Below are 72,089 nucleotides of genomic sequence, written 5' to 3'. Positions count from 1 at the left end.
TTTAAACATTCTTTATTATTTGTAATTCTAAAGATAAATTCACCTTTGATTCAGTGTTGCTAGTTATAATACAATATTGCTTTTGGTCCACTGGAAAGCAGGAATTTATGGGAAACTTCTTCCTCTTACTTATTTATTGCGTTGTCGACACTACTGCATTATGCTTCGTTTGAATTTCTGCCCTACTCCCTGTTTTTCAGCTGTCCGTTGTCCTGAACCACTTGTGTGTGTTGCACGAGAAGGCACCAGTGAGCGAGAGAGTTACCAAGTGCTGCTCAGACTCATTGGTGAACAGACGGCCATGCTTTTCTGCTCTGGATGTGGATGAAACCTATGCTCCCAAAGAATTTAGTGCAGAAACATTCACCTTCCATGCAGATGTATGCGCACTTCCTGAGAATGAGCAACAAGTCAAGAAACAAACGTGAGGAGTATTTCACTACTGCATGTGTTTGTAATCTCAGTAGTGAGAACTGTAAATTAGTTGGGTAACTTTTCCTGAAGTAGTTACTATATTCCTTTAAAAAGAATATTTAAGTATTGGCCTTACGTTGATAAAAATGTCAAAAATAAAATGGATAGATTTTTGTTTTCTTAGCAAAACAAACAACAACAAGACTGTATTATAATCCTGCCTAGAAATCATTTGAAATAATCTTGTAGATAAAGGCTGCAGTAGAATAATATTTTATACAAGTTCAGTAGAAAAAGATGAACAATTAACTGATTCATTAGTGCAGATAGCAAATTAGTTAGTAGAAATCTTAAAATAACTTTTTATTTTAAGTTTGTTCTATGGCAACCCACAGGCAAAATGTAACTAATGAGATTGGAATTTAAAAACATCTAGAAGTGTGAGCTCTCAGGCTTGACTCCTGACTGCTCTCATGAGGGGTTGGAAATGTAACATAAAGCTGCTATCGTGTCTGGTGGGCTCTGATCGTGCCCAGACACTTGAGAGTAATATTGCAAAACTTACTGCTCTAACATGCCTTTCTCTAGTACTATTATCTGTGCAGATGTCAAAGAAAGAGAACCACCAGCTCCCATGAATTTGGATGGTCTTGTTTCCAACGACTTCCCCTACTCACTTTGGGCCAAATTCCAAAGACCAAATATAAAAATATTCTCAGATTAGAAACTTTTAAATGGAGTCCAAGATAATTAAGTTTTAAGGATCATATGTAGCTCTTAAATTGCTATAGACTTCAATATGGCATAACTTTCAAACTCTGAATAATATATAAATGCAATGATATAATCTTTTCCAAAGATTTAACTGCAAAGAGATTTATTGACACCACAGATATCGAATAATATACATTTATGATTTTATTTGCTTCTTCCACCAACCCTGTGAAGGTAGATTATACTCTCCTCATTAAACAAATGAGGATATTGAAGTGTATAATGGGAAGCCTGGGCCTCAAGCTCAGAGTTGCCTGCCTCTAAGGCTCGTAGTCTCAAACAGCAGCACTACTGTCTTGACTGTATCCAGTCTTCTTTATGTGAGTAAACTTTTCCCTGTTTTGTTTTCATTTAAATGCAGTGCACTTGCTGAGCTGTTGAAACACAAGCCCAAAGCAACTGAGGAACAACTGAAAACTGTTCTGGGGAATTTCTCAGCTTTCCTACAGAAGTGCTGTTCAGCTGATGACAAAGAAGCCTGCTTTGCTGAGGAGGTGCTGGAGTTATCTTCATTTTCATACACCTAGTTCTCTTTGTTGTTCCATGTTCTACATGAGGGACAGGAATCTTATTCTACATACGGTTGTCTGAAAAATGACTTAAATTAGCTCTTTTTTAATCTCCTCTACACTGGAGCATATTATTAAATGTTTGTAATAGTTGTTCTTTTACCAAAGTTGGGACGTTTATGAATACAGATAGAAATATACAGAAGTTCTGAAATCTTTCAGTAGAGGCATCGTTAAACTAAAACATTAATTTATTATGTAAGCATGTTTTTAAAAAAGTGCTGGTTTGTAATTTGGGTGAATCTGAGTGCTCAATTTTACAGGTTAGTGGGGAAGCTTACATTTAAATTCCTGAGTCATTTAATATTTTTCCCTATGACTTGGCAGCGATGTTTTTGTTCCTTTGGGGCAATTGGTGTCAGTAAGTTTCCTTTTAGATAGTTTAGTACTAAGCTGGAATTAAAGGCTGTGAGGCATGGAAAATTAGTTTGTAATCATCAATGGCTGTGTGAATGTTCATTTTTATCTTAATAATGATGCTAATACTTCCTCCAAATCTGTCATTTCTTTGCATTCAGGGTCCAAAACTCGTTGCTTCAAGTCAAGCTGCCTTAGCCTAAAAACAACACAATCAGAAGCATCTCAGGTAACTATCCTCTAGATTTTCTTTAAAAAGTTAATCATAACAGTTAATATTAAAATAGCAAAGATCACTGACCATTTGCTGAGAGCCCTATGGACTAGTGCCAATCACTCTTTTAAGTTCCTTGTATACTTTCACTTATTTAATTCTCAAAATAGTTGCCTGAGTTGAGTTCCATTATTATTCCCATATTCAGATGAGAAAATGAAACCACAGATCAAAGCATAAACTAAGTAGTTCACCCAAGGATCATCCAGCTGGAGAGAGATGGAGCACAACTCAAAATTCAAACCAGAGCTTGATAGTTAATCACTGACTTGTTCTGACCTAATGTGTGTGACACAGTGGACAGAGCCATTCAGCTGAACAATGATTCAGTGGTGGATTACCTCAAGTGTTAAGCTGGACGATATGCATTTTTGTAGGTTAAACAAAAAGTTGAAAGACAATGATTTCACAAAGTTCAAACTAGTAGCTTAATAACAAATTCATGTCATTGGAGAATATGATAGATCTACCTTGTCTGAACTCTACTTAATAGTAAATAATATACTATTAAGTCTCCAGTGTGTCAACATGATACATTTTAATAGAATTTCTCTTCTTAGGACAAAAACAAACAAACAAACAAACAAACAAACAAACAAACAAAAAAACCACCTTAAAATTTAGATGTTTGACCATAAACATGTTTTATCCACTTTGGTTGTAATATTTTGGGGAAATTTAAAAAAATAGGACAAATTTTATTTTTAAAAACAAATCGTTTAACTATTTCTTAGCATGAATTTCACAAACTGACCGTAATGCTCAATCCACTACTATACTTGAAGTTACTCTTTGCCTACATAATACCTACACATTGTGCATTCAGGCAAAGAAGCAACTTTGTAACTCTACAGATTTGGTAGTTTCAAAATGTGGTTTGTTTTAGTCCTAAATGTCAAGATTTTCTTCCTAGGGCTCTAACTTAGAGAAGACACCTCGTTTGTGGTTAACATAGGTAAGAAGCAGGTGTTAAGCAAGTGAATCTCAGGAGTGATGATGAAAGCTTGTGAATTGAAAGCCTGAGGAGCATGAGGACATCAGAGATGAAGAGAGGACTTTACAATACTTACTGGGGTGTCCTCTTCCCTAGCTCAACAGAGGAATTCAGCTGCCTTGTGTCTAAGGCAAGCTTCATTGGTGAAAATTGGAAAGTTGCAGAAAGACAGTCTAAGCAATTTGACATTCATTTCAATAGATTTGAAAAACACTGGCCATTTTAGAAATAGTATTTATGTTTATTCTTTTGTTTTTCAGCTTACCCTGGAGAAGAGAAAGAGAAATGAAGACCTAAAGCTTTCTGTTTTCCCTTTTGTTTGGTGTAAAATCAAGAGCTTATCTAAAGAACATAAATTTCTTTAAATATTTTGTTTCCTTTCTCTGTGCTGCAATTAATAAAAAATGTAAAAATCTAATGTTATGGCTCAGGACTATTATTAGCAAAGAACAGTCGCCATCCTGAAAATTTGTCAGTTCTGTGAATGTCCTGCTGTTCTCTCATTCCCCACTACAGAAGAGGACTTCTAGTTCCTAATGGGCTGATTAATTAAAAGAAACATTAGTACCCTTCTGAGTTGTTGATTATAAACATTTAAAGTTATATTTTAACATTATGATAATTCTGAATAAAAGAATAAAGATTGTCGCATAGGTAGGGTATATAAAACATGACTTTTCTTTAGTACTAGAACCCTAAGAAATGTGAGGGACAAAGGAGAAATAGATGGTTATAAGAACAGTCAATTGAGTGGGAAAAAAACACTGAACCTAGGAGAACTTTAGCAGTTTAGGATGACAATACATAAAGAGTGTAAGAAATTTAAGAATTTTGGAGAAGCATTAATGGAAGAGAGAATTAGGGGATCAGGACAAGATACTGTAAGGCGTAAGTAAGGTGCGCTGAATTGAGGGAGTACAAGAGTTGGAGGGTAAAATTTTCCTGTAGAAACTCAGATATTATACTCAATATTAGGCCTCTTTCCCCTGGTCCAGATGTAGCCACTGTTATCAGACCATTGTCTATAAATTTACATACTTAAAAATCATTTATAGCTTTGTTATTTTTTATTTTTATAGAATTGATTTTATAGTGTATGTGCTATTTCACAATTTATTTGTCCTTAATAATAGTGTTTTATAGTTTTAAGTATGATTCTTGCAAAAGATTTTGGTCCAAGTTAAAAAAAAAGACTCATTTTATATCTGGCATGTTTTGTTCCACAGTCTCCCCTATCCCCACCCAACCCCCATTTTGGCCTCATGTTGACTGAATCAAATACTTTTCCACATTCACTGCAATTATCACAAAAGTCGAAGAGATCCTTAGAGGGGAGAAATGGAGATAGAATGGTTTGTTGAGGCAAACCTAGGAAATTTTGAGTAAGATGTTTCCACATAACTAGACCCACACTAAACTAGGTGTAAGGACTGTTACCTAGAAGGTTTTGCAGTCCAGGCACTGAAGGGGGACTTAAAACTTTTGCAGAAAGATGTTCCAAAATATGGGTCTCCTGGAGCCCAGCTTCCTCTGCTTTTTGCAGGGTGAACCAGATTCTCAAAGTTGCTCAGTTGAACCTAGGAGTGATCCAGGATCTCAATGCCCTCTCTGGTTCTCAGATAGTGGCCTGGAAAGGGCATCGTTCTGGCTGGCTGACTTTCACTGTATGTCGTTCACTGCACAGTGCAGGGCATTGGGCCACCAGAAGGGTGCAGACACACTGGTGTGTGTGTGAGTGCGCGCACATGTGTGTGAAGTGTTCTTCTCATCTCCTATCAAGAGGTACAAAACTCATTGTCAAGGATGTTAAGACTGAGCAATTGATTAAGGTGGTGTTTGCCAGGTTTCTCCACTGTACATTTATTATCTTGCCCTTTATTAGTTTTAAAAGCAAGTCTCTAAATGTAGCTCACACTCAAAGGGAGTGAGATAGGAGATGAAGCTTCTGGAAGGATGAGTATCAACATACATATTCAGAATTCTTTTGTAAAAAAAGGTTCACTTGTTTATATTACTATGAACTCATATTTATTTTATACTTTGGGTTATAATTCAATCCTACGTTATTGATTTTGTAACTTAAATTATTCCAGCTTTGGTTTCTGGGGATTCTCAAAATGGCTCCCTGTGTTCCTTTGAAATGCCTCTAAACTTTGTTTTTTGAACACATTTCAACTTCATGGCATTACAAAATTCTTCAGGCTCATCTTCTATTTTCCCCTTCCTCAGACCTGGAAACCACCATGTTGTGGTTACTACAGAATGGTATGAGAAACAAAGGGTGTGCTCATTGCTAACAGGATATCAGTGCTTCTAGACTGTTTCAGGAGACAGAGCTAAAAAATGTAGGCTTGTATACTAACCCATGTACATACATGTAACTAATTATTTCTGTGTCTATTTACCTGTCTACCCATATGGCTAAATATGAGCTCATCCTGATGTCTCTGACTCTGCTCCAGAACCACAGAGTTTATTCATCCTCCCTCCTTGCTTATTTGTAACTTCTCTCTTTGACAGCGAAAAACTTGGCTACTACTGTCTCCCATCTATTTACGTATTGTTCAGCCCCTGGATACATGTGAAGGAGTTTCAGAATTGTTGACCCATACCTTCAAGAGAAATCAATTTACAACTAGGGAACTGTTTTATGCACAGTTCCTTTTATCTTTAGCCTTATAGTTTTTGGTCAAAACATCATTTTACAAAGTTACTTGAGTCAGCTCCATTTTTTTCCTCCCCCCTCCAGTGAGGTTATGACTGGTGAGTTTTGGGTGACTCACTCACATTAGACACAGCATGAATTTTGGGTCTGGGCCATTGACTGAACTTGAGGATCTGCCTCTGTGGGGAGCTCTGTCCTGTCTGTGTTCCAATAGAACAGCCTCTGTTGACCACACACAAAGGTGGCTCCCTTCCACTGGCAACCAGGGTGGGCACTCTAATTCCCTCACAAACTTCACATCAAATGTCATGCAGTCTTCAAGGTTGGACAAGTCTATCTCTTTTGAGGGCTTTGGAGACCATTGCTCTGTAACATCCCTGGGCTCTTCCGGTTGATGTCTCTCTTGCCTCTGCCATTGTGGTCATATTGTGCTTCCCTGGGCTGGTCTTGAGCCCTGTCAAACATGACTGTCAGAAAGGGGATCACTCTTCTGGCTTCACCACAGACCCCCCCCCCCATTCTTCCCTGTTGGTGGTTGTGTGTAGAAGTCTGGGATGCACTTAACATGGACAAAAGTCACATTCTTTATGTGCAGTGATTATGGCCTGAAAGTTTAAGAAAAAACGGCATTGAAAGGTATATTTAAGCTAAAAAAGGCATGATAGTAAATTTAAGATGACCAGACACTTGCGTTTTGATTTTCATCAGTGAAACATGGGGATAATTTAAGAGAGTCATTGGGAGCTAGAATTCTAGTGACATGATGGAGAATGCATCACCATGAACAAACCAGTATTAGAGTAAATACATGGTAGTAAAGAACTATCAAGGCAAGATTTATTTGTTTCAATGTAAACAGTCTCCAAGAGCCATTGTATCATGAGTAATAACAGCATTACTACCTTTTTCTTGAGATAGCATATCTAAAATTAACCAGGAATGAGATGTACTTGACAATAAAGAAGATGGTACAACAAAGAGATGGTACCTGAATCTGAATGGGAAGATATGGTGCCTGGACATTAGAAAGAATATTTTTGTGCACAGATTGGACAATAAGCAAGTATGTAACTGTCACGTCTTTATTCATTATTCAAAATCTTAATTGATAAATTAGTATACTTCAAATTGGCCCATGCTTGTGTTTCATAAATCCAGAGAACATAATTAATGTGTGAACGGTGCTCTCTGGAGTTAAGCAACAAGCACTCAGTTATTTTTATTACTGTTGCTGATAATTTTAGGCATTTGGTTTATGAAGGGACAGCTGAAAATGTGGTAAGACTCTAGTTTTATAACGTGTGTTGAATACGTAGAAATTACAAATGAGCACACCATTTCTACCCTTCTTTTCCCATGTAACAATTATCTTTGCTCATTTATCTCTTTAAAAATAGCTCACTGTCTTTCCAGTCCCTTTATTCATCCTCCCTTCCATACTCTACTATAAACACACCCTGCTTTTTCATATATGCTTTTTCCTTCTACCTGGGATTTCTTTCTCTCTATTTTTTGTCTGCTTAATTCAATTCAAAGGTAATTTTCTTTGAGAAAACACCCCTTTATAGAGTTAGCCACTTCCTTCTCTAATGCTCCTTCTCCTTTTGAACCTTACTTATTACAGCTTTCACGTTTTATTTTAATAATGGTAGATTTTATGTACATTTTGAGTATGTAAAATCTGAATGGTAAAGTTTGAATTTGAACATATGGCTCTGAGTCCTGAGAGCAGGCTCATTTTACAGTTCACTTATATATCTTTTGCTTCAACTAGATAGCATTTCTCACCAGAATGTACCATGAATTAGAAGTCCATATGTCTCCTTTGGCACTTAGGATAGCCTGGTACATAATGGACATTTCATAAAAATTGGATGAACAAACTGACTTATACTGTGGGCTATAAATATTTAAATTACAAATCACAGAATCTTGACTTCAAATAACTTTCTTCAAATTTGAATCATGCAAGTTTGTGCTCTAAGTTCATAATGATAAATTCTATTTTAACATGTAAAATAATAAAAGTTCCTAAATTAAAATATATCAAAAACTACATATTCAAAATTCATAGATCTGGTAATGTTAAATGTGATAGTGTCACTTTCGCATCAGTTCTGCTGATCTAAAATTACCTTAATTATCTTCCTTGTATGAGTAGCTGATGAAAAAATACATGCATATTAACATGCCACCAAAGAAACTCCTTAAGCATTTTGAGGTACATCTTTCAGGAAAAAATAGAATCCTTTTTTGACAAATGAAAGACTTTGTGTTAATAAAATGTTACACATGGTGGTTGGTATATAGATGGATTAGCAGCCATTTTTCCTTTTTATTAAATTCATGTGAACCTTGTATAATTTCTTGTACTAAACTATGAACCATTACCTGAAAAACATCTGAAAAATACTACATGCAAACGAACAGGTGACTTTTCCATATTTGCTCTTTATATCCATTCAGGTCTTAGTTCTGTTTGTTGCAAATTTCTTTATTTATTCATCTTAGTTAATTGATGCCTGGACCTTAGGGACTGCTTGGTCAAGAAGCTGGTCTTACAGGTCTCAAGGGAAGAATTGAAGTCCCTTACCATCTTTAAGTGGAGTAATTTGCTTGAGAAGTGACACAGTTGAGTATCAGGAATCATAATTATCTTCCAGCAATGGAAGGGGACATCAACAAGGTAGATACATTAAAAAATTTCAGATAGCTCGCCAATGACATCTCAGACAAGGGATTGATCTCCAAAATATATAAAGCGCTCATATGACTCAACACCAAGAAGACAGACAACTCAATTAAAAAATGGGCAAAGGACCTGAACAAATACTTCTCCAAAGAGGACATACAGAGGGCCCATAGACATATGAAAGAATGCTCAACATCACTAGCCATCAGAGAGATGCAAGTAAAAACCACAATGAGATACCACCTCACACCAGTCAGAACGGCCATCATCAACAAGTCAACAAACAACTTGTGCTGGAGAGGATGTGGAGAAATGGGAACCCTGGTCCATTGCTGGTGGGAATGCAGACTGGTGCAGCCACTATGGAAAACAGTTTGGAATTTCCTCAAAAAACTAAAAATGGAACTGCCTTTTGAACCAGCAATTCCATTGCTAGGATTATATCCAAAGAATCCTGAAACACCAATTCAAAAGAACCTATGCACCCCGATGTTCATAGCAGCACTATTTACAATAGCCAAGTGCTGGAAACAACCTAAATGCCCATCTGTAGATGAGTGGATCAAAAAACTGTAGTACATTTACACAATGGAGTACTATGTAGCAGAAAGAAAGAAGGAACTTCTATCATTTGCAACAACATGGATGGAACTAGAGAGAATTATGCTTAGCGAAATAAGCCAGGCAACAAAAGAAAAATACCTTATGCTGTCACCTATTACAGGAAACTAATGAACAACACAAACAAATGAGCAAAACTGAACCAGAGGTATGTAAACAAGAAGTAGACTAACAGTAACAAGGGGAGAGGTGGGAGGGAGAGAAGGGGGTAAGAAGGGGAAGGGTCTAGTCAAAGAACATGTATAAATGACCCACGGACATGGGCAACTGAGTGGGGACTGAATGTGGAGTAAGCAAGGGGTAGGGTGCAGGGAAGCAAGAGGGAAAAAAAAGTGAGACAACTGTAATGGAAAAACAAAAAATTTTTTTTAGTGGGGGAAAAATGAAAATATGAAGAATGGAAATGCCAGTTCAGTGAATATTAGGATAAAGATTTTCCTTCACGTTGTATATTTTTCTCCCTATCTGATCCCTCCAGAGTTTGGCATTCTAAACAAGTAAGTAATGACATAAGTTTCTTTGCATCAAACTAATAAGACCAGTTGTTAATAGAGGTTGCTTTTTTTTTTCTTTTTTTCTTTTTTTTGACCAAGTCTTTGACTGGAATGTCAAGCCTAAAGGAGACATGCTTGGGCCCAGGTTGTTACCAAAAATCCCCGAGGAACTGGGAATGACTTTAAAAGGTAATAAAAGCCCGCAAGATAAAAGGCCTGGTACCATGGTTGGTTGTGCAGTCCACAGCAATTTTTCCAGGGAAGGAACGAAGGTTGTTTTCCTGAAAGATGGCTAGAAGGGACCTTAAGGCACAATGAAAAACCAGAAAGACTTGGAAAGTACAGGTGTGTACAGGCAAGGCTGAATGCAAGGTATGTGGCCAGCTTCTGTGCCCTGAAGAGCAGACTGAGGGTCACCCTAAATGTTCGTTGGGTAAGTTCCAGCAAAGCAGAACTAAAGATCATAATTGATCATTTGCTGCTCTTGTTGTGTTTATACAAATGAACAGGATAAATTAAAAATGGACTTAATGTAGTCCCTTTAAAGACAAGGAGGGTAATCTTAGGGAGAAAAATTATTATTCAAGGAAAATCACAATGATCAGTGGTAAACTATAAAGTAGTGCAGCTAACCGTCTTAAAAGTTTCTTTTCATTTAAAATATGTTTTCACTTGAAAGTTAAACCATGTCTGTGATATCATCAAAGATATTTAAATTGCAGGCAAGTAGAACGTCAAGTGCCTTGCAACTGGATGTCTTCCCAATAAGACAGTCTTACAGATTTAGAGACTTGTTTGTGGGTTATGTTACATAAATTAACATGTGTTTTCTGTTTTCAAAGGGCATAAGCCTATGACCATATTACCTGAGTGATTGTCTGTACATATAAGCCTCACTTAATCCTCTCTGCAGCGCTACCTCCTGGGACTCAACAGTTTGGCTGAACTAAATGGCTGGGTTGGTGAAGAATGGGGTGGTCTGTGGGCTTCACTTTAAAACTGGTTTCTCTTTTCTATCCTAATGGCTTGGACAGAAAGGACCCAGACATCTGAGAGGGGGGAAACCTAAACTATTTCCCTCAGCCCAAACTAAGTATAATGGGCAAAAGGGTTTTGGACAGGTGAGATGTGCCTAGCCCACCTTCCTCCAAAGAAGCCCTTTTTTCCTTTTTCTTTTTTTCCCCTAATGTGGAACATTGAAAAATTAATCTCTGTCTTTTGTCATCTAGTAGTTATGGATTGAATGATGTCTTTTAACCCTTTTTGCCAAATCTGTTGCCCCCAGAACACAACAAGGATGCCAGCCTGTTAAACCAAGCACACTGTTGTCCGGAGACAGCCAACTGACCTGGAGTCTGCACGATCCTTCCCCATGTGGGAAGGCCACCCTCCCCTTCACACCCCTACTCTTATTAGGGATTTCTGGACCCAAGGGTAGGTAGGACGACGACCATTTCCAGCTTGAAGCAGCTAGAGGAGCTTGAGACCTTCGCCCATTGTCCTTTATAAGATTACAAAGGGTCTTAATATCTGAGAGGGAGGGATTGTTATTTTTTATGGTTAAAATAATCAATTAATCACATATTTACTAAAGATAAAAGAGAGAAGAAGAAGAAGAATATATGAAAGGGTGAAGCGGGAAAGCTTGTATGTACGAACCATGGGTATGGACTTGGGGGGGATTGCTGGGTGAGGGGGGTGCTGGGTGGAGGGGAGTAAAGGGGAGAAAATTGGAACTATTGTAACAATATAATCAATAAAATACATTTAAAAAAATTTCAGATAGCCTTGGTAGATATGTTATAAAATTTCAGAGAGTGGGGACTTACAGTAAAGATGGCAGCATAGACAGACATGCTGTGTCTCCCTGCACAACTAAGAAGGAATACAGTGACCTCAAAACTGGAAACAACCAGACGTTCCAGAGAATCAAAGTCCATGAAAGTCCAGCAAACAAGGATATAAAGAAGAATTACTCATCCAGACAGGTAGGAGGGGCAGAGAGGACACAGTGTGTTGGTGGCAGCAGTGGCAACAGCAGCAGACTGGCGGAAAGTGCAGTTGCACGTTTTAAAAGGGCAGGAAGACACCTGGGGAGCATTCCCAGCTCCAGCTCTAGGGAAAATCAAGCCTCATTGTTTTTGACTGTGCAAACCAGTGGGGGTTGTCATGGAGGAAGAAACTGTCAGTCTCTCAGCAGAGTCCGCTTGTTTAAAGGGCCCCCATGGACCTAGAACATCCACAGACCCTCCCACTCTGAGAACGACGGCCGGAGCAGCAGCTAGAGGGGCGCCAGTCCAGTGCAGAAGTGGGAGAAGTGCCTGGAAAAGGGGCAAGTGCTAAGCAAGCGGCATTATTTCTTCTCAGACCCCTCCCATGCATACAGCGCCATAACGTGGTGAAACAGGTCGCTCATTACTGGTGAATCCCTAAGGCTCCGCCTGGGACATGGCAGCAAACAAACACAGGAGACTTCTGGTCAAGATGGAGGCCTAGACTGACACACTCCATCTCCCTCCACAAATAAGAAGGAATACAACTACTACAAAACCATCAATAGCCAGAAGTTCCAGAAAATAAATGGAAGTCCAACGTATGAAGTTATAAAGAAGTGGTGCTCATCTGGACAGGTAGGAGGGGTGAAGCCGGGGAGGAGAGGTCAAGCTGTGCTGTCCACGGCAGCAGCAGTGACAGCAGCAGGACAGCGGTAAGCACAGACACCCGTATTTAAGGGGAGGCAAGAAGCACCTGGGGAGCATCCCCAGCTGCAGACCAGACCCATCAGCTTGCGATTCCAAAGCCAGGAAAGGCAGACCCCCATTGCCTTGGACTGTGAGGCCTGGTGGGGGTGGGTATGGAGGAGGAGGCTTCCAGTCTCTCAGCGGAGAATATATGGCAGGAATCCATCTTGTACCCCCACCCCCGCAGAAAGTGCTTGGTTGTGACGAGTGCACAGGGCTCCGCCCCCCTATAGCATAGGAGGTGTGACAGCCCTGCCCAGGAAGCAAAGGTAAAGCAAAACTGTTCAGGATGGCACGGATCATGATAGAGATCCCAGTGACACAGCTGACCAGACAGCAAACTTATAATCTAACTAAACGGCAGATAGGTATCTTTCTCAGGCACAGTTCAGAGATTTGTTTATAAAAGTGCTTAGAGAACCTAACAGCAGATCTTAAACAAGACAGGGAAGAAATGAAGGCTAGCCCTGCTTAAAATGAAAACAGATACGAAGCTAGTGATGAGGGCAAGAAAACCAGGGATCAAATCAACAAATCGGAACATAGGGAAGGAACAGTCAACCAGTGCAGAAAGAGGAAACGAGAAATGACGAAAATGAGGAGAGGCTAAGAAACTTATCAGACAGCTATAAGTGGGCCAACATCTGAATCATAGGATTGCCAGAAGGTGAAGAAGAAGAACTAGAAATTGAAAAATTATGTGAAAAAATAATGAAGTAGAACTTTCGTAACTTGTGGAAGGAAATAGACTTACAGGTCCAGGAAGACCAGAGAATTCCCCAAAAAACTGGACTCAGGGAGAACCACACCAAGACACATTATAATCAAAATTTCAAAAATTAAGGATAAAGAGAGAATCTTAAAAGCAGCACGATAGAAGAAGAGAATTACATACAAAGGGGTCCCAGTAAGACTATCAGCTGATGTCTCAAAAGAAACTCTGCAGGCAAGAAGGGACTGGCAAGAAATATTCAGAATAATGAAAAGCAAAAACCCACAACCATGATTACTCTCTCCAATGAAGCTGTCATTCAGAATAGAAGGGCAGAGAAAGTGCTTCCAGGACAAAGTAAAACTGAAAGAGTTCATCAGAGCCAAACCACTCTTATATGAAATGTTAAAGAGACTTGTTTAGGAGAAAGAGGATCAAAACTATGAACATTAAAATGAAACCTGTATCACAACAACCAACAACAGAAGCTAGGGAATCGAAACAAAGGCAAACTTAAGTAGGCAACGAGAATGGGAAAAGAATTAAAGGTATTGGGAACATTATGGGGGGAGGTCAATGGGGAAGAGGGGAAAGGGAGGGAGATGGTACAGGAATTAAGAAACATAGTAGGAGGGAGTGGAGTAGACAGGAAGATGTTGAGGAGAACTATATGCACAACCAATGGGCATGGAATAAGGTGGGCAGGCGACAACTGGAGGGAGGGATGTCACTGGGTGGGGAACAAATGGAAAAGAATTTGGGACATTGTAACAGCATAATGAAGCATATTAAAAAATTTTTCAGATAGCCTTAGTCCATGTCTTTGGGGTTGGTATTATGGGAGAGGCTATCAGGGAGAAGAATGCAGAGTTAGTGCCAGTGGTTGTGAAGAATATGTGCTGAAATTAAGATGCCTCCACATTATGAGAATGGTGGTATCTTTTTAAAGAAATTACAATATGGAAAAAAAAAAAAACAGAACACCACAAACAGGCGTTTATGACACTGCTTCTTCCCAGTGCTACAGGATTGCCTCTTCCATCTAACAAACAGTGTTGGGTGAGAGAACTGGCCTGTCTAACTTTGTGATGATGTGGACAACAAATGCATTGCTTGAGACAAAAATAACTCAGTGCAGACATGATCACCAGGTATCGAGTATGGGAAAGGATATGTGTGCTCTGACCCATCTTATTACCTTTCTCATGACAAATTGTGAGTCCACAGTGCCATCCACTCACAAATTTCTTACCTCCCACAGAATATTGGCAAGCATGTATGTTATTCTTTTTTTGTAAACCATCAAAACCAAGCAGCAATTCTTTAAATAAAGAAGAATTGCTTAGAAATATATAGTCTATGTTCTGGAAGCAGCATGATTTGCTGAAGGATAACACATAATAATTCTAGGTTTTTATTCCATGTGTTTTCCATAAGAAAGGAATGTATATTTACATAGACATGTGTGTATGTGTATGTGTGTGTTCATGCAGGTGTGAGTTTGTGTGCATGCACCCATCTTAATCTGCTTAGGCTGTTATAACAAAAACCATGTACTATGTGGTTTAAGCAACATAAATTGATTTTCTCACAGTTCTGGATGCTGGTAGGGTTTATATTTTGGGGCTAAGGCTTCAACATGTGAGTTTTGGGAGGATACAAACACTTAGCTCATAATAGTGTGTGAAACCTCTGGTCCATGTAGGGAATTTTTCTGAATCTCTTATGACAATCAGCCATCTTGAAACCTTTCTGAGGAAAAGCAGTATCTAGCAATTATGTGGATGATGGCACAAGACCAGAGACTACCTTTCTTATTTGTCATCCCCTGTCATTGCTATAGAAGCTGGGAAGAGAGGGGTCATAGAATTTCTTCAAAAGTCAAAGTACATGTCATTATAAAAAGTATTTAGAAAGTGTTTTCTCTATATATTATTATTCTAAGACTTTTTGGAAACACTTTCAAAATATGGTTATTTTCCTCATGCAGTTTATTATCTATGTGAATTAGTTATTTTAAGGACCCATTCCTAGCCTAGCAGGATCATCCAATTCACATAAGAAGAAATGTTAATCAGCTATAGTTTTTTTGTGTGTGTGTGTGAATTTCTTTCTGATTGACTCCTGACTTTTTTTTCTCTATCTCTTATACCAATGTCTTACTTATACTGATGTCTTACTTCACCTTGCTGACATTGCTGCACTTTTTTCCTTTTAAGTTTGGCAGACGGATTGGTTGCTTTCTCCAATGCTGATATGTCTCTTTCAGTTCCTAGCATAGAAAAGAGAAAAAAAAAAATGCCCCCCTCCCCAGCAAAAACAAAGGCAAAATTTATTTGATGAAGGAATACTCTCTCTCTCTCTTTCACAAAGTACTTTGATAGCTTGTCAGAGACAGCAAGTGTGGAAGGTGATCTCCTACCTCCAAATAATTATTTTGATATGTTTAAATTAAACAAAGGTAAATATGGTTTGCTCTGCCTGAAAACAGTTATAAAAAGGGAATGTAGAAGCCAGGGATAGATGAGATAAGAAAGAAGGAGGGTTATATACCAAGAAAGGAGGTTGGTCAGGGCTCAACATGAGATGAGTTAGGCAGTGTTGATACAAGACGAAAGGCCTTTTCATGTTTGATTTCACGTTCCTTGATACAAACTTGTGTTGTGATTCGTGAAAAAAGTGATTGAGTGGTAACCAACGTAGGGTTCAGGACAGAGAAGAGAGAGTATGTATAGGAGAGAAGATAAAACATAGGTAAAGACAGACAATAGCAGCACCAAGAAATAAGAGCCAGAGATGTGAAGGATAGATGCAAGCAGTCCTTCCTAACTCTTAAGTTCTTAGAAATCTGGGTCAGGTGCTGTTGTTGGTAATTCTGGCTGCTCTCCATAGATGGGGCAGCACGAAGGGAAAGGTACTAAATCTAAAGGGACAAGAGGATACTAGTGGGCTCAAGGGCTATGAGGATGTTCATCCTACTAGACTGTGAATTATACCTACTCTGTGGAGTTTGTTTTAAGCTCTATGGCTTGCAATCAGACTCAACATCTTCCTCCCAAGACTCGAGACATTATTCTCTTCTCAGATCTGCCCCAAGGCCTCCAGTCCCTGAATATCAGAGAAAATATAGATTCAAAAATTTCAGTAATGCGCTGTGCTGAGAAGGGTATTCATGTAACATTAGTGAGTGAAGACAGCTAGGGATCCTTACTACAACAGTTTGATTCATGGCTATTCGTTTTCTACCTACAAAGGTTCTGTTTTGTGCCAGACATTGTGGTAGGCATCACAGGATGCATAAACATGAATCCTTGAATCCAAAAAGTCACTTATCTAGGAAGAATTACATAAAGTTGCAAATGACAGTAACATAAGGCCAAATTAGAAGCACCATGAAAAAACACCCAACTACTCAAATCAACCAACAAAAAAGAAATGGATCCCCAAAAGAATAAGTAGTCCAATATTGTCTGAAGATAAGGCATTTTCTATCAGTGACAGGCATAGCTTACCTACTGAGAAGAAAGGTACATCCAATGTTTAACACAAATAGCAATGCTAATCATGAAAGTAACTGTTATAGTTTTCAAATGTCTGTTAGGTATCAGACACTATAAATAGCTTATTCCATCTATACCTAAAAGAATTCAGGGCAGATATCATTTTTCATTACATATATGAGAAAACAAACAATCAGAGAGCCTAAATTATTTGCCTACTGTCACATGGCTAATAATTGACACAGCAAGGTTAGAATCTCTCTGATACTGAAGTCCAGTTTACTGTGCTCTGTTGCTTCTGAGCAGTTTCACATATTTATGAAAAAGTAAACAGAGTCAGAATGGAAAAACATTTGATGTGAACTATGTACTTAGGCCAAACTTTGAGCAATGACATATAGATCAAGGGTTGTTTGCAGTTAGTATACAAACTCCAGTTCAAAGATCTTCCTTACTGCTGTCTTTTAAAAGTTGGTGTTCCTCTGGATACCTCCTTCCTCTAAAATTTCTCTTTCTCCTCCAATTACATGGCTAAAATAACCCTCTACAAGATGATGATTCCTGAATCTCCATCTCCAGCCTCAATCTGGTTCCAGAGGGTAAGAAGCACTATTCAACTGCCCATCAGCTTCTTGACTTCAAGGTCTTAAAGATACTTCAACATGGGAACCAGGGTGTTCTGCTTAATAATTACACCAAGTCAATAGGCATAAACCAGGTCTGTTTGAGTAAACTCGTCACTCTGTCTTAAGCTCAATATATCCAAAACTGAACACATATTCAGTAAGTTCTTTTGATTTTTATCTCATTTATGCCCTGTCACTTCATCCACAATCCTCATCCAGGCTACTTACTGGATCATATCGTTGCAAAGAACTTCCTAACTTATCTCCTTATCACAATCTTGTACTCCCTATACCAAGAGAGAGGGTTTCAAAGCACACATGTGAATTTTTATTAGCTTCCTTTTGTAATATCTCATTATCTTAAGGTGAAGAATAAACTTGATTTAAGGTCTTTGAGACGTGGCCCCTGCCAACTTTGCAGAAAATTTCCTTCATAGAGTAACTTTCCTCATCTTTAAGCTTTGTATTTTATTGAAAATTCATTTCTTCCAGTTCTTTATATATGGCACACTCGCCCTCACAAGGGGCCGTTTCCACAGTTATTTTTTTTTCACATTTCCCCTCACATTCTTTCCTCCCTCTTTATTTGGCTCACTTCTAATTTTTCTTCCGATCTCCAGTAAGATGTTGCCATATCAGGAAGGCTTACCTGACACTCTCCAAAGATATAAGGTGTTTTTCTTTTCAGTTTTGTTGCTGCATCCATCACACTATTTTGCAATTGCTGACAGAACCATCTGTCTCTCCCACAGGATGGTAAATTCAGCAAGAGCAGGTTGGCACCTGCTTCTTATTACTCATCATTCCCATCAAATTGTAGCGCCTGGTATGCAGACTTCATCTTTTGTGGAATGAATAGATAAAACTTCCATCTATTAAGTGCTACTCTGTACAATGCCCTATTCTAAGTCATTTATGCTCATTTATTTATTTAACCCTCATTCGCTCATGAAGGAGGTCTATCACCATCCTTGTGTTATATACATGATGAAAATGAAGCCCAGAGAAATTAAATAACTCACCAAGAGTCACAGAACAAATAAATGGGTGGGGGACCGGGGATTTAGACCTGGTTGTGAACCCACATGGTTAACTATGACACCACACTGCCTTTCTGATCACAGGGCAGAAACTCACAGAGGTCTGCTTGGTAACAGAGAATATGGGAAGAAATTAGAGAAAGACACAAAACCAGGTCAATATCAGGAAATATCCAAAAAAGACCGGACTGACAGTAAAGTTATTTTTGGTTTAATTTCATCAGGGTCTGGATGTATGAGACTCATGACTCACCACACACCTCTAACTTGATGTGCACATATTATTTATATTTACTTGTCTAATTATATCTATAATATTAAAATAATCATAATTGTATAAATTCCTATTAATTACCAGGCTTTTAACCTATGTTCCCTCTTATTTTTTGATGAAATGATGAGATTGAATTGTCCAGCCTTGAGCATATTTCCATATCATCAAATCTTCTTCCACAAAATTATTTTATGACTGTATCATAGTTATTTCCTACCATAGCTTATTTAACTTTTAAATAGTAACCATAGAAGAGTGAACCAACCACCTGTGAAGCTTTAGAAAATACTAATGTGTAGGTCTCAGCTCCAAAAGATTCTGATTTAATTTGTCTGGGGTACAGCCTAGGCACTGAGAATTTTAAAAGTTCCTCTAGGGATTTTAATGTGCAGCCAAGACTGAGCATCCTCATCGATAGGGAAGCTTTGAGGTGAATTTCTAGAGTCAGGTGGCATGTGTAAGTGCTCTTTATTTAACATTAACATAATCATTTTGAGTTGCTAAATAAACTGTACAGCTGACCCACTTCAAAGTTTGGCACACATGCAATATTATTTTGTAACAAAACAATTATAAGACTTGGTTCTCCCAGGTCTGTGCTCTAAATTTTATATGTTAAGTCATACACAGTGTACTAAGTACTTAAAAATAGATCTTATGGACATACAAATCAGGTAAAAAGAATTTTTGAGCTAAACAATAACATAATAATTAGGCAATGGATTCTGCAGTAAAAGCCTGAGTTGGTCAATGTGTCCAGAGTATGGCATGTGATAAGCATTCAGTTAATACTTTTAAATGAATTAATGTATTTGGTTGAATTTCATACAAAAACTGGTCTATTTTCTTTATAGGCTCATTAACTTTTTTTTTGAAAGGAGGTAATTATTGTACAATTTAGGGAAAATCATCTCTTTGGATACTCTGTAGTTTGAGGAGAATATTTGTTATATTTGCAACATGGAATGAATTTCCAAGTTTTTTTCTTTTTCTAACCAAAAGGGGCCTGTGTCCTTGAACATTAAATACAAATAATCCTTGTGCTGTTAATTATTGGCAAGTTGTCCATTTCAACCTAAGGAAATAAGGTAACAGATACACCAATAAAAGATTACTAGTTAACAGGCATTGCTTGAGAAGGGTATAAAAGAATTTCAGCATGATTTTCAATATTCTGTCCTGACCTTTGCCAACAAGAGCAAAATAACTAATAATCATGAAGTGGGTGGTATCAATACTTTTAATTTTCCTACTAAATACTACTGAATCCAGAACAATGCATAATAATGCATATGGAATAGGTAAGATATTTTGTGTTTTATTTTCTGTCTTTTCTCATCAAAATTCTTAAATTTTGCATTTATTCATTTGTCTTGATTTATTTATCACACTTAATGTTCCACACAAGGAAAAATATTTAGTTAGTATCTTTAAATGCATGATAAACTTGTAACTTTATGAGGTTTATGAAATTATGACAGTGCTTAACGTTATCACAGTTTGTATTCTTCATGCTGAATTTATTTTTTGTACATTTATTTACTTTGATATATATATTAGATCATAACCTTGGTTCCATTACATGCAAAAATCCTCTTAGACTGGTAAAATAGTAATATAAGTAACATCTTTATTCTTTACTTTAGAAAAATATGGTTCATTATTTGACTGTCTGAAGAAGAAATAGTGTGACTGGGATACAAATCGGGATGGGAACTGTGATATAAACATGTTAAAAAAGATGACTAAAATTAATACTTTAACCTTGTTATTTTCAAGCCTATTAGAGCATCATAGTACAGGAGCCAAGCAAACAATTAGAAGATATAAAATCTGGATTTTAGTGCTAAGTTTACTATAAATTATTCTTAACTTTAATTCTTCATTTTCTAGTTCTCTCAAGTACAGAATTAAGGTGTTTAAATAATCCCTAATGTCTTCTCATTTCTAAAATTGTATGCTTCTAACTTAAATAAAAACATTTACATGTAGTAATGATTACATTCTTATTGGCAAATGAAGACACTATTTCTCATGAAGTTTATTTTGCTTTCCAGCTTCCATACTGGATTCTTCCCAGTGCTCTGCAGAAGTGAATTTAGTTGACCTGTAAGTTTTGCTTGTATAACTTCACTTTAAGCATGCAAAGCAATTATAATTTTAGTTAGGTAATTAAATGAAATTGGGTAACCCTATGAATGTTTAAAGTGTAAGAGAAAATTGGGCAATGCCAAGTGAAGTCAGTTATATTCAATATCAGGTTGATATTGAAGAGGTTAAGCTGTCGGCCTATGCCTTAGATGTTAACATCTAGATTCCTTGCAGTTCCACGGGACAAACCAAATCAGGTTTTAGAAACTGAAGATTAGTATATGATCAGTGACAACCAAAAAGAATTCTGGTATTCTTCTCAATACCATTGAGATGACATTGCAGTATTTTCTCTATTCTGAGTACTATTTAAATCCTAGTTACAAAAAATAAGAGGTAAAAGATTTGATTTACTGTTATTTGTAGAGGTTGTATTGTTCTTTTGAATGCTGTCTTTCAGTTCCACACATCTGAAGTTTCTAATAAGGAATTAAAGGTATGTATTACTACTTCTGTTTGCACAGAGAAACCTGCTAAAGCAATGCTTTGGGTCAATCCATGAGCACCGTAGCCCTGGATCAAACCTTGATCATTTTGAGAGTAGTTACAAGCAGAGGTCTGATGGCCAATTCTTTGCTTAAATTTAAAATAATATCTATAAAGAATATAGATATCCTCAATTACATTTGCACTGCAAAAAAGAGGAACTACTCTTATGGGAAATTCACTTATTTTGATTTTTAACAGATATATGCAGTTTTCTGGGTAAAGGAGACAAGAAGACTGATACTTTTCCTGGATGGCTGGAACCTAATTTCACATGAATTTTTAGCAAAGGTCACCCCCTAAATATGTCACAACATAACACAAATAAAAAAAAAAAAAACAAATAAAAACTAAACCTGAGAAAAACAAGCCTGATATAGGTCTGCTCCTTAAACATTCATATATATTTTTATTTCAGGGCTACCATATTTTTTGCCCAGTTTGTTCAAGAAGCCACTTACCAGGAAGTAAACAAAATGGCAAAAGATGTATTGACTACAATTGAGAAACCCTCTGGCAATGAGCAAGCTGCAGGGTGTCTAGAGAACCAGGTGAGTGAATAACAATAAATATAATGATAATATGTATAATAAAAATAATAATGTGGTGTTTGATCAAAATTTAACATGCAGAAGAGAAGATTCAGGGATAGTATGATAAAAATGTTTCAATATTTAAAGAAGTGTTGTGTGAAAGAGGCATTAGATTAATTCTGAATTGCTAAAGAAGGTAGAAGAGAAAATAATGAGTGCCTATTATAAAGAGAAAATATAATCATGATGACTAAGAACTAAGGTTCTGAAATAAGAGTATCTTGGTCACCATAGGCATATTTCTTAACTTCTTTGAGCTTTAATTTCCTTATTTATGAAATAAGGAATAATAATAGCTTTTACTTTGGGATTGTTATGAAAATTGGTATAATAATAGTAATAGAAATTAATTTTTATTAAGCATATAGTGACACACATTATCCTAAGGAGCATTGCATATATACTGATGATCAAAATATTTTATGACATAGAGCATAGATAGCACTGATGAATCAGAGTGGATATCCAGTGAGCCAAGAAATGCCAGCTAGGGCTTATTGGCAGAATATCAGCTTTTCTTATAAATATAAACTTATTAAAACTCTATGATAATCCAAAAGATAGATGCTAATCTTTCAGTTGAGGAAGCTGAGTCACCTAAAGGTTAAGTAACTTGTTTAAGGGATCCCAGACCCAACCAGAATTTAAACTAGGCCATGTGGCTCCAGAGCTAATACTCTTGGTGGCTTCATCACCCTATAGCCTATACTATTGTGAATGTGAAGTGAATAGCACATGGGGTTGCCAGATTTAGCAAACAAACAAGAACAAAACATGAAGCCCACTTAAATTTGAATTTCAGATAAACAATAAATAGTTTTCTAGTAAAAGGATATCCTAATGCAGAAGATCAATAAATAATAGTTATTGTTACTTTATCTCAATATAGAAATGAATTTTAAAATAATTAGAGTTACCCAATTATGGAACAAAATACCCAGAGAATCCTTTGTCTTGATGGGTTGATGAAGTGACTAAAAGATAACGTGTCTGGAATATTGTAGAAGAGATGCCCTTTTAAAGTATTTTCCAACTATGACTTTGATGATTTAATAAAAATCCCTGTTTTGCATCTCTGTTTTTGGTTTGTTCTGATAATCTTCTAAAGATGTCTATAAATTAAACAATATATATTCCATGTTGCAACTTTACCTCAGAGGAGAAGTTCAGGTAATTTTAGATTGGTAATTTATCTTTATAAACTTAAAGACATGATTTTTATGTAGATTAAGAACTGAAAGTCTTACTTAAGATATCCAAGATTCTCTAAATATTAGCAGTAATAAAAGCTAAATGAAAAGTTTCCTGAAATGAATAAAACAATATTCCTCATAGTCATCCTTCATGACCTTGGTAACATTTAGGCAACAAAAGTAGATTTCAAATATTTAAAATGTACATTTTCAAATATTTTAGCTAAATCTGTAATTATGACCCATGAAAAATGTATGAGTTTTTTCAATTTCAAGTTATTTTTATTTTTATCTAAAAATAATATCCAATTTTATATCAATGTCTCATTACAAAAGCCCCATGTAGAATGAGTATCTATGTTTGAAGAGTGAATTATAGCAAAAAAAGCAGAGCTTGCATATATCATGGGGCCAAAATGTCAACATAAAAGGGAAAAATAAAATATTTCATATTTCTTGGGGGCAGGAAAAAAAATACTACCTGGCGTTTTTTCCCTTTTAAAATAAAATTTTTTGCTTAATAATCATGTGCATTACTTAAGATTGGGAACCAAAATTCCATTTCCCAAAAGTCATCAAAAAGAGTTATTTCATCCAGCTAAAACTAAATATGTTGGAATTTGTATGGGGAATTATTTTCTTAATCCATAGACCTGATTTTGGACATTAAAAAATTTTTAATATTTTACAGATTTTTGTAAGTAAAGTTAGTTGTCTTTTATTAAAAATAAATCTTCCTTATAGCTATATGCCTTTCTGGAAGAAATTTGCCATGAGAAGGAAATTTCTGAGAAGTATGGACTTTCGGACTGCTGCAGCCAACGAGAAGAGGAAAGACATAACTGTTTCCTAGCGCACAAAAAGGCCCCTGCTGCATCCATCCCACCTTTCCAGCTTCCAGAACCTGTCACAAGTTGTAAAGAATATGAAGAGAACAGGGAGGCATTCATGAACCGGTAAGGATGTAAGTTAGTTAGAAGATTAACACCCCGGAAAGGGAGCATTATCAAGCAGAATCTAGTACTTCTGCAAATTGCAGATATAGTACAGAACATGAAGTAGAAATAATGTTCGGCATTTGAGCTCCTGAAGTCCCGAACTAGGAGATTTGGTGAACAATTTTCAATGTACCCGTTTCCACAGCATGCCAGAGAATTGCAGTAGAGATCACACACCAGACCCATCAGTGCTTCTCTAGCCTCTTGAGATACACTGGTTTTTCCCCTCTAATCTCAATTTTAGTTTGCCCAAGGCTGTATTAGTACCTCGCAAAATGTCTTCCTCTGGAGCCAAATATTTGGTGTTTTGTGTTGAACAAGTTTCCTGGGAATAAAAAAGTGTTCATGATCCAGGAATGTTTAAGGTACACAAACATGCCTAACATTTATTGTCCACTAAGGATGTTATAAGAACATCTGTGCCTGGTGCATAAGATCAGGTGAATGCTCACAGCAACCTGTGAGGTCTCCTTGTCCGCCTTCTTTTTATTTTTCTTTCTCTTTTCACTTTGCAGATGAGGAGATTTACGTTTAGAAGGTTAGAACAAGTGGGCGAGGGTACATCCCCAGGCTTGGCTTTGGACTCAGTTTCTCTGTTAAGAAAGCCTGTATCTAACTCTTAGTCACTGTGTCTCCTATGTTACTGTCTAAACCAGAAGACTTGGGAGCCTTCCCTTAGGATATCTCTGCTCTGGAGACTGCCAAGATGGTTAATTCCATTCTGCACTGATGAGGGAAAAAATAGACCTACCATTCTGTTTTACTTAGTGGTGGTCTGGTGTTGCTGACCCTTGAAACATGTCTGAGTAGGCTTACTGAAAGAACGCTTTAATAAGAACCATAGTCAGTGTTGGATTTCTTTCCCCTAGGGATTTTTAGTGAGGAAAATTTGCTATAGCACATGGGAGAAATATGATAGTTTTCTGATTCTTTAAACACATTCCAGAGTCTAGTTCCAAGCAGGAGCAGTCTTTTTATGTGCTTGTAAACCTTATCAGTTCTATTTCATTTCACAGATACATCTATGAGATAGCAAGGAGGCATCCCTTCCTGTATGCACCTACACTTCTTTCTTTGGCTGCTCACTATGACAAAATAATTCCACTTTGCTGCAAAGCTGAAAATGTAGTTGAATGCTTCCAAACGAAGGTATTATATTTGTGTGAATATTGGAACCAGTACTTTCATTCGGCTATGACTCATTAAAACCAAACAAAGTTAAAAAACGAAAATGTGCTTTGTGTGTGGAATATCATTTCCAGAATAGAGCTTATTTCAGTAGTCTGAACCTCTTTGGGCTAAACAACCTAGATGTTTTTATTCATTCACTTACTCATTCATTCAACCAAAATTATTTTATTATTAAAGAAGTGAGTCCAGTGGGAATAAAGAAAGACAAATGTAGAGGTGATAAATGAAAGAGGTGAAAATGTGTAAGAGTGAAAGAAGGAAGTAAAAGAAGATGGAGTGGGAGTAGAACAGGAGGAGCAGAAGAAGAGAGAACACAGTGAAAAGGAAACTATGATAACTATGCTTTATAGCCATTATTTATTTTAATCCTTAGAACAAATTTGAGGTGTCAGTACAGTTGACCCTTGAACAATGCAGGGGTTATGATGTCAACTCCCGTGACTTTAAATCTGCATATAACTTTTGACTCCCGCCCAAATTTAACTACCCTTGGTATCCATGGGGGATAGGTTCCTGGTCCCCCCAAGATACCAAAATATATGACAGCTCAAGTTCCTTATATAAAATGGCATAGGTCAATGCATACAATCAGGCCTCCACATCCGCAGACTCCTAACCACAGATCAAAAATAGCACAGGTCTTGGTGTTTACTGACAATATCCTATAAGTGGACCTGCGCAGTTCAAACTCATCTTATTCAAGGGTCAACTATATTATTGTCATTTAACAGTCAAGAGAACTTAGGTTTAGAGAAGTGAATAGCTTTCTGAGGTTCAAAGAGCTAGAATAATATCCACAATTAATTACTTGCCACCAGAACCCCTACAACAAAAATTTTCAAAGAATTATTACCATTCCCAGAATATCAGGCTATGATACAATCTTTTTTGTAACTGAAGAGATATTTAATAAATTATCAGTCTTTAATATGTCTTACAGTTGTTTATTTATTATTCCAAATATGAAAATTGTAAGGTTTTTGTTTTAAGGTATTTTAAAAAATCTATTTGGCACAGATGCATATAAATAAGCCTAAAAGAATGAATAAATGAATACAATTCTACAAAAATGTATTGCATTTGCAATTTTTAGTAAAAACTTTATAGAGTTTCACATTTTACCTACATCTATTGTTTCTGTAACTATTAGAGCCTATAAAAAAATACATGCTTTCTTGATGCCTTGTTTCTTCAAATTCTAGGCAGCATCAATTACAAAAGAATTAAGAGAAAGCAGCTTGTTAAATCAACATGTATGTGCAGTAATGAGGAATTTTGGACCCCGAACCTTCAGAGCCATGTAAGTTTAAGTTCTATCTAAGGAAGAAAGTGAGGTCTGCAGAACTACCATTTTACAATCTAAGTTCATTTTCTCTTTGTCACTGGTATAGAAAATAAAGTTCCCTTTGATGAGAGTTAATGTGATTAAGAATCATGGAATCTGAGGATTGGAAGGAAGCTAACAGATCAATCTGCTGTTTCTCATTTATTAACCTAGATGAGGAAATACTTAGAGATTTCTGAGATTTATACTGTTGATCTAGTTTAGATACTCTTAAGTTTCTGGCCTGCAATCAAAATATACTTTATAATATTAGGCTATGTTTTCCTAGATTCTCTTCAAAGTAGATTAGTCTTAACTGATGTGTCATTTAACTTTTTTGGCTTAAGAACAAGTTTTTAATATTAATTCTGCTTCCTATTTTGCTATAAAGTCCATTATGTCAATTATTCCTTCCTATGAAAACACTTAAGTCAATAATATTAGAATCTAGTGTCAGAAGATAAAAAATGGTCATGTTTGAAGAAGTAGGATGTATTCTCCTAGCTGATGAAAACAATATCATTCATTGAAGTTCGTTTTCTTGTCCCAGCTACTAAAAAGCTCAAAGGCAAGTTTGGAATTTTTTAATTGACCATATTTACTCTTACACTTAGCATATTCACCTTATTTCTTTTTTCCTAATTGTCTTTTTATATCAATCTACCTTATCTATCTATCTAATGTATCCATCCATCCTACCTCTATTTCATATTCTAGCTTTGTTGTTACAATAAATAGGAATATAATATAAATCCAGTTAAATCATCCAGTCCAACTGCTTCATTTTTGTGAATGAATAACCTGAAGGCCAGAGAAATTAAAGTACTTTACCCAAGACCACAATGCTGGACATCAGAAGCCAATTTTTCTAGGTCCTCGTCATAATTTATTTTCATTATACCTGATTTTTCTACTATGTCAGTGACCTCTAATTGTCTATATCCTGACAATGAGACATTCAAGTTATATATAGAAATAGAACTACCAATGGTTTGGAGCTGTGCTATCCAAAATGGCAGCTGCTAGCCACATGTAGCTCCTGAGCATTTGAAGGACCACTAGTGCAAATGGAGAACTGTGCTGTAAGCGTAAAATATACACCCACTTACAGAGATTTATTATGAAGGACAGAATGCACAGTAGCTCATTAATAGCTTTTTATGTTGATTACATATTAAAGTGATGTATATTTTTTAAATGTTTTTCAATTACAATCTGCATTCAATATTATTTTGTATTAGATTCAGGTGCACAGCAAGTGGTTAATAAATTAGATACCTTACAAAGTGATTTTCCAGATATTTTAAATACCCACCTGGCTCTATACAGAGTTATTACCATATTATTGATCATATTTCCTGTGCTGTACTTTATATCCCTGTGACTATTTTGTAACTACCAACTTGAACTTCTTAATCCTGTCACCTTTTTCACCCAGCCCTCCAATCCTCTTCCATCTCAGTCTGTTCTCTGTGTTAAAATAATATTTTTTATATGTGGTATTATAATATATTATTAAAGTGAATTTAACCAGTTTTATTTTACTTTTTAATGTGATTGCTAGAAATTTTTAAATTATATAACTGGTTAAAATACTCTTCAAATTTTAGGATGAAATATTTCTAGTATAGCAAAACATCTGAGCCACTAATCTAAGAGTATCAGTTATATACATTCACATTTTATTTACTTGTTTATTTGTTTGTCAAATGACACAGTGGAAGCCTAGATTAAAGTTTTTAGTTATGAAGTTAGGTCAAGATAGACTGAAATGTCTTCTTGGAAGAGGCCCGAGTTATGTTTTATCCTCTCACTCTATTAGAAACTAAAAGATTCATTTATGAACTGGTTTATTTAAATTTAGCTCAGTAATAAATATAAATTAGATATTATTGCAGACTTTATTATCTAATGTCCATAAATTATGTAATTAAAATGTGAAGAAAATCCATCTTTATTGGTAAAGCAACAGCAGCCGCTTCAGGGAGTAGGGGTTTCACGTAGACATCTTTTAAATTTAATGCGATACATGGAAAGAAAAAGAATTTTTTTTTCTTTCTTCCTTTTTGGGCCACACTACATGTCTTGGTGTCATGGCACATCTGAATGCTTAGTCTGCTCCACTTCCTTGACCCATTTCATTGATTTTCACATATGCACCCCTCCCTGTATTCTCAGAAGTATTTTTTCCCTCCCACGTAAAAAATGATTTTCATTCTCATGGAATTTTTAATTTCTTAATTGTTTATTCTTTTTAATTTTTTTGGCTCACTCATTACTGTAATCCTAAGTGCTCAGCATCAGGAGTGAACAGTAAAAAGAGATTTCATCACAAGTCACAGGGAGAGTTTTAGATAAAAATAAGTCACTTCCAAACTATTTGTGAAGCCAGGCCGCAATTTACAGAGCCGTACCCTTGGGAGATTGTGCCGCAATCTACAAGACTCCCAACACTTTTCCTTTCCTTTTTAGACAACAAGAACATTTCAGGTCTTCATCTTTGCTACTGCAACTGTATTACTACTCTATAACGTTATTTAATTTTGATAGGAAACCAAGATCATTTAATTTTGATAGAAACCAAGATTAATTTCTAATTATTTTTTTCCCCTCTAGAACTATTACAAAACTGAGTCAAAAGTTTCCCAAAGCTAATTTTACTGAAATTCAGAAACTGCTCCTGGATGTGGCTCACACACATGAGGAATGTTGCAGAGGAGATGTGCTGGAGTGTCTGCAGGATGGGGTGAAGAGCCTTGCTTCCTAAAAAAGAGATATTTCCACTCCCCTTTCTTTCTTTTGCTCTCATGCTAAATGGGAGGAGTTTTTTTGACTTGAGTTGGTCACAGGTTTTGGTAACTAGCTGACTTAGTGAAGTTACAGACTTCATGTTAGTGAAAAAAATGTCTTTTGTTGATTCTGCCTGTCATTTAAGGGATGCTCTCCTTTTGTGACACCAGCACCCATTCATTCCTACTTCTAAAAAAGATGGTAACCTCTCAGAGGGCTTTCTCATTGGAATTTGGGGTGCAGACTCGTCACTTCTAATGTATTTGTTTTTTTATCTATTTGTTCTTTTATTTGGCTAATATATATTAAATAATTTCTATTCAGTAGCCACTATGAGAGATGTTTGTTATTAAGGCACAGGCTGACCTCAGGTATTTGTAGGCTGATGGGAGAGTTAAGACTGGTGACCTCCTTGGGGTGAAGGACTGTCTTTCATTTATTGTTATCTCCATAGACTGCCAGCACCAGGCCTGGCACCTGAGAGGCAATTTATTATACATGCATGTATCTAGCATATGAATACAACAAAGCAACAACAAAATAAACAACAAAAATAATGCAAAAACCTATTCTACAAGGTAAAGCTGGCCATCCCAGAGAGAAGTGCTTATAAAAGGCTTCTAGGAGAATTAAAAACCAAAACCAAACCACTCAAACAAGAGAATCACAATTTGAGCAGTGTGGCATTCGTCTATTTTGGCCAATCCTATGCTTCCTAGATAATGTACGAGAGGCCTATCCCCAAATTACTCCCTCTCTGGTCTGTATGATACACCTTCTTCTCCAAGGAGGCTTAAACATGGTTTCCAGAAGGCTGAAAGTGAGGATAAAATGTTTGTCTCAGTGGTGATTTGACTGAGGTAGTCTTAGAAGCCAGCAAGAAGCCAAGGCTGCAGGGAGGGCTGGAGGTGGCAGCCTTTGAGCCCAGGCAGAGACGCTGGTGTAAGGAGCTGGAGGAGATGAGCTGGGAGGAGACTGCCACAGAGACAGGTTTTCTTACTTCATTTATTTTTCCTTTTAGAAGTATTTACATGCATATAGGGACAGTGATAAAAACTCTTTTGCCTTTCTTTGAGGTCAGTGTTTTCAGTTTTAATTGATAATTTTATTAATTTGTATAGCCATGTTTTAAAAATTAGTTTTTCAATTTCTAGAGCTCATAACCACTTGTTCTTTTAAAGTGAAAACATTAATTTCAGTATAGTATGTAAGTTTGATTTTAATGAATCAATAATGTGTTCTAATTGTTCTTCCTGAAAACGCACAAACATTCAGTCCTGTCATTAGAATGTGTAAATTCTGCTTCTTTCTGGCCACCCAGGTGCACTGCCATTTATTATCTATAGACTTCCCTCTGGAGGTCACAGTGGGTCACTGCAGATTGTTTAGTTAAAAATGGAGCAGTTTGCTCTCCGTGTTATGACATCCACAGCAAATGTCTAGTAGCAAATTTCAATATTAATAGAAAGATATATATAACTGTGTGTGTAACTTGGCTTGAGGAGTACATTTCTCTTTTGTTTTGAAAAACTTCCTATTAAAATAAATGGGTAGGTTTTAGTTGACATCTCTCAAAAGAAAAATTGACCAAACAGCAGTAGGTGGAAAGGAGTGAGGAAAGGCAAATGCAAGAAAGCACTAAAATAGGTGATGAGGTAAAATGTCTTCTTTCTTCTTCTTTCCTTCCTATTTTATCTTTTCTTTTCTTCTTTCCCTCCCTCCCTTTATTCCTTCTTTCCTTCCTAAAACTGGCCCTGAAGTCCTGCATTAAAGAATAAACCTTAAAAATTTATACTTTATTTTTCCTATTACAGGGAAAAGTTATGTCTTACATATGTTCCCAACAAGATACTCTCTCAAGCAAAATAACAGAATGCTGCAAATTACCCACACTTGAACTTGGTCAATGCATAATTCATGCAGAAAATGATGACAAACCAGAAGGCTTATCTCCAACTCTAAACAGGTTTTTAGGAGAAAGAGATTTCAACCAATTTACTTCAAAGGAAAAAGATCTCTTTTTGGCAAGGTAAACACACTCTGTAAATGTGTATTCACACAAGTAAAGATTATGTGGCTGACAGCTTTGTGTTGTTGAAATGTGGAGGGGAGACTATGGTTTTGTGGCTCCCTATGTGAGAATAATGCTAGAATATCCTGAACTAAAATATATTTAACAGATAACTAGGGAATATGGAACAAAATCTATTATTAACTGGCTTGTTTTTAGGCTGTATTTTATTTTGCATGAATTTCTTTAGAATCTGAAGTATCGTCATCCCTGTAGGAGTTACTCATATGAACTATTGAACTTCCACATAGGATGTGAATATTTTTGTAATAATAAGGACTTGTTATTAATAATGTGCTTTTTCACTGTGCATGTTTTAAAAATCCCCCAAATATAACTCAGTATAATGCTAGTTAAAAGGACTTTTATTGAAAAAGTTTAGTTATTTATTGAATTCATGTTTTATTTTTGTAAGAAAATATAAAGGTGTTTAGAGACATTTGCAGTGTAGTAGTTTGTTGCAATGTAGTTGATATGATATGTTGTCATTCTATTTGCCTTTAAGGGAAGCAAACAGTTAATACATTTTCCTTTATTGTACAGTGTGCATCTGGGTATCTATGGACACTATCAGAGGAGGGATTTATGAAGCTCTTAGGACATTATACTTAATGATCTCCAAGGGTCTTTCTAAATTTAAGAGTCTGCTTCTAATGTAGTGATGAAAATAATGGTCCAATTTTCTTTTTAATATTCCTTGAGGATATTAGTTTATTGTTACATTAAATTTAGACATCTGCACATTGTTTGCACAGCTAATGAAAATTATACAAAAAAGAACAAAGTCAAGATTTAAGAACCCATATTGACAATTTATGGGTGGCAGAACTAACATAACCTCCTTCTATAACCTGGAAATACAATTAGTAAATTCAAGAATTATCTTTAAATTTATATATATGTAGATATATATATATATATATATATATATATATATATATATACAGCTTATTGTTTGTGTAATACAAGCAGTTCTTCAACTGGAAAGGTTCTTTGCAGTAGAAATTTTCTCAGTTGAGAATGATCTTCCTCCAGATACTTGTGTTGCTCCTTTCACCCAGGTAGAGAAACATCGGTGTGGGAGAAAAATATCGATTGGTTGCTTCTCTCATGCACACCTACTGGGGACTGAAGTTGTAGCCTAGGCCTGTGCCCTGACCAGGGATGAAACCCGCTACATTTCAGTTTACAGAACGATGCTCCAACCAACTGAGCCACACTGGCCAGGGCTATAATGTATGCTTTTGGGAGGTCAGGCATTTTATCTTATACATTATTGAAAATTTACTGCTCAAAGAATGCTTGCATAGAGTTGGCACTGGAAAATTATTTGTTGAATAAATGAATGTAAAGTCCACAATTAAAAAGCCAAAATGAAGGATGCCCAAGGAGACAAGACACACCATCTTAAAGCAATTTGAGGGATTATAGTTTGTACTGATAGTTTTGTCATGCATATAGTTTAAAAATCATATTTGATTTCCAGGGTTATTTATTTGAATTTTAACTTCTGCTTGCCATATAACAAAGGCAGAATTAAAAAAATAAATTCTAATAACATGATTTTTTCACACATATTTCAGATTTACTTATGAATATTCAAGAAGACATACTAAGTTTGCTGTCCCAGTCATTCTAAGAGTTGCTAAAGGATATCAGGAGTTATTGGAGAAATGTTCCCAGTCTCAAAACGCTCTTGAATGCCAGGATAAAGGGGTAAATTGCTCTAGCTTTTTAGGCAGAATCTGAAATATTGGATTGATGTCATCCATTAAAAAATGCTGTTAGCTTGAAAGTATATGGTTATTAACTAATTGTTACCTAGTTATATATACTAACTAGCATCTAGCTATTAAATAGTTATTAAATTAGTTGTTAAGAACTAGTGGCTTACTTTGGAAATAAAAATGATTCTAATTTTTTAAACAGCTCAAGAAAGGCAAGAATTTGTATAGAAAGAACTGTAATCCTTAATCCAAAGATTGAATTCTGTCATCAAATAACTTGGTGATTCACAATGGTTTAAACTTAATCTTCCCAGAGTCTATTTGTTTTAATTCTCACAATTCAAACTTTGCCATCTTTAACATTTTAAAAATTCCTTTAAAATTGCTTTCTCTAAGATTGGTATCACTGTAGAACACAATATTATTGGGAAATTTTTACATACAAAGTTACGCGTCTAAGAAAAGGAAGAAAATGTCTTTAATAATGCTTGTATTCTCAGGAAGAAGAATTGGAGAAATATATCCAGGAGAGCCAAGCACTGGCAAAGCGAAGCTGTGGTCTCTTTCAGAAGCTAGGAGAATACTACTTACAAAATGCGTATGTTTTATTAAGTAGTACTTTTAGTAATTTAAAATCATGAGCTGGTGAGGGAAATATACATCTACATCATTCACCCTTCAGCTCCTCTTTCAGATTGGAAATCATAGTGTAAAATGATCACCCAATTTTCCCTAGAGAAGGCAGCCTTCTTGTTCCCCTGGTTTAGGAAACAAGAGGAATGGTCTGTGAACTCTGACCTGTGGCATCAGCTTTGGGTTCCCCCAGATCATGCAGATTTTTTCAGAAAAGATATCCATTCTGTCATAGTCCTAGTTAAAATACCAAAAGATTAAAGTTAAAATCAAGAAGCTTGTGACATTGGGAATAGGAGCCAATCTTCTGCCCAGAGTTTGTTTTCCCATTGTGATATGTTAATGTAAGGGGAATATAAAGAGTGATTGTTAGAATAATCGCATCTCAAAAGTTGGTCCAAGTACCATATGGATGATAAAATGAGATCATGTCTTTTGATACCAAAAGAGGGTCTTTGAGAAGAAGTGAGTCCAAAAACTTGTGAATGACTCAGCAGGATTTGTTGAAAAATGTCTTCCAGGTTTCTTGTTGCTTACACAAAGAAAGCCCCTCAACTGAGCCCACCTGAGCTGCTGGCCTACACCAGGAAAATGGCAATTGCAGCAGCTGCTTGTTGCCAGCTCAGTGAGGAGAAACAACTGGCCTGTGGTGAGGGTGCAGTGAGTATCTCGTCTAGTCCTGTCTTGTTTCTGCCCTGTTTAAATGGCCTCATCATTCCCAGTGAGGAAAAATGGCAAAAACCAATGTGGAGGTGACTTATTAGAGTTGTTTGGTCAGTTACAGTTGGAGGGGGTGTGAGAATTCAGCTCTATGGCCAGGCTCCCTGCCCTTCTAGAATGGCTGGAGGAAGTGCCAAGAGTTTATTCAACAATGTCTGAGCAAACTTTATGTAAAGGGAAGAGACAGTGACCAACACATCATTCAATTCATGATTTCCTTTCCTTGTTCACTAAATACTTATTTTAATGTTTAAAAGGAAACGTAAGCTTCATCTTTGATGGATTAAAATTAGTCTTTTTATTTTAGCCATAGTTATATTTTTGCCCTTTGTAGTATAATCTTATTATTATGATCTTAGTAATAATTTGTTCCCTTTAACAGGGTATAAGGTACAAAACAGGGTAAGTCCCATATTCTCAATTGTAAAATGACTAATGTCACTAGTGCCCTACATATGATTACAGATTGTTGTTTTTTTCTCATTATTTTTTCCCTTAAAGTCACAATTGTGACCAAAATTGTGTACAAAATTTCTCCTTTTCCTCTTTTTGATGATTTGTTAGTTAGTCTTTAGTCCTTGAAACCTTTCACCAGATTAGAAGGAAAAGGAGACTTTCCTGTAAGCATCATCTTTTGTATTTATCAATTTTTACATGTTGGGAGGATGCAGGGATGCGGGATGGTGTGATGACTCAGGAGTGTGTTCTAGAGGGCTCATGCCTACAGTCCCTTCCCACTTTCAGCACTTGTTAGTGATGTCTCTGGGGAGGCTAGTTACTTCACTGAGCTTGAGATTTTTCATCTCACATTTGAGAACAAAAATGGTGCCACCCTCATAAATTGACTAACACAAGGTAATGTGCCCAACTCATTCAGGACTATCCTGATACATAGTGTGCACACTAAATGTGCTGGCCCTCATTACAAGTTATTAGTAGGTGCTTAAGAAATATCTCCAAAGTGTGGAAGGTAGGAGAAGTCTACATTAGGAAAGCCTTAAGGACACACACACAGAGACACACATAAACACACACACACACACACACACCCTATTCCTTTTCAGTTAGGAATGACTATGTTTGTGCTATTCTTACCTTCAGAAAGTGATTTTCTGTGTCCCAAAAGTAAAATAGAAAACTCAGCCAGATAAACATGAAAAATGTAAGCCATGTATTGATTTCCTAGGTCAAGGCAGAGACTTTTCCCCCTCTGGAAGCACGTTTTGACTGACACAAATAGCTGAAGGGACTGTCTTCAACATCACCTGTAGAGCATCTCTCACTAAATGCTGAGATTCATCCCAAATAAATTGGTAAACAAGAATATATAATGTAGCAAAACATGATCCTACAAAGAGAGAGAATTTTCTTGTAATGTTAATTAAAAATGACCATATATAAAAAATTATTGTAACAATTTTCTGGGAACCGGAATCAGTGTTATGGCTAATGCTTAATCCCCTTGCTTTTTTTCTTCATTCTCCTAACAGGCTGACCTTATTATTGGACAATTATGCATCAGGCATGGAGAGACTCCTATAAACTCTGCTGTTGGTCAGTGCTGCACTTCTTCGTATGCCAACAGGAGGCCATGCTTCAGCAGCCTGGTGGTGGATGAAACATATGTCCCTCCACCATTCTCTGATGACAAGTTCATCTTCCATAAGGATCTGTGCCAAGCTCAGGGTGTAGCCCTGCAAACAATGAAGCAACAGTAAGAAATTGTTATTTGTTAGCATGGGGAAGACTGACAACACCAAATAGCAGATGATATTTCTGTGCTACACACCCAACACTCTTGGCTCATCAGGAGAACACTATGAGTCCAAAGCACTTAAAGTGACTTTCAGAATGGTTTTCTCTCAATATCTTTACAGTCTCTCTGAGATTTTGGTCTGGGAAAACTTGGTAAGGCAGATAATTTCCTGTTTGTAAAAACAGTCTCCATTGTAACTCATGATAATTTTATTTTGAGATTGAGGAAAATGAGCAATCTATTTTGGGAAATTAGGATATATCTTTGCAGTAAGTCTGTACTTTCATTCCAAAACACCACTGAACAGTTTTTCACATTATTTACTCTTTGAAGAGAATAATGATAATGTTTGATTCAACCATGAAGTGTGGGTGTTAAGAAGTGGAATGTACATTTCAATTCATTGGGGGAGGTATTCTGTAATGGTGATGCTGATGCATGTCAATGAAACTCATGGTGTCCAAATTTCCATGCATTTTAATACTCTTTTGCTTTGTGAATGGTCTTTCATTTTGGAATACCTGTTTTTCCCTTTTTGCTCTGTTAAAATCTGGGGCATGCTTCAAAGTAAAGTAAAAATGCTACCTGCATTGACAAGCCTTTCTTATTGTTCCATTCCACATAAATTCCAGCATGAATATATTGCTAAATGAATAGAGCAGACAATAAGTATTGCTGGTGCTCATGTAAGGGTATCATAATTATGGATGGCAGGTGTTGGAAAATCTGAGCCTTTGAGTATGGATAAGACAATTTAGAAAAGAGAATTGGAAAGGATATTCTAGGTAAGTAAGAAAAGTCTGTATTTCCCTACATATAAGCATGGTGGAACTATGAAATAGTAGTTCCTCTATAATCTGCACAACACAGACCAGTGGAGCACTTGGCATGTTTCTAGCCTCTCTTTCTGATGAAAGTATTAGACAAGGTGTATGAGCTAAGTCTGATTATGGGTTGATGGATAGAGGGTTTATGGTGAGGGTTGCTGAGGCTCTGAAAATTCTCTACTGGGAAGGCTTTAGAAAAATATGATTGCATAACAGACTTCCCTTGTATTTTGTTTTGTCTTAAATCATAGGTTTCTCATTAACCTTGTGAAGCAAAAGCCACAAATAACAGAGGAACAACTTGAGGCTGTCATTGCAGACTTCTCTGGCCTACTAGAAAAGTGCTGCCAAGGTCAAGAACAGGAAGTCTGCTTTGCAGAAGAGGTATGTGCAGCTCATTTTCGTACACAAAATACTTGGTACAGAATTTTCTGCAATGAATAATGAAAAGAACACCCTATTAATCTACAGATTTAGAATAATGCCAGAGAGATTTAAATTTCATTTAGAAATAGAAACAGTTTTCTCACCAAATAGAAAGAAGTCAAATTTTTAAAAATATTAATAGAATTAGTGATTTTGATTTATTTTTTAGTAGAAAAAACAATAAAGTGAATATATAGTTGACTTATGATAATTTAGATGGGTTCTGAGCAAAAATTTATCATTTCAGCTAAATGGATTAAAAGAATTTATTAGCAAATGAATCGTGCACACAGGATACTGAGGGAATATTTATAGAAAATATATCTGAACTCATTTGGAAGCATACTTTTGAATATCAAAAGAATATTAATTAGGAATTATCTTAATGTAATTAGTTAGCAATTTTAGCTGTATCTATAAGTGGCTACATTTTGTAAGCCTTTAGTTTGTATTACTCATCGTCGTCGGCAGCCGTCCGTCTCGAGAGACGATGGTGTAGCTTCTTAAGAGTCTATCTGCACCGCCGAGAATGGTTGTGCAGTCCGACTCGGGAGTGACACGGTATCTGTCTCCTCCCGTGTTGAATCGACATCTTGCGATGACACTGGAGTGTCCTCTCCAGTGAAGCTGAAGCTACAGAGCCTGGGCAGGGTGATATGGAGGGTCTGCTGTTGCCCATGCAGCAGATCCCCCCTCTCTTCGCAGCTGAAGGGTCCAAGGGAAAGACGGAGTAAATACAGCTTGGCTTCAGGTGCGCCGCAGGAGTTGCCGGTGTTGACTACAACGTCAAACCGCTTTAGGGACTCCGGCTCCGGATTTTCTGTCGGGGTTTACTCCCTTAGCCTTTCCCCTGAAGAAGTATGCCGCAAGGCAGCAGAGGTTTTTTGGAGTCAGAGTTTTCCTTCTCTGATGTGCCCTGACTGGAAGATCGAACCAGCGACACTTACCTCGCAGGCCGATGCTCAATCCACTGAGCCAAACCAGCCAGGGCAGTTTGTATTACTAAACATATTCAAATATAGCATCACTATATTTTTAAAATGTACTGTATAACTTGGCCCTGGCTGGTTTAGCTCAGTGGATTGAGCATCGGCCTGCGAGCTAAGTGTCGCTGGTTCGATCTTCCAGTCAGGGCACATCAGAGAAGGAAAACTCTGACTCCAAAAAACCTCCGCTGCCTTGCGGCATACCTCTTCAGGGGAAAGGCTAAGGGAGTAAACCCCGACAGAAAATCCGGAGCCGGAGTCCCTAAGGCGGTTTGACGTTGTAGTCAACACCGGCAACTCCTGCGGCGCACCTGAAGCCAAGCTGTATTGACTCCGTCTTTCCCTTGGATCCTTCAGCTGCGAAGAGAGGGGGGGTCTGCTGCATGGGCAACAGCAGACCCTCCATATCACCCTGCCCAGGCTCTGTAGCTTCAACACGGGAGGAGACAGATACCGTGTCACTCCCGAGTCGGACTGCACAGCCATTCTCGGCGGTGCAGATGGACTCTTAGGAAGCTACACCATCGTCTCTCGAGACGGACGGCTGCCGACGACGACTGTATAACTTAACCTTTTTGCCAATTTTATTTATTTTATAATGCAAGTTAAGATTTTTTATATAAATTTCAAAGATATGTAATATTTAGAAATAAATAATATATTTAAATGTGCTTGCTTGTTCACTTATCAGTATGTGATTGGTGTGAAAAAAAAACAACTCAAAATCTACTATTGATGTGAATGTTTTTTTTTTTTCCTCTCTCTGGCTTCCACTGTCTCAGTTTGTTGGTATCAGAAATGTAAATTTTTATTTTTAACTTGGTTAATCTATAAATGTGTGAATTCACCATTGGATAGTGGAAAATTAACTGTATGACTGGCACAGTTATCCATTTCTTTATTTGATGATTCCTATTTGTTCTTAATTTTCAGGGTCCAAAACTAATTTCAAAAACTCGTGCTGCTTTGGGAGTTTAAATTACTTCAGGTAACAAAGAATTCAAACAAGGCTAAATAATGTTGATTTTCTCCCAAATATCAATCTATAATGAAATGTATTCTAAGCACTAACATTAAATGCTTTTCTTTAAAAAAAAAAAAGTGTAATTCAATAAAAAATATATTTTAAAGACAATGAAACAAAATTATGGCCAAAATGTTAAGTTAGTGACTCAACTAACTCAAAATTATTTGAGGTTAATTAAAATGATTCAGAGAAAGCAATCAGAAGAATTTCCTACTTACCTAATATTTCTCTGTTATAAAATAATAAACCAGTTAGCTTCTGTACTTACTACTTAATTAGTACTAACTGAATTTATTTATTTAACTTAGTTTAATTAGTACTTAATATATTTTTGTTCACATTACAGGGTGAAGAGAAGATAAAATACATCTTTAGGGTTTGGTGTGAACTTTTCTCTTTAATTCTAAATGACTTAGTACTTTTTATGAATTAATAAAATGATTAAGATTTTTGTGTGAGATTTCCTTATCATAGAAATAAAGTGTCTTCAAATATTTTATTTTTTCTATTTGTTTATTTATGAAAATCTAAAAGTAATTTCTTTAAATAGTTTTGTATACCATTGTCTTAAGCAGATTCTGGTCAAAAGCATTGAGTATTGGTTATGGTAGGAGATTAAATCCAATCAAGGATGCATTTATAATACTAAGGTCTAGAGTACTTGGTGAACTAAAAAAAATATTCCCAAGTTAAGCATTGTTTGGTGCTGCCAGGGCACATCTTTCTTTAAATAACCACTTAAATGTTCTAACAGATAAGCTGAAGAAGAGAAAAGAAATTAGGTTGTTATAGAATCCATCAAGAATACTCAAAGTTTAACCTCTTTTTTTCTTACTCTTGTTAAGTTCTCTAGTCACTGACATTTGAAAACATAAGTATTCATGTACTATAGTTTTAATTGCATATAATTAATATTTTCACCGGTTAATTTTTATTCCACAAATGTTTATTGAGCATTCACTGCATACCAGCTGCTGTTCTGGGTGCAGCCACTGCCCTCCAGTTGGCTTAGCAGAAGAGGAAGCAGCTAAGAGCAATGCAACAAGATTATGGTTATTAGAGATGTGATGACTGATTGTTGAGAGAATCAAAGGATGGGTGAGACCAGTGCTGACTGGGGAAAGTTTCACACTGAAAGAGACCATCATTTAGGAAGAGTCTTAGAGATGAGAGGGCACTTATCAATTCCAGTAAGAGAGACATTCAATTCATGAAAGAGTGAAACAGCCTATGACAAAACATGATAAGTGGTTTGGGGGTAGACAGGGTGAGAAGGAAGAATATAGACATGGAAGCTGTGTAGGATTGAGCCAGATTCTCATGGGCTTTATTTCAAAGGATTTGGACAATATCTTATAGGTAACAGGGTGCCAAAATGATTTTTAATTAGTAATTAGCTTTCAGAAATATAATCTGTGAGATATGGAGGATGGGGAGCAGAGGCAGGGGACAGAGTACAGAGGGCCAAGCTCAGCAAGTATGGAAAAAAGATCAATCTACCAGGGAGGCTGTTTGTTGTATTAGCTTTGAATAGAAATCTAAAAATTACATTAGTACTCTGGCCTTTCTTCCAGGAGAAAACAATTGATCCAGAGCAATACAATAAGCTTTCAGTTCTAATTCAATTGCTCTGGACTTAACATTTTTCTTTCAATTCTGTTACAAAATCCGTAGACTTCATCTGATTTTGTTCTAATTCTGAAAGATATTAATTTAGAGATCATGATAAAAGAGAATTCAATATGAAAGCATTAAAGAGGAAAACTAATTTTTTGGTTAAGAGGAAAGAGCAATAAAGATAAAACTGGTAGAAAAAATTATGAGCCAAATGATATTCCATTGAAATATATAAAGAAAAAATGATTGGAAATGCAAGGACAAAGGATATCAATATAATGGTAAATTGGAGATTTTAAATGGTTTTTACTTCTTTGAAATAACAAGTTAGGCAAACAAAGATTCAGGGTTACCTCTAGCCAAGGTTACTCGCGACTCCCAGGCTGCAAATCCAGTAGTCATTTCTTAGTCTTTAGCTTACCTGATCTCTTTAAGTAAAATCTTACACAATTGATCACTCCTTTTACCTTGAAACATTTTTCTACTTGGCTTTTGAATTTTTCCCCCCATATTATGGTTGAATATCCTGGGTCTTCTTCACTGCAATTTCTGCAAATCTTTGACCTCTAAATGTTAGAGTGTCTCAGAGAAGCCTTTTCTGAACCTAAACTTGCCCTCTAGGTCACCTTATCTAGACTTGGTTCAGTAATACCAGCTTGTTGTTGACCACACATATTTATATCCCCAGCCTGGATTTCTTCCTTAATTTCCAGGCTCATATGTCAGTTTCCTGCCCCACATCTCCATGTTGATAATACAGAAAGAACTAAAACTTAGCACATTCCAAACTTAACTGTGTCCTGTCCTAAACTTGTGTTTCTCTCTGTCTTGTCAATTCTTGTTTCTCAAGTCACAAGCCTTAGAATTATAGTTCTTCTCTTCCATATCACCCCTACGTTTAATCTATAAGCAAAGCCTGTTGGCCCTGTCTTCAAAGTGTATCCAGAATTTAACTCTTTCTCAATATATGTAACACAAGCCCCAAACATATCACACATAGATTATTGCAATAGCTTCTTCATTGGTCTCTTTTCTAGTACCCTTGCCCTACCCCCAGCTCTGACCTCAATGTACTAATTGAAGTGATTCTTTACATCTAAGTACATTATGCCTGCAGCCAAAAATTCATGAGAAGGTTGATATTCAGAGGGATGGCAATGGAATAACTAGGAAAGATCACCAAGAGCAAAGATGTTTCATTAGATCACAGGCTAAAATCACCCATACCCAATTACTATGTATGGATGTGAAAGTTGGACAGTAAAGAGGATTGATATTAAAAAATCAATTCATTTGTAAGATGGTGTTGGAAGAGAGCTTTATGGATACCCTAGACTGCCAGAAATACAGACAACAAGGTCTTAGAGCAAATTAAGCCTGAAACATTGCTGGAGGCAAAGATAACAAAATTGAAGTTGTCTTGCTTTGAAAGCATCATGAGAAGGCAGAGTTCTTGGGGAAAGACAATAATGCTGGGAAGACAGAAGGCAGCAAGAAAGAGGAAGACCAAATGTGCAATGGATGACTCCAAAAAAGCAGCCATAGGGCATGCATCTACAGAAGCTGAGCAGGGCTGCTGAGGACAGGACATTGTGGAATCACTCATTCATAAGATTGCCAGGACTCGGACCTGACTCAAGAGCACATAACACACACACACACACACACACACACACACATTACGCCCCTTTTAAACTTAAAACCTATAGTGGTTTCCCGTCTAACTCAGAGTAAAATGTAAAGTCTGTACAATGTCCCTCCCTACATGGTGGTCCCTTTCTGCCCTCTTTCTCTTTTTTAGGCTAGTCATCTCCTTGCTGTTTTTCAAGTTACCAGTTAATTTCCTGCTCAGAGTTTTGCCTTTGGGATTCTTCTTTCTTGGGAAACTGCCCTCAGACATGTATGGGGCTCACTCCATCATCTCCTCAAACTTCTACTTATTATCATCTACTGGGTGATAATGTCTTCCTTACTGCTTCATCTTCTAAAAGGCACACTGGGGAGAGGAAGAAGCATAAGTCTAAAAATGAATATTAAAACATGAGAAAACATATTTCTCCTCATTGAGGAGGTTAAAGATCTGGTGAGTGTGACCGTGTGTGCGTGTGTGTGTGTGTGTGTGTGTGTGTGTGTGTGTGTGTGTGAGTGTGTGACAGAAGCTGGTTTTAAATAGTATGAATAGGCAGAGGGGGGATAGAAGGTAATTTTTTCTTTTGTCTGTACACTACATTTCATAGAAGACTGTCACTTGACCATTGCCACTGTGAAGCATAAATCAGAAACAGTGGACCAGATTCCCTGGTCTTGACAGGATTACATTATCTATTTTTTTTTCTGGAGCGAGCTTTGGTAGTTTCTACCTTTCAAGGCATTTGTCCATTTCATATAAGTCATAAAACTTCATGGCAAATATTTTTTAGAATATTCCCTTTTTATTAGTTTAATATCTATGGTGATGTCACCTCTTTCATTCCTGATATTGGTAAATTAAAATCTCCTGTGGAAGTGACAAGCTGTTGAAAAAAAGTGAGCACAGAGCAGCCACTCTTAGGAATTAGCTCTTTCAAATTTTCCCTTGCCCCTTCACCCCACCCTGATTGTGAATTACAAATATAAGAAATTTTTCTCTCCCAAAGAGACTTAAGTGAGATTTTAGAGAATTGCTTGATAGCATGAAATCAAATTGGTAATAAATAATAGTGGGGTCTCTGAAAATAAAAATAAAAAATGTTTTTGAACTAAATCACTCACTTCTAAAGGACTCATGAATCAAAGAAGCAAAAAGTATTTAAAAATAGTTTGAACTGGATGAAAATGAAAACACAGCATATCACAATTTGTGGGATGCCACTAAAACAAGGAAGATCTTAAACCAATGAACTCATAAGAAAGAATAAGAAAGGAGATAATAAAGATAAAAGTAGAAACTAATAAAATAGAAAACAGAAAACGCAATTGATAAAAATAATTGAAACCAATGCTTATTCTTTGAGATTAATAATATTGATAAACCTCTATCCAGATTTATCAATGGAAAAAAGAGAAGAGAAATTATCAATATTAGAAATGATCGAGGTTACATCAAGCAAATTTGCATACAAATGTTTCTATTACACCATTCTATCTTTATTACACATATGACAAAAGTTGTTCTATACTTTGCTTTCTTCACTTAAAAATAATCCTGACAATAATTCCATATTACCCACAAATTTTTTCCTAATTTTTTTGTGTGGATATGCTATAGTTTATTAACCAACCTTCTATCGAAGGACATTTGAATTATTTCCAATCTTCTACTACTGCAGACAATGCCACAATGAATAACCTAGTGCTTTAATCATTTAGTGATGGTGGCAATGTATTTTTAGTATGTGTACCTATTAGAAATTTTTTCAGCTCAAAGAACAAATGTATATATTTGTTTTAGATATTGCCAAATTCTCCTTTATAGATATTGCATCACCATTCAAATCGCAATGAGTAAAAAAACCTGTTTCCCAACAGTTTTATCCTCAAAATATCGTCAGACTTTCAGATTTTTTGCCAATCAGGTGAGAAATGGTACTGGGGTGTTGTTTAGATTTGCATTTCTCTTATTATAAGGATCTTTCTTTATGGTTAAGGCTCATAAAAATTTTTTTTCTTGGGCATTATCTGCTTATATTATTTTTCTATTTTTCTATCAGATCGTTGGTCTTCTTTTTTTCCATTCAATTTCCAGGACCTCTTTGTATATTATAATACAAACTGCAGCTATCTTTTCTCAATATTTTCTCTTGGTTTTTTACTTTTCCTATAGTATTTTTCCATGTAAAGTCTTAGAAAAAAATTTTATGGGGTTGAATTTATTTCTTTTTCTGGATTTTGCATCATAGATTAGTATTTTTATGTTTTTCTTTTCTTTTTACATTTGGATCTCTGATCTATTTGGAATCATTCTAGTGTTCAAATAGGTATTTGAATATAATTTTAGATTTTAGGTTGTTGTATTTCTCTCTCAATTGCCAATGCCATCATAATTATAATTATTATAATGTTTTAGAATATGTTTGACTGTCCAGTAGTGCTGCTTTACACTACCCCTTAGCCCAGAAGCCTTTCTTCTTCTTGGGGTTTCATATTTATTTCTCTTGCTCATGTATTCCTCCATCAGTGGATAAATGTCCCAGCTTCCCAGTCCCTCTGGTAAAGCAATTCTAGGAAACCTTCCATTTCTTTGTTCCAGTAAGATTACAACCAGTGGCCTACATTGTTCTTGTTCTCATTAACACCAGCTTTATTAGCTTTTAAAAATCATGTACTTAAAAATATTTTCATAGTTCAGATCATATTCTTAGTATAGATACAAAAACTTGAGTGATTGATTTAAACAATGTGAATATTTTTAAGACTATTGATCCTTATTATAAACTTGTTTTCCAAAAACTTTGAATGTATGGGTACCTGTTTTGCTACCTGTTTACCAGAATAAGATATCTTAATTGTTATCTTTTCCCTAATTCTATTAGATATAAAAACTTTTTTATTTTTAAATTAAACTTCCTTTGATTACCAGCAAAAGTTAACATCTTTCTAGTTGTGTTCTCTTTTTGGTGAATTATTTATTTTAGTCCTTTTTCTCTTAGCATTTGCAATATTTCAATTTTTTTTCAGTTGTCTATTTGATTAGGTAATGTACATACTTAACCTGTGGACCTTTTCTTCTAGGAAATAGATATTTTCCAGTGAAACACAGAGATAATTTTTCCTAGTTAATAATTAGCAAGAATTCTGCAGTGTGATCAAATAACAATCAAATTTGAGTATCTGATAAATAGGTTAAACAGGTTACTTTTTTACTAGTAGTGTCAAAGAATAATATAAAAACATGATTTCCCTCAATCACATTATTTTTCTTTGTGAATATGATTTCTAAAGAAATGAAACAGTTAAAACTTATAGGTTTTTTTATTTTCTCATTCTTTTTGACTCAATCCCTAAACTTGCCCACAAAGCCTCAAGATGTAGGTAAGAAACTTACTTGTATAACTCAGCTAAAGAATGGCTAAGTTAGGATAATTTCAATTCTTTTAACCTGTATTCTTTCAATTTAATTTTTCATTTGTTTTTTTCTCCCCCCTTGCTACCCCTACTAGTTTATATATACTGATCAGATATCTCCTGAGCTATCCTAGATTTTGTATTTTGGTGGCCATATTATCCAATCTATAGACAGAGAAACTTATCACACCCAGTAAATGGTCAACAGTCTTATGCCAGTATAGAAAATATTGCTGGGAGATATAATTTTATATCTCATATTAAAATGCTCATATTTCTTGCAAATGTGTAGAGTGCATGGTAACAGTGAAATACTGGACTGGAGCTGGGATTTTTCTGGGACCTTTAGCTGTTCAACACATCTTCTAACTGGGTAGAGAACACTTTATGGTGTGCAGGACCCTGCTTCCCCCAGCTGTACAGTTTATAAATAAATCTCCCCTTGCCTGCAAGTCTGCCCAAGGCAGTGTCAATCTGGAGGAAAGGGTGACTTTTATATTTCTTCTAACCAAAGGGGGAACATTTTGAGCTTCATCTGATCAGAAGAGCTTTCTCTCTGTAATCTCTCTGGCCTGGAAAAGGCACTTTTTGTAACGTGCACAAAGGTGTTGTAAGTGTCACTGTGGCCCCTGAAGATGAGGATTGTGTCTTACTCAATTTGATGCCCTGCATGATGCCTGCTAGTGAAGCCCAGTCAGAAGGCTGGAAACAGGGTGGTCATTCTTGAGTTTCCCTTCTCATTTGCCCTTGTAACAACTTGTTCAATAATTCTATTGATTTTTGTCTCAGATATCTTTTGTATCTATGTTTTTCCTTGCATTTCCATTATCCTGCCAAAATCCATGTCCTGCTGACTTCTCAACAAGATGTTTGCAAAAGTCTCCTGATAGAGTTCTTGCTTTTTCCACCCATCCCTTCGTTCTTCCATCCATATATTTGACAAATAGTACTTGTCACTTTCTATTTATCAAGTACTGCGGAAGATTTCAGCATATTAGGTCTACTACTACCTGGCTGGTGTTTCTTAGCCTATAGAAATAATAATTATATAAACATTTCAACGATTCTTTATGGCTTCCAGTTGAAGCCCAAACTCCAAGCTTTCTATGCAAGGCTCCTATAATCTAGACCCAGGTCCTTTCTATCTTAGGTATTCTTCTTCTTCTTTATGATTCATGTTCTCATCAAAATAGATTAATTGGCTTTACCTAAAAACATTCTAAGATTCCTCACCTTTGTGCTTTTACTCACATCATTCTATCCACAAGAAAGATGAGGCTCTTTATTTTTCTGTTAACTGAGATCTTGTACAGTTTTTCAGATTCAACTCACATGTCACTCCTTCTATAATCTATTTCTAATTCTTTACCCAGGGATCAGAAAGAAATCCTGTCAGATATTTAACCACACTATTTTAGAATGTTACATACATTTTATTTTTTAATTTTTCAATTATAATTTTTCAAGTATATTTTATTGATTATGTTGTTAGAGTTGGCCCAATTTCTTTTCCCTTTGCTCCCCTCTTCCCAGTACCCCCTTCTCTCCAGCAACCCCACCTCCCTTAGTTCATGTCCATGGGTCATGCATATAAGTTCTTCAGCTTCACCTTTTCCTCTATTATTAACTTCCCCCTGTCTATTTTGTACCAACCAATTATGCTTCTTAGTCCCTGCACCATTTCCCCATTTCTCCCTCTTTCCCTTGCAGCTGATAACCCTGCAAATGGTTCCCACACCTATGATTCTGTTCCTGTTCTGATTGTTTGCTTATTTTATTTTATTTTTATTTTTTATATTCAGTTGTTGACAGTTGTGAGTTTGTTGTCATTTTAATGTTCATAGAGTTGATCTTCATTCTCTTAAATAAGCCCCTTTAACATTTCATATAATAATGGCTTGGTGATAATAAACTCCTTTAGCTTCACCTTGCCTGGGAAGCACTTTATCTGCACTTCCATTCTAAATGATAGCTTTTCTGGATAGAGTAATCATGGTTGTAGGTCCTTGCTTTTCATCATATTGAATACTTCTTGCCAGTCCCTTCTTGCATGCAGAGTTTTTGAAAAATCAGCTGACAGTCTGATAGGCACTCCTTTGTAGATAACTCTCTGCTTTTCTCTTGCTGCTTTTAAGATTCTCTCTTTATCTTGAACCTCTGGCATTTTAATTATGATGTGTCTTGGTGTGGTCCTCTTTGGGTCTAGCTTGTTTGGGACTTACTGTGTTTTCTGGACTTGTATGTCTACTTCCTTCACCAAATTTGGGAAGTTTTCCTTCATTATTTTTTCACATACACTTTCAACTTCTTGCTCTTCCTCTTCTCCTTCTGACACCCCTATGATTCAGATGTTTGCACGTTTAAAGTTGTCCCAGAGTTTTCTAAGCCTCTCCTAATTTTTTCAACTCTTGTTTTATAATTTTGTACTGGTAACTGTTTTCTCTTCTTTTTTTCCATATCATTGATTTGAGCCATGATTTCCTTCTCTTTGCCACTGGTTTTGTGTGTGCTTTCCTTCGTTTCATTTAACAGAGCCTTCACTTCTTCCCATATGCGTTTGCCATACTTAAGCACAACTGTCAAGTCTGTAAGTATCTTCATCACCAGTATTTTCAACTCTGTGTCTGTTAGGTTGGCTATCTCCTCATTTGTTAGGTTGGCTATCTCCTCATCACTTAGTTCTCCCAATGGAACCTTGATCTGTTCATTCTTTTGGACCATGCTTCTCTGTCTCCTCATCTTGACAATTGCTTGTGTTTGTTTGCCTCTGTGTCTTAAGTAGAGCTGTCACTCATGTTATGTTGTAAGGGGTGGAGCCTTAGGTATTCGTCAGTACTGGAGACCCATTCGACCACATTGTGGCACTGTGTGTGTGGGAGGGGTCTGAGAGGGAACAATGGCATTTGCTCAACACTTGCCCCTTTTCCAGGCAGTTCTCCCAGTTCCTTATGGAACTGGCACCTCTCTAGCTATTGCCCTGGCCATCATTTCCAGAGTGGGCAGGTCTGTAGATGTTCTAGAAACACGAGGGCCTTTAAACAAGCAGATCCTACTTAGAAATCACCCCACTTGTTTGCACAGTCAGAAACTATGAGACTTTATTTTCCCTGGTGATGGGAGCACTCCCCAGGTGTCCCTCTAAACTTTCTTAAATGTGTGACTGCGCTTTCCACTGGCCTGCCACTGCCACATCTGCTGCTGCCAACACATCGCATCATTTCCACCCCAGCTCCGTCCCTCCTACCTGTCTGGATGAGTATTTCTTCTTTATATCTTTGTTTGTTGGACTTCCATGCAGCCCAATTTTCTGGAACTTCTGATTGTCTCTAGTTGAGGTAGTTGTATTCCTTCTTAGTTGTGGAGGGAGATGCAATGTGTCTTCTGGCCAAGATGGAGGTGTAGACACACGTGCTGTATCTCCCTCCACTAATAAGAAGGAATACAGCTACCTCAAAATTAGAAAGAACCAGAAGTTCCAGAAAATCAAAATGCATGGAAGTCTAGCAAACAACGATATAAAGAAGAAATACTCATCCAGACAAGTAGGAGAGGCGGAGTTGGGGCAGAGAGGGCACAATGTTGTGGTCGCAGCAGTGGCAACAGCAGCAGGCTAGCAGAAAGTGAAGTTACACATTTTAAAAAATCAGGAGGGACACCTGGAAGTGTTCCCAGCTCCTCACCAGACTGTGCAGCTCACTGTCCCAGCACCGGGGAAAATCAAGCCTCATTGCTTTTGACTGTGCAAACCAGTGGGGGTCGTGATGGAGGCAGAAACTGCCAGTCTCTCAGCAGAGTCCACCTGTTTAAAGGGCCCTCGTGAACCTAGAACATTCACAGACCCACCCACTCTGGGAAGGACAGCCAGGGCAGCAGTTAGAGGGGCACCAGTCCAGTGCGGAAGTGGGAGAAGTGCCTGGAAAAGGGGTGAGTGCTGAGCAAGCGGAATTGTACCTTCTCAGACCCCTCCCCCGCATACAGCGCCACCACATAGTGAAACAGGTCATCCATTACTGATGAAACTCTAAGGCTCTGCTCCTTACAACGTAGTAGGAGTGACAACTCTCCCTAGGACATGGAAGCAAACAAACACAGGAGACTTCCAGCCAAGATGGAGGCCTAGACTAACATGCTCCATCTCCCTCCACATCTAAGAAGAACTACAACTACTGCAAAAGCAGAAATAACTAGAAGTTCCAGAAAAATAAATGGAAGTCCAATATATGAAGTTATATAGAAGTGGGGCTCATGTGGACAGGTAGGAGGGGCCAAGCTGGGGTGGAGAGGTCAAGCTGTGCTGTCCGAGGCAGCAGCAGCGATGGAGGCAGGACAGCGGTAAGCACAGACACCCATATTTAGGGGAAGGCAAGAAGCACCTGGGGAGCACCCTCAGCTGCAGATCAGACCCATCAGCTTGCAATTCCAAAGCCAGGGAAGGCAGACCTCCATTGCCTTGGACTGTGAGGCCCAGAGGGGGTGGGGATGAAGGAGGAGGCTCCCGGTCTCTCAGTGTAGAGTGAAGGGCAGGAATCCATCTTGGACCCCCACCCCCACAGAAAATGCCACAGCGTGGTGAGATGGGTCATCTGGTTGGGACGAGTGCATGGGGCTCCACCCCTTAGAGCATAAGGGGTGCGATAGCCCTGCCCAGGAAGCACAGGTAAACACAACAGTCAGGATGGCACAGATTGTGATAGAGATCCTGGTGATGCAGCCGACCAGACAGCAAATATCTAATCTAACGCTCAGCAGATAGACAATTTTTCTGAGGCTCAGTTCAGAGCTTTGGTTATAAAAATGCTTACAGACCTAAGAGCAGATCTTAAACAAGACAGGGAAGGAATGAAGGCTAGTCCTGCTGAAATGAATGAAAACACATACGAAACTAGTGGTGAGGGCAAGAAAACCAGAGATCAAATCAACAATCGGAACATAGGGAAGGAACAAACAGTCAACCAGTGCAGAAAGAGAAAATGAGAAGTGATGAAAATGAGGAGAGGCTCAGAAACTTATTGGACAGCTATAAGAAGGCCAACATCTGAATCACAGGGCTGCCAGAAGGAGAAGAAGAACTAGAAATGGAAAAATTATGTGAAAAAATAATGAAGTAGAACTTCCCTAACTTGGGGAAGGAAATAGACTTATGGGTCCAGGAAGCACTGAGAGTTCCAAAACAACTGGACCCAGGGATAACCACACCAAGACACATTATAATCAAAAATTAAGGATAAAGAGAGAATCTTAAAAGCAGCACGAGAGAAGAAGTGAATTGCATACAAAGGGGTCCCAATAAGACTATCAGCTGATGTTTCAAAAGAAACTCTGCAGGCAAAAAGGGACTGGCAAGAAATATTCAAAGTAATGAAAAGCAAAAACTACAACCACGATTACTCTATCCAGTGAAGTTGTCATTCAGAATAGAAGGGCAGAGAAAGTGCTTCCAGGACAAAATAAAACTGAAGGAGTTCATCAGATCCAAACCACTGTTATATGAAATGTTAAAGGGACTTCTTTAGGAGAAGGAGGATCAACACTATGAACATTAAAATGAAACCTGCAAGGCAATTGAAACAAAGGCAGACTAAAAAGTCAACAAGAGTGGGAGAAGAATTATACGTATGGGGAACATTTTGTGGGGAGGTCAGTGGGGAGGGGGAAGGAGGGAAAGGGAGGGAGATGGTCCAGGAATTAAGAAGCATAGTAGTAGGGAGTGGAGTAGATAGGAAGATTATTCAGAAAAACTATATGCACAACCAATGGGCATGGACTAAGGGGGTGGACAACTGAGGGGAGGAGGGTCACTGGGTGGAGGGGAACAAAGGGTAAAGAAATTGGGATAACTGTAATAGTGTAAACAATAAAGCATATTAAAAATTTTTTTCAATTACAATTTACATTCAATATTATTTTGTATTAGTTTTAGGTATACAGCATAATGGGATTTAGAAGTACAAATTGGCAGTTACAACATAGCCATGAGGCTGTAAAGCACAGCATAGGGAATATAGTCAATAATATTGTAATAACTATGGATTATACATAGTCATGTTCATGAGTCATTTGCACTGTGAGAGTACTTAGGAACCTGAGGTACAAGGGATATGTCTTGGTCATCACTGATTGCCTTATTACGTACAGCACACTACTTGACAAAAATAAAGACACCACAAATGTGGTCTATGTGAACACATATAAATGTGCTTGGGTTATATTCATTGGGAAGGACTCAATGATCTGAGACTAGTCCAGAGATCATCTAAATATATGTGTCTGGATAGCACTGTAAACTATACTGACCACCAGGATGCAATGGCAGCTCTTGTTCGGCTCTGTTGTAACATTACATCACCTATCAGTTTATCTTCATATTACTTTTATAATCGTACATAATAAATAATTAACATGGAAATGATGTTTGTATTTGACATTTGTGACTGGAGAACCATCAATGGCAACTCTGAAGTCTGGTCAGTATGAGATTAATTCAATTTGATTAAATAAATATATGTTGAACACATAATCAGCTGTGATTAAGATTCCAAATTTCATTCATATGACTTTTTTCTTGTTAAATATACCAAATTATTTCTACCATTAGTTTTCTATTTTATACTTTGTATTGATAAATTTAGATATCCAAATAGTTATTTGTTGGGAAATGTTAAAATGCCAGGATATGGGATAACTTAAATACCTTTGCTTTTCAGATTATTTAAGTACTACTCAGAAATTTATAGAGGAGAATCTTGGATATATGTGAGTTTCTCTAAACTCTTCTTGATGATGATATGTTTATTATAATTTTACATGATATATTCCAGAATAGGTCATGATTCTCATAAGTAATTTAATTAAATAGAAACCATATCAAAAAAAGAAAATACAGTATTAATCATAAAATTCAGATGAGGTAATTGAATTGTCAAGAAGTTGTATAATTTATAGCCTCACATTTGGATAATTTCCCGAGGCTAGTTAACAAGTGAGATATTCCTATGAGTTTGTTGGATATACATGGTAGTTCTTCAGGTAATCATTGTGTACTCTGTGTGGATTTTTGCAGCACCATCATTGCATTTGCTCAATATATTCAAGAGGCATCCTTTGAGGAAGCAGAAATGTTGGCAAAAGCCATGACAGAATACAAAGATCAATGCTTAGCCGACGGGACACTCCCTCAGTGTTCAAAATTTCCTGTAAGTAAGTTGTTTGCATTTCTTAAGCAAACTGGCTTATTTGTCAACACTGAGAAAAGTTTTGGCTTGAAAATCTAAAAAGAGAGGTACTCTGTGCCATTCATTTTTATTTTGCTTGACTTTGGTATTCAGGATGAGGTAGTTTCCTAAAAGAGATGCAATTCTGTATTACAATGCATGGGGGGAGTTGACCATGAGCTTGCAGTCCATGCTGTATGTATGCAGGCACATGACAGCCAAAAGCCTGGTAAAGTGCACAGAAGTACAGAGGTATCCTCCTTAGCTGCCTCTCTCATTATGTCCTCTTTTATCACACCCTCTTTTCTTGGCCTTTCCCCTGTAAGGTCACCATCTGCATCTCTAGAAAAGCATTGCTAAACACCACTACTAAATACTTTACCAACACATTCACACTCTGACTTCATCACCTTAGGAGATGAGGGATAAAAGTTGTTATGCAAGGGAAATATAAGCAGCAAAGAAAAAAGTAAGAGGTTAAGGATAGGCTAGAGAAACTTTCATGGAGTATGAGATGGTTGTCAAGGATGTGGGTCAAGGCGCTGTGCTGCTGATATTGTGAAAATTGCAATCTTTTCCCTGAAGGGTGATGCTCACTAATCATTGCATCAGCTCAAAAGGTTGAGGAACTTTACCATGAATGAAAAGTGTCTTTTACTTCTCTGTTGTACAGAATGATGTTTTACTGGAAGCGATATGTGCTTTGGAGGGGCTGCCACAAAAGCATAATTTTTCACAGTGCTGCAATAAGGTTGACATTGAAAGAAGACTCTGCTTCTTTCGTAATAAGAAAGCTGATGTAAGATTTCTGCCGCCTCTCCCTACTCTGGATCCTGAAGTGAAATGCCAAGCTTATAAAAATAACAGTGCATCTTTTCTAAGCAAGTAAGTTTCATTTTAATTAAAAATGATGTAATTGAAGAATTATTCTTAGGCTAGAGAATACTTAATATCTATTCAAAGGGAAATTAGTGGTGTTCATTGAGCAATTAATTTGTTCACTGTTTATTGTGTGTCAGATCTGTGTTCAGTGTTGTGAATATAAACATGAATAAGACATGAAAGCTGCTTTTAAGGTCCTTTCACTAATGGTGTATATTTTCTAATGTGACAAGCCCTAGAACAGAAGTGTGTGCATGGTTACAAGTTGCTAGTGGAGGTAATAATGTTGCCATCCCAAGGGGAAGGTGCAACTTTAACTGAGGGTAAACATGAAATCAATAAATGTTTAGTAAAAACCTGTTTTTCATAGTGTAGTAACTGCAGAAGCAGAGACATTTTCTGGAAGCCAGTGTACTCAGTGAAACCTAAATCACAAGTTTATATGAATGTAAGTGAATATGATCCCTGACTCTCAGAGGCAGTGTGTCTAGGTAGCTGCTCTTTAAACATGAGAGAGAAGCTCAGCATTTGTCAGCCTGGGAGGTAGGGACAAGAGCCACAGCTCAGTGTTCAGGATTAGAACTGCAATCATCACTCACTTTAGAGTTGGTGATTCAATAACAAGAGTCCAAAAGACTTTTATTGGAGACTGAATAATGCTGCCTTATATTGAAGACTTCTCTAATGGGCAATCCTTCTTCCTTGTACTTTTCATTTTCTCAACTTGATCCTTTTCCCATCTTTCCTTTCCCTTCTATTTTCTTCCCATCCATTGTCTACCATTCCTTTACTTATTTCCTGTCCCTCCTTCTCTACTTTTTTCTTTTATAGTTACATCTATGAAGTTTCCAGAAGGAACCCCTTTGTTTTCGCCCCTACACTTCTAAGAATCAGTGCTCATATTGAGGAGATGACTAAAACATGTTGCGAAGAACAAGATAAAGCTAACTGCTTTCGAATAAAGGCGGGTATTATGTTTATTTCATGAATAAGAGTAAGGAGTCCTCCAACACAGTAGATCCTTACTGAAAATTAAATTATAGAAAATAGTTGTTTACCATTGATAAATATTCTCCTTTTTACTTTTATGGGTTTTAAACCCATAGACCATCTGCTGCTGATCTAAAAGTTCTTATTTCTTGAGACCCTTTAAAGACAATCACCCATTTTCAGGGTCTTTCTTCTGACTTTTTCCTTCCTAGTAAATTGAAAGAAGACCCTAGTGAGTGAATACTCAGGGTGAAATTTGGTGTTATCTTCTATCCTCAGCAGTCTTCTTTTAGCTAATCATAAAATGGAGTCACCCCAGTAGAGATGAAGAAGGTCACAGCACAATGTATGATTCACCGTCCCACCAAGTGCAATTCAGTTACCAGAAAGACTGGTTTCACTTTTATAACGTGCCACGAATGCATATTTTTTCTGATATGCAAATTTACTGCAATAAAAATCCCATAGGTTTTTAAATTTATGAGCAAGATTTTGAATAGTTTGGCGGACATGTAGTTAAGAAATAAGAGAAAAGTGGGATTTTACTCTTGCTTCAACAGAATTTTCTTTCTCTTTCAGGCAGTAGCTATCATACTATATTTAAGAGGGATGTCTTCTTATCAAAAAAATGTCTGTGGGGCATTACTGAAATTTGAACCACAAGTTTTAAAATCTATGTGAGTTTTATAATATTTACCTCATCTCTGATTATATTTTCTTGTCTGTGTTCTATTTTTGTTAAATTGTTGATTTTTATTTATACTTTCCCTACTTCCTCAGTCTATGTAGATAACTCAGAACCAGGACATTGTGTCAGGATGAAAAAAGACTTGGGAGGGGGTGAGAGCAGAGAGAAAGGAGGCTACTTCCAGATATGTTTTTAGTTAATTGGGAATCTGCATTGGTCTGGGAGTTCCCAACTAGGAACTAAATCCTTCAAGTGCTTTAGTATGACGTATCTATACATCTTTGACCTTAATGACTAGGAGACAACTTTATATGGATAAATTTTGTCTCACTTGGTCATCCTAATCAATTAGTAATGGTGCTAGTGCAATGTTTTGAGAAAAATTCTGAGATTTCAAGTTGATGAGAAGGAAAGAGCTCTGTGATGGATTACCTATGCTGGCTACAGGCTCACAGCAGCAAATGGTGATCCTTCCAAGGTGTGCTTTGCTATAAAAATTATGGGAGAGAGCACATCTCTCAGGCCTTTTCCTTCCCTCCCCAGTCCAAGACTCAAACTAGGATTTTCAAAGTGATCATGCAAGCTGTGCAATGCATAAATGGCCTTTGATAAAGACATCTGTGAAAAAGCAAGGTTACCAATGCCTTTGCAATTACTTATACTATATTACCAAATAACTCCCTCTTGTCTTACTTGCTGTTCAAGTTTTTTTATTGGTTTATAAATTATCTTTCCAGGTTCATTGTTATACTCAGTCAGAAATTTCCTAAGATTGAATTTAAGGAACTTACTTCCCTCCTAGAAGATGTTTCCTCCAAGTATGATGGGTGCTGTGAAGGGGATGCTGTGGAGTGTATCCGTGGCAGGGTAAATATTCTCCCAAACCAAATAAAAGTAATAGCTTTTGACAGCACTAATGCATGGCTACTGTACTACAATGAAATGACAATGTTAATATATTATTAAATAATAAAATAAAATAAATAGAATAAAAAGTAATATGTTAATAAATAAGCTCAAATAAAACTTTGGGATTTTTTGAAATATATGGGGTTGTTTTTAGATTATTTAGCAGATTCTGTTTCATATGGCTAAATGTCCCTGACATAAAACTTCATAAATTTAGGATTTGTGAACATTTTAGACTAGATGAAAGTATTTTTTAATGTTGCAAATCCTCTTTTAAAGATATTAGAAATCAATAGTAAAGCCCAGAGAATGATTTGTCACCTTTGCTTTTTAAAGCTGCTTTTCCTGAGTTTCCTCAGGTTATTTAGGAAAAATCTTTCTGAATAAGTGGATATGTTAATTTAAAATAAGGGGGCAAAATAGTAATGAAAATATAATAAAAATTAGCCTTTAATCTATTCTTTAAAATTACTCTTAAGTGTGTATACTGGTAAGTATATTGACCTAGTTTAAATTGTTCATGCACACAAAGATAAACAATTTCATTAAAAGTTTCCTGATTTTTGGTTGAAATTAGATGTTTTCTCAGTGACTTTTAATTAGTTTTAGATTTTTAGATTTACAGTGGAAGAATATGCTACTTAAATAACTTGAGTTTTAGAACATAAAGATATGTATATTTTATTTCAAGCAGTGGACAACAGATGTCCCCAAGAATTATTTTGCTCCTAAGCATACTCCAATTAAAAGCAATCTCACTAGCTATTTATTTTTGTGTTGTTTGTTTATAGAGATGTGGGTATTATAATATTAAATATAATGCACTGAATTAGGTTATAATTGAAGATTTTTCTATGACGTTTGCAGCTGAGACAAAGGGATCATATTATATTCTTAATATCTTCTTTGATGCTTTTATAGATAAATATGAGGAATTAAGTTGTAGTTCATTCAAAATAGAAGTGCATTCCAGACAATAAGTGTTTCCTGAAACAATAATGGCCTTGAGTGAGATGTGTGTGTTTATGTTTGCAAAGACTGGTCAATGTGGTTTATTGAAAACATGACGCCAACCCCCCATTCCACTTGTTAGCTCAACCCAGAGCTTCATCCTATTCTTCACCATCAGTGTGCACCAGAAAGTGATTCTAGGTAGGAGGAACAGCTTGAGCAAAGTCACAGAGCCCTGGAATGGCCTGCTGCTTTGATGGAACTCAGTGTAGTTCATTTGAAGCTGGAACAGAGTAGGAACAATATGCAGCCTTATTCTGGGGTGTCTGGAGAAGAAACTAGGGACTAGATCAGCTTTTAACAAATTACCCAGCTGTTGTGTAAATCAGATAACTTCAGCCTCCATTTTAGTCCCACAACTTTATGTGGAGATCAGAACAAGGATGAAGGGATAGAGTAAAATTTTTTATTTTGTACATTATTTAATAATTTTGACAGCTTCAAGTGATAGTATCCATTAGAAAATGACAACTGACAAGTAAAATAGTTTGTTTCAGAAGTCTTCATCTGGTAGTTGCTGTAGTTGTTCCTTTGTTTACTATTCTTTCTTTTACTTATCAAATAATTATTGAGTTTCTACTACGTGCTTGGCAATGTAGTTTCAGGTCACAAGAGAAGAAATGTAGGGTTAATGATATTAAAATAACATGTCTTTGGTGGCCCTCATTGATCCACAGGTAAACTTTTATGATCCAGAAGCAACATGTAGAATTAAAAATGCCAATATATCAGAGAAGTAGGTGTAAATTATTTAAATGATTAATATTTAACAATAAATGTAAATTTATAATAAAGTTCCTTTTTTATACTTATATCATCTAAAATCCTGAGTAATAAATCTTGTTTTAATGTAAAACTTCATGTGTATTAAATTAATACAAAATTTAAATAAATTTTATCCATCAAAATGAAGCAATTTCAGATGTTATGCCATGGTTGGTTTTGCATTCCATTGTGAAGGAAAATCCAGCCCTGACAAAATCATCAAAATAAATTCATTTCTCATTCTTACTTGGTACAGAGCAAAGTTATGAGCCATATTTGTTCAAAACAAGATTCTATCTCCAGCAAAATTAAAAAGTGCTGTGAAATGAAAATACCAGAGCGTGGCGAGTGCATAATTTACTCAAATAAAGATGACAGACCAAAAGATTTATCTCCAAGAGAAGCAAAATTTACTGAAAATGAAAATCTGTGTGAAGAACGAAATGCTGACCAAGATATCTTCATGGCTAAGTAAGATAACTCAATACTGAAATTTATAAGGCAAATAGAAACTTATGATTTGTCCTATTTTGGCTAATTTGAGTGGAAGAAGTGGCAATCATTTAAGTCATTGGGTATTACATAATTGTAAAAAATAGTTATAGGTTATAGTATTTTTACAATTTTCAGAAAATGCAACTGTCTTATAGTTATGGCTAACATTTATTGAGTACTTGATATGTGCCAGACAATGGGCTAAATACTTTATATAGATTATCTATTTAATTCTTACAAGATCATGTAAAAAATGATTTCCCCAAATTTTTCAGATGAACAAACTAAGTAATTTGCTTAAAGGTCACAGCTAAAAAAGTGATAGAGTAAGGACTTGACCCCAGAAATTCTGACCTAGGCTTAACTGTCAGGCTATGAACCAAGGGGACAAGATTTGAGTCCTGGTTGAGTCACTGGGACAAGTTATCCTCTCTGTGCTTCCATTCATCATATATATAATTCATGGAATATTCATTCATTCATTCAAAGTTTATTGGTAATGAAGTATAATCCAGGAACTTTACTAGGTTAGACAGGGTTTCTATCCCCAGAAAGCTTTCATCAGTAGGAAGGATAATTTGAGAAGAAACAGTCATATATAAATGAGTGCAGAAATATTCTTCTATTTTTAATAGCACTATATGCTAAGTAATATGAGGGCAGAGGAGGCAGTGGGCAATTGTACCTGGGGTCTCTAGAAAGATTTGATTGGGAGGGAGTTCTTGAGGAAATTTTAGTAATCTAGACAGAGTGGGTAGAGCATGGATCGAAGATAAATCACACTTGGTGTATGTGTGGCTATGAGAAGGGTATCTGCAGTGAGAAACAGGGCAGTGAGAGATAAAGGGGGTCAGATCATGTAGGCATGCTAAGTAACGAGATGCCACTGCAGGGTTTTCAATAGAGAATAAAGAAGGACAAAATCACTTTTGTCTTTTAGAAACTTCATCTGGAATGAATCCCAGTTTGGGGCTTAGGTGGCTGGATAATTAGTTTTCAGATTCAATGAGATGGGAAGCATGCATGAAGAAGCAGGTTTTGGGGATAAGAGAGTATGTTTGGATCTACACACATGGACTTTCAAGTCCCTGTAGGATAACTAGTTGGGACTGTTATGAGACATTTTTATATGAAAACCTGGAGCTCTGGTAGTAGGCCTGCACTAAAGATAGGGTTATTGAACACTTACCAGATTTTAAGTGCTTCTCTCCTACTAACAAACTTAATTTTCAAAACAACCCTCTGAGAGGTTAGAATACTTTTATCATTCTCATTTTACCAGCAAGGAAACTGAAGCACAGAGGTTAAGCAACTTGCTCCAAAGTTACATAGCTAATAAATATGTGGTAGAGCCAGAGTTCAGATGCAAGCAGTCTGATTCCAGGCTCCTGTTCTTATAACCACTTGTGATCTATTGCTTCTCACAAGTCATGGTACTAAGTCAAATTGAAGTAAACCAATTGATAGATGTAGTGCATTTCAATGAAAGCAATTTTTATCATCATCATCCCTATTAGAACAGATAGTGTTTGCAGTATGAGGAGAAATGATAGAGCAACAAGGAGCATGTTAAGTTGGAAACAGTTTTAGGGTGCAGTCTTTTGGGGTGTGAATGTTTGGTGCAGGACCTCAATGGATCTGCCAAGTAGGGTAGGCTTCCAAGGGTTTTTGTGTGCAACATTTTGGTGGCATGTTTTTAAATGTAATTTTATTCTTGGGGAAAGGTCCATGACTTAGGTCAGATATTAAGAGAAACCCCTCATTCTCTGAAGACTAATCACCTCTGCTTTGGTACCCGGAAAAATATCCCAAATATTTTGGGATAGCAAATGGAGAAGCAGGAGAAGTGAGGTCAGAAAAACCAAGATTAATCAAGATGGTCAAAGGCTGCAAAACAAAAGGGTTGAAAGAGTTCCCTGGACTTCAATTATTTTCCTGAGGTATTGCTCTCACAAAACATGAAAGATCATTTTAATTTACCTTAACTGGATAAGAGTTTCTTATAAAGAAGGTTGTAAACACACAGCTGAGGTACTTAGAGAAGAAATTCCTCTCTTGAGAAGTCTTAAGAAGAGAGTTTTATAGTTTAAAAAAGAATGAAGTCGGCATCACAATAGAACCTAGGTTCAAATTCTATATTTCCATTAACAGCAAGGCTCTTAGCTGGTCAGAGACTTAATTTCCTCAGCTACAAAATAGTACTTATCTTGAGGATTCAGTAAATGTAAATGAGAAAGTGTTTATGGAGGTCAGGAAGCATATTTTATCTCTGTCACTCAAAGGCTGATCCAATGCCTAGTACCTGCTAAGAGCTTAATAAGTGCTAGCCTCTTTGCGCTCCCTTTTCCACTTTCTCCCCAAATCACACCCACCTATACCCTTGGAGCCTCTCACTGAGGCCATGGGAATTACTGCCAATAATTTAGGACTACAGGGGCAATGACTCCCATATTTGAGAAATGACAGGAAGAAGTAATGAACAAGGCTGCTCCACAATCTCTCACCAAGGCAGCACTGGGAGTGGGAGAAAGCCATATTTTCATCATCTCAAGTTGAAAGTCCAAATATATTTTCCAGCAGAATTATACTCGATATGTATTTTCTAAAGTATTGGTGGGATGATATACTAATTCTGATGTTCTATGGATTCAATTTTCTTAATAATTAATTCTAACTGAACTTAATTAGCAAGCAAAACAGAGATAGGCTACTAGAGAGCAGGCTGATGGCTCTGGTGAGGGGGTGCGTTAGAAGGTGGAGGGATCAAGCAAAAAAGAAAAAGGACTCATGAGTGTGGACAACAGTGTGGTGATTAGAGTGGGGAGGGGGGATAAGAGGGATAAAAATAAATTTTAAAAATAAAATCAATAAACACTTAAAATGAAATAAAATAAAATAAAACTGCAAAAAAAATTTAACCCAGCATTCAGTCTAATAACTCTGTATCTAGATGAGCCATTTCATATTATAAAGACACCGGTTACAGCTGGTCTGCCTTAAGTTACTGCTCCATCAACCTAATAAATCCTTTACTGCCAACAGAATAATTAATTCTAAATAAGTATAACAATTCTATCCTTTAAGTAAAAGCATTGTTAGTTTAAACACAATATATAAACAAAGGTTAGACCCCAAAGCATAAAAACCATAGAAGAAAACATAGGCAGCAAAATCTCAGATATTGTTTGCAGCAATTCCCAAGGCAAGGGGAAATAAACAAATGGGACTGCATCAAACTAAAAAAATTTTGCACAGCAGAGGAAACTATCAACAAAATAAAAAGACAACCTACAGAATGAGAGGACAGGTTACTATCTAAAATCTATAAGTAACTTATAAAACTCAACACCAAAAAACAAAAACAAAAAACCCAATTAAAAAATGAGCAAAAGACTTGAATAAATACGTCTCCAAAGAGAACATAGAGATGGCCAATAGACATATGAAAAGGTGCTCAATGTCACTAATCATCAGAGACATGCAAATTAAAACCATAATGAGATACCATATCACACCTGTCAGGAAGGCCATCATCAATAAATCAACAAGCAACAAGTGCAGGGAGGATGTGGAGAAAGGGGAATCCTTTCGCACGGCTGGCAGGAAAGTGGATTAGTGCAGTTGCTGTGTAAAGCAGTATGAAGATATCTCAAAAAATTAAAAATAAATCTGCCTTTTGACCCAATGATTCCAATTCTAGGATTTTATCTAAAGAAACCCAAAACACTAATTTGAAAGAACATAAACACCCCTATGTTCATTGTAGTGTTATTTACAGTTGCCAAGATATGGAAGGAGCCCAAGTGTCCATCAGTAGGTAAATGGATAAAACAATTATGGGACATTTACAAAATGAAATGCTACTCGGCAGTAAAAGAAGAAGAAGTTTTACCCTTTGAGACACTATGGATGGACCTGGAGAACATTATGCTACGTGAAATAAACCAGTCAGAGGAAGACAAATGCCACATGATTCCACTCATATATAGAATCTAATGAACAAACTGAACTAACAAGGAAAACAGAGACAGACTCATAGATAGAGAGCAGGCTGACAGCTAAGGTGTAGGGAGGGAAGGGGGTGGATAGATTGAACAAAAAGGAAAAAGGATTCCTGGACATGGACAGCAGTGTGGTGATTTCAGGGTAGTGCAAGGGGGTATAAGGGGACTAAACGTTAATGGAAAAAAAAATTTCAGAAACAACAAGAAGTACAAGAACCAGAGAGAGAGAGAGAACAAATCTAGGTAAAATGATCACCGATAGTCAAAATGCCCTCTCAAACCATTCCCTGGCCACACCAGAGAAGGAACACCATTTGAGAGCAGACTCAGTATTAGATCTGACTACACTAAAAGATGGCAGGATTGGATTTGGTGTGTAGCTTTTTCTAAATTCTAACATACACAATATTTTACGTATCACAGGTTCCTTTATGAACACTCAAGGAGACATCCAGAACTGTCTACACCAGAGCTCTTAAGAATTGCTAGCGTGTACAATGACCTCCTAAAAGAGTGTTGCAATGCAGAAAACCCTCCAGACTGCTACAGCAATGCGGTAGGTTCCATCAAAGAAGTAAACAAAACAAACAAATCAAACCAACAAAACTTAAAAGTTGGTGTCGAAGTTTTACTTTAATCTAGGGGATAGAAGATGTGATTGATCAATCTGAGTCCACTTTAAATTCAGTGGAAGCTTACCACAGGGAAGACCCAAATCTTTAGGTTGGGTTATGCATAATGTTTTGAGCTACTAATCCTGTGTTGTTGATACAAAAAACTCTTCCCATTAAACATTTTACAGTTATATTTTTATTTATGTACTGTGTATTTTATTGAGCTATATTGGATATTTTTATGATTGTAAAAGTAATAAATAATTATTAAAGATGATTAGAAAAGTACCAAAAGTTATAAAGAAAAGAATAATTTTCTGATTCTGTCACCAATAAATAGTTAAAATTAACACTTTCTTTCATCTTTTTAATAAAAGTATGCATATACAGAGAGATAAAAAAGTAGGTTTACAGTTGTTTATATAGATAATGATGGGCACATCAGAGAAGGAAAACTCTGACTCCAAAAAACCTCTGCTGCCTTGCGGCATACCTCTTCAGGGGAAAGGCTAAGGGAGTAAACCCCGACAGAAAATCCGGAGCCGGAGTCCCTAAGGCGGTTTGACGTTGTAGTCAACACCGGCAACTCCTGCGGCGCACCTGAAGCCAAGCTGTATTGACTCCGTCTTTCCCTTGGGCCCTTCAGCTGCGAAGAGAGGGGGGGTCTGCTGCATGGGCAACAGCAGACCCTCCATATCACCCTGCCCAGGCTCTGTAGCTTCAGCTCTACTGGAGAGGACACTCCAGCGTCATCGCAACATGTCGATTCAACACGGGAGGAGACAGATACCGTGTCACTCCCGAGTCGGACTGCACAGCCGTTCTCGGCGGTGCAAATAGACTCTTAAGAAGCTACACCATCATCTCTCCAGACAGACGGCTGCCGACAATATAGATAATGATTATAATTACTAATAAATAATAATACAAGGATAAACCCTGTATTTTGTGTACTCACAACTGTAAACCTACTTTTGCTCTACCCTGTATATGTGTGCATTTAAAAATAAGATTGAGATACTAGTTCTTAAGGAATTTTTGGATATATTTTTATTTAGTGTCATAGAAAACTTTGTCATTAAACAGACATCAAAATGTACTTTATTTTAAATGGTAGCATACCATTATAATAATTTATGTAGTTGCTTTTCTACTGTAATGGGCATTGTGGATGTTTAGTTAGGTTGTTTTTAATTTTATAGGTGACCCTGAAATATCTCTTCACTCATTTTTATTAATATTTATTTTTATTTTTATTTCTTACTTTTATTCTTGACACTGTTACAGCTGTCCCTGTTTCTTCCCTCATTTTGCCAGCCCCCACCCAGCCTTTACCCCTCCTTCCCTCTCGCCATCACCACCCTGTTGTCTGTGTCTATGGATTATGCATATATGTTCTTTGGCTAACCCCTTTTATTAATTATTTTCTTAAGATAGGTTATCAGAAAAAAATTATTAGATCAAAATATGTATATTAAAAAAATTAATACAAATGACCTAGTTAATTTCCAGAAAGTTTTTACCAGCATGTAGTCCTACAACAATGCTTGAAAATGCTTGTTTTATTTTCACCCACATCAAACATTGTACATGAAAATTAACTTTACTAGATTTACATGTAAAAAATAGTGAGTACTTTTTAAGCAAACATTTATTTTATTTTTTAAATGAAATTAAGCATTTGTCATATAATTTTAGTTATACTAGTTATGTTTCTTATAAACAATTTATTCATGTTTGTTACCCATTTTCCTACTGAAATTAGTGTTTTTAATATCAATGTATATGGATTCCTATGTATATAGAAATTACTTGACATTTCTGATTTGTTTTTCATTCATTTGATATGTGCTGGTTTTGATTTATTTTAAAAAGTTCCTCCTCTAGCCATAAAAGCCAGTTTATACCCATTCATAGTTGAGCAATGAAGTAAGAAGACGTGTTTCGGTATAGCTCTTCCACGATGTGTAGTGAGGAGATCTTTTTCTAATCCTTAAATGAATCATGCTGCTATATATATATATATATATATATATTTACATGGAGGCACAATTTGTCCCACATCATCCTTCCATTGGTATGTGATTTTCTCTCTGGTGTTCATTCAGTAAATAATTTTATGTCTCATGAGAGTTTGTCAAATATTTGAAGACAATTATTGAAAGTTTTAATTTCCAATTCTAAATGATGAAAAAAAAGTATAAAATAAAGATAAATGGGATTTAAAATATTCTGTAGCAATACTTACTATCTGGGTCATTCTAGGCATCTCTCTACTTTACAAGACCAGTTTCCTTTATGTAAAAACAGAGAAAATACCTGCTCTGGCCACTTCAAAATGAGAATTGAGTATAATTACTGTCACCATAAGATTTAAATTATACTTTATAAACTGGAAAGCTCCAAAACAGTACAAAATAATGATGATGAAAAACGTGGACTTTCATATTTAAACAAAAAACATACTTAACAATAACAATAATTGATAAAATTTAAATATTTACACACACATATAAAGAAAAGTATCCACAGTTTAGTAATATATGGTAATGATAGTTTACAAATATTATATAAATAAAAAAAGCTATTTGACAAGTCAACATGAAGTTTATAGTTGAATTTTGGATAAAATATTCAAAAACATAATCTTATTTTCAGGAAAAAAAATTTAATGAGACAACTGAGAAAAGCCTCCAGATAGTACAACGAGAATGTGAACATTTCCAGAATTTGGGGAAGGATGACTTGAAATACCAGTAAGTTGTCTGCACAATTAGGTTAACTCTTGTGACCAGGAGGAAAGGAAGAGATCCACCAAGTGTCAATATTTTAGCTTAGTCTCTCACTTATGGTGAATTCATAAACTCTGGGAAAGAATAAAACCACATTTAGCTGCCATATTAAGCCTTTGACAGGAAGGAGGCTAGCAATGAAAGAAATACAGGATTCTGGATAAACTGATTCTATAATGTTTTAGTTTTTGTTTGGACTTGCTTTTCTCATGCTCAACCCAGAACTTTAGGTTGTTACACTTCCCCAAGGAAAGGATTGTTTGCCCAGGATTTAAGCCCATCTTACTGAGTTTATCAAAATAATTCTTGATAGGCTTGACAATTGAATATTTATTTTTTAGTGAGCATTCATGAATAATATGCAGTTTATTCTGGATTTTCTTAATTAATTACCATACTAATGTAGTGTGTGTTGAGACTAAACATCTTCAAATCAAGACAAACAAAACACAATTAAAAAAAACTATGATTTCACTACTTCTGCAATCTGGCTGTTTGCTTAGAAGTCAGTCAGCCCCTTAAGGAACTTAGTTTCCTTCATTTCAGTTTATCTTTTTCCAACATGTATTTTTAAAATTATTTCTTTAAAATATTTGTTACCTATTTCAAGTAGAATTTTACATACTAGCCAAGGTATTTGTTGCCAAGGAACTCCTAATCTCACAGGTAAAACAAGGCAGGTAAATCTGAGAGTTTCTGAGATTGCTATGAAATTGAAGAGAAGCCAGAATACAGAGATCTAGGAGACCAGATGCAGGAAAACAGGCCGTGAAGAGACAGCTTCCTACCTTTTTATAGGAGAGCTGAGGCTTATAGTGTCCTTAAATTGATCGTTTGTAGCCTTGAAGGGTCAGGGTTTCAATTAGCTAGACAAGAGAAAATGGGTATGTGCTTCATTCAGAACCAAACAGACAAATGTCCTTTCAGCTACGTTATCAAATTCACAAAGATAGCCCCTCAGCTCTCTGCTGATGAACTGGCCTTTCTTGGCGAGGAAATGGTGACAGCTTTGACCACCTGCTGCACACTGAGTGAAGAGTTTGCCTGCGTTGATGATTTGGTGAGCATGAACCACATTCCTGACTATATATATATATATATATATATATATATATATATATATATATCCTTACTGCTTTATAGCAATCATCTGTCTTTCATTTTCATTGTTTTCAATATTGTTAAGCAAGAAATGTCAAGTCTTCTTTTTGACTCACTGAATCAAAACCTTAACAAGCAAAAGAGAATGTCTTAAATATTTTCTTGAAGTTCTCCAAATCATCTTTCTTACCTCTTCTTATTTATATTAGAAGTCATTTGTTAGGGTAAGTGTTTTAAGAATCATAATAATGTTTCCAAATGTTATGGGAAACTTTCTAACTTTAAGTAACATTACAAATTCTCCCTCTTGCTCCACCAGGTCAGTAAGGGAATGGCTGCTTTTTACCCAATTCCAAGCTGGGTGTATTTCTTTGGAGCTGGGGTGAACATTGCCCTGGGAGATACCCTAGGAAAGGAATTAACTTTAGGGCCACAGTGTTTGGTTTCCACTTTCATGTAGCTGTTTGCAGTGAACAATTACAAATTTGTATATATGGTAACAAGAAGTTAACCTCTAGGCATTTAAATTGCTATAGCTTGAAATTTTGTTATATGCAATGCCACTCAGGACTGAAACTTATGCTTTTCTTTGTACATAGTGTTGTGTTATAAGTGCATGGTTTTTTTCTAAGTAAATTTAGCAGTGACCCTAGAACAATTTACCCATCTAACCATATTTCAAAGTTCCATTCCCGTTTTAAAGTCCTATCTGATTTACAACTTTCATTGGAACAGGTGAATTTAGTTGTTGGAGAGATATGTGGAGTAAATGAAAATCGAACCATCAACCCTGCTGTGGACCACTGCTGTAACACCAGCTTTGCCTTCCGAAGGCCCTGCTTTGAGGCCTTGGAAGCCGATAAAACATATGTGCCTCCATCTGCCTCCCAAGGTTTATTTACCTTTCACACAGACTTGTGTCAGGCTGGTGATGAGGAGCTCCAGAGGAAGAAAGACAGGTACTAACATTCTTTTCCATCAACATTTGTTTAGCCTGAAGACACACTGTGTATTGACAAGAAGGTTTATTATAATGGATATGTGATTTTGGTGTCGCAATCTGTTCCTTCCATCAAATTGTCCTGTCTCTCTAATAAGGAAAAAAAAAAAAACCACCAGAGCACAATTTATTGCATTGTTTATACATCAAAACCTAGCGAGGCTTTTCCTTGGTTAAAGACATGGAGTGTCCAGTAGACTGATTTGGAAAGATGAGTTAAGGTAGCCAGCAGAAAGGCTCATGGGTAGGATTACATATAATGAACCAGATTTTTTTGAAAGAATGCTCTAAATGTTAATCCTGAGAATCTCATTTCCTGTTGAAAAAAGGAGAAGCCCAAAAGATACAGGAATTTTATTTTTATTTTCTTAGAAAATATTATAAATGTCAAGAAGTAAGACCTATTTTTTAGTTTTAGGCAGTGTCTGTATCAAGTGCCATGGAAATAAATTTTCTAGAAAGATCAAATGTAGTCACGCATTCTACAATAGTGTGATAGTGAAGACCTAATATATGTTCACATTTTTATGCCATCTTGTCTGTAGTTACATAACCCTATAAAGAATCTTATCATGGAAATCTATCCCATAAGTTTAATGGGAAAATTCCAAAAGTGGAATATTTTGACTTTTTATTCTCATCCGAATTGTGATACCCTCCCCAAGATACGTGATACTATAACCAGCATTTTGGAGAAAAAGAGCTTAAGAAAGAAATCTTTAATTAATTCTAACTGACACCTTTGGGCCACAGGTTTCTTGTCAACTTAGTGAAGCTGAAGCCTGAACTTACAGATGAGGTGCTGCGGTCACTACCTACAGATTTCACTAATCTAGTGGACAAGTGCTGCAGAGCGGAAGGGCCTGAAGCCTGCTTTAACGAAGAGGTAGGTATATTCTTTCCCGTAGGAAATCTGCTGGTATTTCTGGTCAAATCTGATACAACAGAACTCCCCATAAGATCCTGTTTGCTCCCCACAATGTTTCTGAGACTAATGGTTGAGAGCACAATTGCTAAAAGCTAATCTGCAGCCTGTCTCTGATACGGTTTTGGCACTGTCTCCTTGGAGACAACGTGGTGTAAAAAAACGATGTCAGGAAAACCTGGGTTCTGATGCCACCAGTCTTGGCCATTAGTTTAAATTGAATGGTGGTCATTTTCCCTCAATTATACCATTGGTCTTTTTCTGTTTTGAATCACCTTGTCTTAATAAAACACAGTCAAACTGACTTCAGGAAGAAATTAAGCAGCTCCAAAGGGAGAGGAGAAGGAAGGGCATTAGTATGTAAAGTCTCTCAGAGGGTGGCCGTCTCACCTTCCTGGGTCTTGTCCAGCATTCCTAGGTTGAAAATATGGTATATGTGTGTGAAGCAAGGAAGTGGGGGGTCAGAGTAGTGAGGGGAAAAGCGGAAGAAAGGATATGTGTCATGCTTGTTCTCACTCCAGAGCCTGGAGTCTGTGACAGACACTGTAATGTTACAGGATCCTCGGGTACCTGTGAATGTCAGCCCCAGTGGTGGCTCCTTGGAAGTACCTCTTCACCATTTTCCAACATCTTCTCACAGTTTTGTTCCTAGCAACACCCATTCCTCTCCAGATCCCTCATAATCATCTGCACATATGGACTTGGTGCACACTCAATACTTATGCACACTCACACATGCCTTTCATCCTGGCTGAGACCATTCTACTTTTCCAGTTGACTGCTTAGTCTGTGAGAACTTTTTCTGGAAAAAATCTTTAGTATTTTAAAAAATGTTTAATGTAACGAGAGGCATTAATCAATATCTAGCATCTACCCGAGTGACTGCGTACCTCAGTCCATGTAAAGTAAGTGATAAATTCATTGACAGTTCATGAAAGGCTTAGGGCGTCCGCACTCAAGCTCACTTGAAGAAAGAGTGCTCACTGTCTCCCCATACAGTGTATGAGTAGTTTAATTTTTCTTTCCAAAAGTCAAGGCAATGTGCTTCTCTAAATTTAAATAATGTCTTAAATTTTAATTCCTATATGTTATTTATTTATTTAAATTTTTCCCTTTCAGGGTCCAGAGCTGGCAGCCAAAAGCCAGGCTGCTTGAGAAATGTAAAATAAATACCAACAAAGGTAATACTTCTTATCTCAACCAAATGCCAAATGTATTTGAAGTTTCTTGGTTGCCCTGGCTTTTCTCCTCTCATGCTTCAATGTCTTCTTCTGATTCATCCCACATGCCTTGTACCTAACAGACCCCAATATTGGTTCTGTGATATTTTTCTGGTCATCTGCCACTCCTTATGGGCTGGCACTGCTGCCTTTCAGCTGGCAATTCTTATTGTTCAAGCAGATTTCTAAACAGCCCAAAGACACGCATTGCCCTGCCTCTCTGCTATTGCACTCGGCTCTCTGGACCGGAAAGCGGAGGCGATCGAATGTCTGAATGTTGACGGTCAGAGGGAGGGTTGGGATGGCAGACAGGTCTCACTAAACTTGTTCCAGGAGTCCTGCTGGAGCATTTACATAAACAAAAAGCAATGTTTATATTTCAAAAAGATATATAAAGGATGCCTTTTCTTCTGCAGTTCAGGTAAGACTCATGCACAAACTTTAGGAATAAAATGTTGCATAGATATAGCAATGATGTTCAGTTCCTGGGAGGAGAGAGACCTGGACCACCACAGAGAGTATGTTTGTATCTACAAGAGGCAAAACATAGTTACCATTGACCATTTTTTATAAACATGACTTTTCATCACCCACGTTGTAATATTGTGCACTCTACTGCTGCATACTATTTTTTCTTCCCAGGTTGTGGATGAAAAAAGAGAAAGACCAACTTATCTACTTCCAGCTGTCCTGTGGTGAATTTCTTTTTCTGAGATGAACACAGTAAAAAAGATTCTCCTGGAGACTTTACCTGAAACCATGTTATTGCAGCAAGCAATAAACAACAAAATTATAAAGCTGTTTCTCAAAGACTAATGTTATGTGTCAAACTGATAACAAAATTAAGCAATCAAGATTCATTTAGTCCATCAGCATCTCTGGCTCACTGGCTAAATCTACTCCATGGAAGGCAGGACTCGAAATAGCAGTTGTGTTGGCAGAATCCTCCCAGATTCCGTTCTTGCTGCTACTGGGAAAGAAAAGGGGAATTGAGGGCACCCAGCATTGCTGCCTCTCCTACTACCATTATTATTACTTGCTAGCACTGAATATTTTCCATGTACCCAACACTGTCCTAGGTACTTTTCATGCATTATCTCATTTAATCCTAACAAGTTTATAAAGTAGACATCATTTCTATTCCCATTTTACAAACAGAGAATCTGAGGCTTGGGG

General features: G+C 36.6%; 3 protein-coding genes and 1 long non-coding RNA gene across 4 annotated transcripts in view; all 4 read left to right on the top strand.

Moving 5' to 3' along the window:
- ALB (albumin) overlaps positions 1–3,800 on the top strand; it is a 16,670-nt gene extending 12,870 nt beyond the window's left edge. Inside the window, exons 12-15 of the mRNA XM_090266773.1 lie at positions 201–424; positions 1,550–1,682; positions 2,276–2,343; positions 3,643–3,800. Coding sequence (XP_090122899.1) covers positions 201–424; positions 1,550–1,682; positions 2,276–2,317 — 399 coding nt within the window. The 3' untranslated portion in view covers positions 2,318–2,343; positions 3,643–3,800. The remainder of the gene's footprint in view (positions 1–200; positions 425–1,549; positions 1,683–2,275; positions 2,344–3,642) is intronic.
- A 16,103-nt stretch (positions 3,801–19,903) lies between these two features.
- On the top strand, positions 19,904–40,145 carry AFP (alpha fetoprotein). The gene is made up of 15 exons (XM_090266772.1): positions 19,904–20,048; positions 20,805–20,856; positions 21,803–21,935; positions 23,915–24,126; positions 25,185–25,317; positions 26,562–26,659; positions 29,300–29,429; positions 31,288–31,502; positions 33,128–33,260; positions 33,772–33,869; positions 34,426–34,564; positions 36,115–36,338; positions 37,459–37,591; positions 39,553–39,607; positions 39,993–40,145. Exons 1-14 carry the CDS (start codon positions 19,964–19,966, stop codon positions 39,595–39,597), a joined length of 1,830 nt encoding a protein of 609 aa, XP_090122898.1. The 5' UTR covers positions 19,904–19,963; the 3' UTR covers positions 39,598–39,607; positions 39,993–40,145.
- A 6,025-nt stretch (positions 40,146–46,170) lies between these two features.
- On the top strand, positions 46,171–70,376 carry AFM (afamin). The gene is made up of 14 exons (XM_090267385.1): positions 46,171–46,273; positions 53,011–53,059; positions 53,367–53,499; positions 54,191–54,402; positions 55,231–55,367; positions 55,973–56,066; positions 56,815–56,944; positions 59,019–59,233; positions 63,685–63,817; positions 66,534–66,631; positions 67,595–67,727; positions 68,504–68,727; positions 69,522–69,654; positions 70,215–70,376. The coding sequence occupies exons 1-14, from the start codon at positions 46,171–46,173 to the stop codon at positions 70,374–70,376; spliced, it is 1,956 nt and encodes a 651-aa protein (XP_090123511.1).
- Positions 70,377–70,810: 434 nt separating this feature from the next.
- Positions 70,811–71,710, top strand: LOC150019988 (uncharacterized). The gene is made up of 2 exons (XR_016509315.1): positions 70,811–70,874; positions 71,556–71,710. It is a non-coding gene; the product is annotated as an uncharacterized LOC150019988 (long non-coding RNA).
- Positions 71,711–72,089: the final 379 nt, after the last annotated feature.

The sequence above is a fragment of the Furipterus horrens genome, unplaced genomic scaffold, assembly GCF_987537825.1.
Source record: "Furipterus horrens unplaced genomic scaffold, mFurHor1.1.pri manual_scaffold_2, whole genome shotgun sequence".
In the NCBI taxonomy this organism is placed as follows: domain Eukaryota; kingdom Metazoa; phylum Chordata; class Mammalia; order Chiroptera; family Furipteridae; genus Furipterus; species Furipterus horrens.
Note: the sequence above shows the minus strand (reverse complement) of the source record. Positions and strands in the feature narration are given on the sequence as shown.

Bases quoted from the DNA above. Each gene is read 5' to 3' on its own strand.
- AFP (XM_090266772.1), top strand. From the start codon at position 19,964: ATGAAGTGGGTGGTATCAATACTTTTAATTTTCCTACTAAATACTACT. The intron at 34,565-36,114 runs GTGAGTATCTCG...TTCTCCTAACAG, and splicing joins TGGCCTGTGGTGAGGGTGCA to GCTGACCTTATTATTGGACA. The intron at 37,592-39,552 runs GTATGTGCAGCT...CTTAATTTTCAG, and splicing joins AAGTCTGCTTTGCAGAAGAG to GGTCCAAAACTAATTTCAAA.
- AFM (XM_090267385.1), top strand. From the start codon at position 46,171: ATGATTTCTAAAGAAATGAAACAGTTAAAACTTATAGGTTTTTTTATT. The intron at 55,368-55,972 runs GTATTATGTTTA...TCTTTCAGGCAG, and splicing joins CTGCTTTCGAATAAAGGCGG to TAGCTATCATACTATATTTA. The intron at 56,945-59,018 runs GTAAATATTCTC...TACTTGGTACAG, and splicing joins TGGAGTGTATCCGTGGCAGG to AGCAAAGTTATGAGCCATAT.